Raw genomic sequence first — 72,089 nt, 5'->3', positions numbered from 1 at the left:
ATACTACACCCAGATGATTTTACTAATGAATTCTAGCAAATATCTGAGGGGCAGATAATCCTCATTTTTTTTCAAAATTGTTCTAAAGTAGGTCCAAAGGAAGGGGATAAACGCTCTACCACCAGGTGAAAGAACTCACAGTTTCACATTTTAAGAAGAGCATATAGGATGGGAGATATTGTCATGCCCATAACTGGAAAATACAGTCTCACTTTCATACCCACAATTCTGGTCTCCTTCATAGTACCTGAGCTGTCCTTCAAAGCTCTAAAAAATAGACTTTTGACTGTTATGAGAACACCACAGAAAAAGTATACTTGATGCTGTCTTGCTGTATTTACTGTCCTATATCCTTCTGGTTGAAGCTGAGGCCAACTGTGCCTGCTGAAGTCGGGTGAGTATAATTGTCAGTTTGAGCCTAAGACCACCAAGACAGGCTTTGTCCTTCACAAGTGTCTTTAAGTTCTTGTTCTACTCCTCTTGAAGAAATCCAAATTAGAAACTGTGGACATATGTACTCAAAAAAAGATACATACTCGAAGAAAAATGGCATGGCCGTACTGAAAAACTTGGTGAATTTGTGTGCAAGTATATATTTTATGGTAAAATTAAAAGTTTAAGGTACAGGAATTCTGCTTCTGTAACAAGAGTAGTTTATATCAGATAAACTTTCCCACAGATATCAGTTATAAACTCTGGACAAACTTGGGGAAAATCTAATCTACCTGGAAGCATTAAAGAGCAATCAAAAACAGGTAGATACTGGAGGAGCTTGATAAAAGGGGACAGCACTGGATATTAGTTCGTGCAGATTTTCATCTGCAGGCTTTCCCCAATCCATACAAAGTGGGGCTGGAAGTCAAGCAAACATCCACATCCACAGTTCTGCAGCCTTAAGGACTCAGAGAATGGAATACATGGCTTCCAGGGTGGCTGGAGAGTCAGGGGGCTACAGAGGTAAAGCCTACAATCTGCATGTAAAGCGTACCCAAATCCTCAGTTGACCCATGAATTACACACACATGGAAGAAAAGACCTGGAGCCTTGGCAGAAAGCAACAGTCAAAAGGCAGAAAGAGGGGCTTCCCTGGTGGTGCAGTGGTTGGGAGTCCGCCTGCCGATGCAGGGGACACGGGTTCGTACCCCGGTCAGGGAATATCCCACAAGCTGCGGAGCGGCTAGGCCTGTGAGCCATGGCCACTGAGCCTGTGCATCCGGAGCCTGTGCTCCGCAACAGAAGAGGCCACAACAGTGAGAGGCCTGCATACCGCAAAAAAAAAGATAGAAAGAACTGAATGCATATTTCATCTGTTGCCCATCTTAGAAGAGACAGAGTTTGGAGTTTGAGTGCAACCAAGAAAACTCCTTCCTAAAATGAAAATCACCAATCTTTGGAGGAAAATAAGAAAATCTAGAGTTTCAATCATGTGTCACCCATAATGTTTAGTATACAATTATATCTTACTAGACAATATGAGGAAACAGGAAAATGTGAACCATAGCTAAGAAAAAAACAATCAGTCAATATCACCTGTCTCTGAGATGACTCTGAGATGACACTGGATTACCAGTTAAGGACTTTAAAGCCACTATTATATTTTCAAACACTTAAAGGTAAATATAAAAATAGATGGACAGAGGAGGATCCTCTGCAGAGAAATGGAAACTATGCAAAAGAACCAAATGGAAATTTTAAAACTAAAAAGTATAATATCTGACATGAAACTTTTCTTGATAGGCTTAATGGCAAATTGGGAATAACAGAAGAAAGAGTCATTGAACTTGAAAGAGATCAATATCAGTTTTCCAATGTGAAGAGCATGGAGAACAAGGAATTTTTTTTAATGAAAGGGTCGCAGTGTCCTATGGGACAATAACAAGCAACTGCAGTCCCAGAAGGAGAGGAGATGGACAATAGGGAAGAAAAGGACATTTGAAAAAATGATGGCAGAACTTTTTTTCAAATTTGGTTAACATCAATTTATAGATCCTGAGGCTCAGAGAAACCAAAACAAAACAAATACTAAGAAAATCAGAGCTAGGCATGCCATGGTCAAACTGCTGAATTCCAAAGATAGGTGAAAATCTCAAAAGCAGTCACAGAAAACAACACACTAGATTAAGGGGAAAATATATGAATAATGGCCAGTTCTCTTTAAAAACAACCGAGATCAAAGTACAAAAAGTGGTATCTTTAAAGTGCTGAAAGGAAAAATTCAGAATTCTATAGGCTGTGGAAAATATTCCCCCCAAAATAAAAGTGGATAATGACATTTTTAGATAAACTAAGATTGAGGACATTTGCTGTCATGGGAATAATACTTCAAGAAATGCTAAATGGGGCTTCCCTGGTGGCGCAGTGGTTGAGAGTCCGCCTGCCGATGCAGGGGACACGGGTTCGTGCCCCAGTCCGGGAAGATCCCACATGACGCAGAGCGGCTGGGCCCGTGAGCCATGGCCGCTGAGCCTGCGCGTCCGGAGCCTGTGCTCCGCAATGGGAGAGGCCACAACAGTGAGAGGTCTGCGTACCACAAAGGAAAAAAAAAAGAAATGCTAAATGAAGTTCTTCAGACTAAAAGGAACTGATATCAGATAGAAATTCAACTCTACACAGAAAGGCTGAAGAGAACTGAAATAAAGATGTGTGTAAATACAAGATATTATACAAATCTTAATTCCTTTAAAAGACACATGACTAAAACAAAAAATATAACACAGTTTTGCAGGCTTTTAACATCTGTAAATATAATATATAAGAATAGCACAAGGGACTGGGGGTAAAATAGAACCAAACTGTTATAATAATCTTACTATAGAACTTAAGTATAATACTAAAAACTATTTGATTAACCCAAATAAAGATAAGAAAGAGAGAACAAAAGATAAAAACAACAGATGGGGCAAATAGAAAACAATAAGATACTATAATTAAACCCAACTTCAATAATTGCATTAAATATAAATGGACTAAGAAAATACAATAAACTAGTGAATATAACAAAAAAGAAGCAGACTCAGAAATATAGAGAACAAACTAGTGGTTACCAGTGGGAAAGGGAAGGGGGGAGGGGCTATATAGGGGTAGAGGATTAAGAAGTACAAACTATTAGGTATAAAATAAGCTACAAGGATATATTGTACAGCACAGGGAATATAGCAAATATTTTACAATAACTATGAATGGAGTATAACCTTTAAAAGTGTGAATCACTATATTGTACGCCTGTAACTTATATAACATTAAACATCAACTATACCTCAATTTTAGAAAAGTCAGAGGTTGTCAGACTGAATAAAAAAGCAAGAACCAACTATATGCTGTCAACATGAGATGAACTTTAAATATAAAGGAAAAATAAGTTAAAAGCAAAAACAGACTCCATCAAATACGGAACATTTAAAAATTGGTGGTTAATTAATATGACAGAATCATATTTTTAAAAATACCTATTACAGGGACTTCCCTGGTGAAACAGTGGTTAAGAATTCGCCTGCCAATGCAGGGGACATAGGTTTGAGCCCTTGTCCGGGAAGATCACACGTGCCACGGAGCAACTAAGCCTGTGCGCCACAACCAATGAGCCCACAGGTTGCAGCTACTGAAGCCCGTGTGCCTAGAGCCTGTGCTCAGCAGCAAGAGAAGCCACCACAATGAGACGGCCGCGTACCACAATGAAGAGTAGCCCCCTGCTCACCGCACAGCTAGAGAAAGCCCACACGCAACAACAAAGACCCAACACAGCCAAAAATAAAAATAAATAAATAAATAAACCTATTGCAGAAAAAAGAGAGCTAAAAGAACCAATTCATTAGGCACTAATATATGTGTATGTGCTTAATATCTGAGCTTCCAAAATAAAGCAAAATCTGACAGAACTAAAGAAATAAATAGATAAAACCACAATCATAGTTGGAAAATTTCAACACACCTCTCTGAGTAATTTATAGAAGAACTAGTCAAAAAAATGACTAAAAATACAGATGATAAGAACATTATCAAGTGCCTTGGACTAATTAATACTTATAGACAACTGAAGAATGAACATGGGATGTTCTCCAATCTAGAACATATGTTGGATCATATAAGGCTTAAGACATTTCAAAAAATTGAAATCTTACAGAGTACATTCTTGACCACCATACAATAAAAAATAAGAATAGAAATGAATAAAATTGAAAACAAATAGTAAGTAACATCAATAAAACCAAGGTTTTTTATTAATAAATTTAAAAATCCCTAGTAAGAATGGCAAGAAAAAATAGAAACAAATACAAAATACCAATTTCAGAAATTGAAGCACAAACATCACTACAAGTCTTGTAAATACTAAATAATAAGAGATTATGAATACTATGCCAATATATTCAACAAGTTTAAAAAATACATAAGTTCCTTTAGAAACACAACCTACCAAAACTGACAAGACTTACTATATAATATGAATAGCCCTGTAACTATTAGAGATATTGAATCTGTAGTAAAAAAAAAAAAAAATTTCCTGCAATGAAAACTCAAAGGACATATGGTCTCATTTGTGAATTAAGAACAATTTTTAAAATACCATTTGATTGTCTCAATAAAAGCAGAAAATTATTTGATAAAGTAACATCCATTAATAATTTTAAAACTATGAACAGAAGGAACTTATAAAAGGAATATAATTTAAAAACTACAATCAATATCAATAAAACTACAGTCAACATTACTCTCAAGGGTAAAAGATAGAATACTTTTCCGCTATGACTGGGAACAAAGCAAGCATGTCCACTATCACCACCTCTATTCAGCATTGTACTGGAATTCCCAGCCATTGCAATAAGTAAGAAAAAATATGAAAAGGAAAAAGTAAAGTATTTATGCACAGATGACATGATGGTGTAGAAAATCTTAAGAAATCTACAATGAAATTATTAGGATTAATAAGTGAATTTAGCAAGTTCATAGCATACGAATTCAATACACTAAAATCAAGTTCAGCAGAAAACAAATGGAAAATGAAATTTAAATGTTCAGTTACAGTGCAGTCAACAAACTTATTCTTTCAGGAATAAATTTAACATAAGATGTGCAATACCATCGCCATTTTAATGGCTCCATTATTTTAATGGATATAATGGGATCTGGAAATAGCAGAGAGACCAGGTGGTAAAAGTTAATCACCAGGAACAAGGTTGGTGTAACCAGCATGCTGGGAAACTTAGATACAGTGGCTATCAAAGTTTTGACTCCATGGGACTTTGGGCAATGGATAATTGATCACAGCATCCCTCGGAATGAAAAAGGTTGACAACCTACAGAAGAATTAATGTATCTAGATAGCTGCAAGTACTCTAGGTTGGGCAGGAAGAAGCCTGATGAATCAACTCACAGAAGGTTAGAGCCTACATTGATTCAGAGGCAGTGGCTAAAGGTTTGGCTATAAGGTCAGTGTTTGGAAAGAAAAGAATTGGTGACCAGGAAGTCTGGAGGGGAAGTACGTGGATGGACCTCTAATAATGGACATAACATCTGGATATGCGTATCTATCTGATTGCTCATTCAAAGGAGGTTGTTATTATCAGGGGGACAAAATAGAATCTGTTGATGTCAGTCAACCTCTTGCCCCAGTCACCGCAGTGCTTGCTCAACGAGCCCCTGAATGTAGTGACAGGGATGGAGACTATACGTGAGCTCAAAATGGACCTCCCCCACCAATTCTAACCTGCCTAACCACTGCTGAGTGGTGACCTGCCAATAACAGAGATCAACGCTGGAAGCCCAACCTGGCACCACTCCCTGGGGAGCCATCCAGTCACCTGGTGGTACAGTGATTACCATGCCACCCTTCCATCCTAGAGGAGCAACAGTGTGACTTCACTGAAATAGGTCCCTCTACTGAATATGGATCAGCCCTACTGAGCGCACAGCCATCCGTGAACTCAAATGTTTATTCACTGTCTCATTACCCCTCACAACACTGTTTCTGACCAAATAGCTCATTTTCACGGCAAAAGAAGTACAGCACTGGCTCACACTCATGGAATTCCAACCCATCCTACCACCTACCCCATCACCTAGAAACAACTGGACTCATAGAATCAGAGAACAGCCTTCTGAAGACTCAGCACAGAGCCAGTTGGGAAACAATACCTTGCAAGATTGGGGCACTCTCCTAAAGGATGTTTTTGAACCTATATCCAATATATGGTAGTTTTCCCTACAGCTAGTGTACATGTGTCTGAGAATCACAAGGTGAAAATAGGAGTAGCCCTTCCCATGATTACACCTGACAATCCACTTGCAGAATTTTTACTTGCTGTCTCTATACCTTTGGGCTCTACTAGTTTTACAAGTCTTAGATGCAAGAGGGAAGTCTTGCCACCGGATGACTTGCCACTGGAAGTCCTTTGAATTGAAAGTCAAGATTGAGAGCTGGTCAAGTTGGACTCTGCATGCTAGTGATCCAACAAGCAAAGAAGTGGATTACTCTTCTGCCTGGGATGATTAATCCTAACTATTGAGGGGAAATTTGGTTGCTACAGGGAGTGCTGATGCCTGGAACCCAACTACTGAGCCCTTTCTACCCAGTGAAGACAGGATTCGCCGGTCTGGCAAGGATTCAGATTGTTCAAGTAAATGACATTGACCAGTTACTGTTAAGCTAACTCAGGGCTGTCATTAAATGAGAGTTCTGAATAATAAGGCTAATGTTCCCTGTCATATAATTAGCACAAGAGAAATATGAGGTTTTGAATGTAGCCTGGAGCTAATACAAATTAAATAGGTTGTTTACTTAATCCAATCAAGAAACTACTTATTTTCCTGTGGAATTCAAAAATCTTTTACTGCGAATTAAACATGTGAATATGTCATAGAAAAAAAAATGTGTCTACCTTTTGGGAGTATAAATGTCCCCCAAATTGGTTAATGAATAAAAATCAACCAAAATGATTTCATAAGAAGAAAGTAATACATTGAAGAACCTTGTTGCCAACCCTGAGATATAGTTCCTGTCTTAGTCCATTCACACTGCCATGGGCAGAGTGGCTTAAACAACAAAAATTTATCTTGTCACAGTTCTGGAGGCTGGGAAGTTCAAGATCAAGGCACAGATTTGGGATCTGGTGAGGACCCCTTCCTGGTTTATCGACGGAAGTCTTCTTGCGGCGTCCCCACATGGCAGAAGGGGCAAAGAATTCTTTGGGTCTCTTTTTTTTTTTTTTTTTTTTTTTAATTTGGCGGTAAGCGGGCCTCTCACTGTTGTGGCCTCTCCTGTTGTGGAGAACAGGCTCCGGACGTGCAGGCTCAGCGGCCGTGGCTCACGGACCCAGCCGCTCCACGGCATGTGGGATCTTCCCGGTCCGGGGCACGAAACCGTGTCCCCTGCATCAGCAGGCAGACTCTCAACCACTGTGCCACCAGGGAAGCCCTGGGTCTCTTTTTTAAGGCCACTAATCCCACTCATGAGAGCTCCACTCTCCTGATCTAATCACCTCCCAAAGACCCCATTTCCAAATACCATCCCACTGGAGATTAGGTTTCAACACATGAACTTCAGCGGGCACACAAATATTTGGTCTATAGCAGTTCCAAACTGACTCTATTTCCTTCAGTCTTACTGCATATTGACTCAGGAGCTTCCCAAGGACTAGAGATCTCCCACATTGAACTGAAATGGGCTTCCTCAGGCAGAAGGAAGAAGCTTCCCAACACCAGAGAAGTACAAGGAGAGGCTGAGGGTGCATGCGTCGAGGTTGTTGGTGGAGTGTTGCTGTGTCTGTTCCAGTCCTGCTGGTATGACCCTCTTATCAGATGCTCGGGCCAGCTGCCAACCCTCTTCTCCCCTCACCTCTTCTGCCCCCAGAGCGTGCTAACCACTAGTAAGATTTAGTACTGAGACAAACAGGTGGTAGGTTGTGGTCTGGAAACCAAAGATCCATCTAATACCTTGGTTTGAAGCAGGTGCATGGAAATAGCTTTCCTTATCCCAAACTGTCATATTAGCTTTATTTACCACAGGCTTGCTGCTGATGGACGGCAGGCTCTAGAAAATCCTAATAGTGATTTCTCACATGCCAGACATGGCGAGAGACTCTGCAGCATCTCACTGATATATAAAAATGACCCAAAAATTGGGTCCTCCTATGGTATCCTTCCCATTTCACAGATGAACAAACAGCAACTTTGAGAAAGTGATTTTATCCAAAGCCACATAGCTAATTAGTAACCACACTGAAACTTGAACCCAACCAGACTGACTCCAAAGTCCCCAAACTGGAGTCTGCTGAGGCTGCTGGTCCAAGGACTACACTTGGCCTTCAAGTCACATCTCTATTCTGCCTCCCAATAGAGTGGATCACTATTTAGCCCCTACTAGAGCCAGGCATGGCAGAGGATGCCCTATTGCCTTTACACCCTTAATTGCCACAACCGGCCTATGAGGTAGATATTATAATTCCCATTTAACCAAAGAGAAAATTGAGGCATTGAGAACTAAAGTGCTTACCCCAAGTAAGACAGATCTAAGAGGCAGACAGAACTCCACCCAGATCTGGCCAACCCCCAAATTATCCTCTTTACCCTTCACCAGGTTACTCTGATCCACTTGTCCCCATGGGAACTGGCAGGTTTGTTTACAGTGCAGTAGTTCGTGGATCAAGAAATGAAATATTCTCCCAGAAAATTAGGAGGCCACAGCCAATAATGATTCCAGAAGAAATATTACTACAAACTGTGGTACAATCCCGTGCTTTTGACAATTCTCTCAAGAGAAGATGCATTATGTTAGTTTATCACTTTAAATAAATTCTCAACAAGCTATTTACCTGCCAGTTTGTATCTGTGGAGACTGTTTTTGTAACATCAGATAAATGAGCAATTAGAGACTTTAAAAGGCTCTTAAATGCGGTGGAGCTTATAAACCTGAACTCTCAGGGACGGTAAATGTCACATCAAATGTCTTCAGCACTCATTTCCTGTCTACCCTTTGTTTCAACAGCTGTGATATGGCACTCCTTATCCTAGTCTGAGGACACCTGCCTTCCAGCAGGATGTAATGGGAAAATTGGGGACCTGGGATATAGGTCGCTTGGATTCTAGACCCAGCTGTTCTTGGATGACCTCGACCAAGTCAACATTTCTCTCAGTTATTTGTAAATAAAATGAGAGAGTTGAAACTAGAATATTGTTACGAGCTCTCCAGGCTCCAACATGAATGACTTCACGGATCTATGACTATGAAGAGCTTCATTCTTTATAATCCTAGGCAGGATCCTAAACATGGGCAAGTTTAGCCCTCAATTAATATTAGTTACCATTGTCATCATCATTATTATCTGATAAAGTAAAAAAAATCTATTTGTAGCAAAACAAGCAGAACCATGATCTAAAATTCCACCGTTAGAGATTCATTTCTTTGGAGTTAGAGGGTTTTAAAATATCTCAGACAGGAGAAATGCTGTAAGACAATGGGTTATTTTTAAGAAGCAGGAATCTTCTTGCTTTTAAATAGAACTCTTTAATGAGCCCCTCTGTACAAACCATAGATATCGAACTTTCTGGTAAAGTGGGCAATGAAGCAGAGGCAGGGGGAATGGGTGGGAATACCTGGGAGTTCCTCCATTTAGGATGTCCTGCACCCTCACATGGCCCCAAGGCACTGCCTCCAAAACCTAGGAGTCATTGGACAACCATTGAAAACATTTCTATAAGCCACTACCAGCTCACATTCTTTAAGGATTAAAGAACCGATAGAGATTAAGATGAGTGATGGGGAATGGAGAACAGTGGGGTGGGTGTAGAGGATGCCAGTCTTATCTCAGTCATCTCCTACCTGGCTCACAGCCACGACTTCCTAACCGCTTCCCCACCTATCCACAGTGTCCTATCAACATAGCCACTCTGCCCAGAACCACCGATAGATATGCTCTGATAAAAGCCAAAGTCCTTCACGGGCCTCCAAGGGCTGCATGATCTGGGCCTGATCCCATCTGCCTTCATCTCCTGGTTCACTCCACATACTCTCTGCTGCAGCCATGCTGCCTTCCTGCTGCTCCTGGAAAATCTCAAACACATTCCTGCCAAGGTGCCTTTGCACTGGTTGTCCCCTCTACTTGGGACACCCTTCTTTTCTCCAGATATCCACATGGCTCACTCCCTACCTCCTTCAAACCTTCTCTCCAGTGTCCCCTTCTCAACAAGTTTCCCTATTTAACACTGCAGGCTGCTCAACCCCTTGGACACTTCAATCTCCCTTCCTGTTCTGTAAATCCATGTTAAAGTCCCAAACCCCAATAACTCCAAATCTGACCTTATTTAGAAATAGGGTCATTGTCAGTGTAATTAGTTAGGATGAGGTCATACTGGAGTAGGGTGGCCTCCAGTCTAATATGACTGGTCTCCTTATAAAAAGGTCAAATTTGGACATTGAGACACACATGCAGAGAGGGAGAATGTCATGTGAAGACTGAAGTTAAGATGCCACAGGAACTACCAGGGAACTACCAGAAGCTAGGAGAGGTGCCTGGTACAAATCCTCCCCTAGAGCCTGCAGGGGAGCCTGGTCTTGATCTCAGACCTCCAGCCCCCAGACCTGTGAGACAATACATTTCTGCTGTTTATGCCACCCAGCCTGTGACATTTTGTTACAGCAGCCCTAGCTAACTAATACACTTCCCCTGCTCTGCTTTTCCTCTTTCCCACAGAACTTTAATGTATCACAGAATCTACTCATTCATTCCTTTTAATGTCTACTCTCTGTCTCCCCTTTTTGGATTATTACCTCGGAAGGGGCACAGATCTTGGTCTACTTTGTTCACTGCTGTGTAAGCTAGTAAGCATGAAGTGAATGCTTTCAAGTGAAGGATAAATGCACACATTTGGCTCCTTTTTTCTGTGTTCTCAAGAAACCATCATAGAGGTCTACCTCACTCTACTGTCTTAGCTCTCAGACTGACTTTCCCTGACCGAAGCCCCTGCCCCACCTTACCCACTCTCAGTGCCCATCTTCCCACCCCTGGAGGAAATACCAGCGGGTTGCAGAAGACTGTGGCCCAAGACGGTGCAGTGAGACTCATGTTGCACATATTTAAACCTCATAGTAACCCTGTGAAGCAGATGTCATAACTCATTTTATGGGTAAGGAACCCGAGGTTCATAAAAGTTAAGCAATATGCCCATTGCACCCTGTGCAACTTATACATGTCGACCTTTCTCCTTCCCTCATTAGCATGGCAGCTTCCAAGGGACAGGAACTGCATCTTTACTGCTGTATCACCAGCTGCTAGGCCAGCCAGGCCCACAGGAAGTGCTCCACGAACACTGTTGAACGCTCCACGATGACACCACTGGTAAGGGGCAAAGCTGAACCGGAACGCAGCCTGATCCCACAACCCATGCTCACGCTACAGAGCTCATCTGCCAGTGACAGGGGCCACGTCATAGCTTCCTCATATTTTTACCAGCGTTTTTCAGCAGCCTCATCTCTCCACCATCCACCCAAAACACTTTCCCACTCCCCTGACCCCAAGGAATCCATGTCATCACCCCTCTCATATACACATAGTACACAAAAATGCACAGGTAGAGTTTTTGTCTTTTTTTTTTAATAATGAGGTTTTTTTAAAAAAAATAATGACCCAGCAATGTCTGGTGGTCTCTGTTTGGCTCTATTAGCAGTCTCTGGGTCGTTGGGTCTCTGTTGCTGTGCAAGGGCTTTCTCTATTTGCGGCGAGCGGGGGCTGCTCTTTGTTGCGGTTCGCGGACTTCTCATTGCAGTGCCTTTTGTTGCGGAGCATGGGCTCTAGGTGCGTGGGCTTCAGTAGCTGTGACACAGGGGCTCGGTAGTTGTGGCACACGGGCTTTGTTGCTCCGCAGCATGTGGGATCTTCCCGAACCAGGGCTAGAACCCGTGTCCCTGCATTGGCAGGGGGAATTTTAACCACTGTGTCACCAGCGAAGTCCCTACATTTACTGTTTAATATAATCATCTATTAGCAGTTCCTGGTGATATTGTCTAGATTCATCTTTTCAGTAGGAGTTGCAATGGATGATATTTCAATTCCATCCCTCTTCATTTATTAGCCGGGATACTTCTATATAGAGAAAATTCCCTTTATCAACTCATTATCCTGAAGCATAGTTCATACAACAGAGTCTAAATAAATTCTCTCCCTTTATTACAAGGTTTCAAAATAACAAGTTAGTTTCCTAGTACCCTCTAAGTGAGGGTTGTTGGGATTTTTATTTTATTTTGGTTACCTTTATGAATTCATAGGTTTTTAAATGTGAATGAAGGGTTCACAAACTCTTTCTCCTTCTCTATGAGAAAAATGACCTTGAGTTAACTTCCTAGCTCTGTTCCCCTGGAAACATAATAAAGGTGGAAGTCATCTATGTTACCAGGCAACCTTGCTTACAAAATGACTTCTAGTTAGTAAACTACACCTTGCCTGGAGGACTATGAATTGCTTATAAATAAATACCTAGGGGAAATCCATAGTTTGAGCTTCTCTGAATGCAGTGCATTCTTGTAACTGTGCATGCCCCTTGCTAGGACCCCTGGAAGTTATTCCCCTGGGAGGAAATAAAACATATTGGTTTATATGGGGGTGGGGCTTATAAGCCTGAATGGCTCCCATACCCATCTCTTGGGCCAGGTTCCCCAAGAAACAAACTACTAGATGGAGATTTATGCACAAGAGGTTTATTGGGGAGAGTTCTTAGATAGTGAAGAAAACAGGATTGTGCAGCGGGAAGAGCTAAACTATAATATAGTTACAACTGAAATCCTCAGCCATTCCAATAGGACTTCCTCAGGAGCTGGGATGGCCCTTTAAAGTGGTCCCAATTTAGGCAGGACTGCTCCCTGAATAAGGGTGTAATCTTTGGCAAGGCAGCTCCCCTCCACTGAAAGCAATTTCCAGAGAAAGATTCAGGTGTGCGCTGCAAGCAGCCAACACTCCAGACAACAAGAGGAATGAGTATCTCAGACTTAACAAGGATACCTTGATGGTGCACTGCAGCATCACTATACCCACTCATTTGGTCTCATTCCTTTATACCTGAGTTGTCACAGCTTCCCCTGCCCTGCTGGCATGCTGTTCTTCTTGTCCTGTATTCTCTAGCAAAGCTAAAAGAACTAGTGCCAAAAGGGACCTGTGGAATTTTGTAAAATGTAGATCTAAACCCACATTTGTCTTGTACATTTCCTGCCCCAGACCTGGAATCACCCATTTCTCCAAAGAGCCCTGGTTCGTTTTACTGAAATTCAGAGACCACAGGGGGGTTCATTATTAGTGGGTAAGTCGTGGTTTCTGGACCTTTTCAGTGGCCAGAGTTAAGAAATTTTTTTTAAGGTAAAATACATCATGAATTGATATTGGTAGTTTTAATTGAAATCAGGACTACTGATTTTCTTAACTTCAGCAGTCATCCATCTGTATGTTTTCTCCCAAGCCAAAAATTGTGATTCTCATTGACATCAACAAAATTTCTCATTTATTTTATTGAAAAATACACACACAACCCTTTCAGAATAACAATACCAACCCTACCATTAACAATATGATTACTGAAAGAACATAAGATTTCTCTTTGTTTTGTTTTGTTTTGCTTCTACTTAGGGATAAACCCCACTGGGAATGTACAATCAAATTATCGTGTTTTAAACTAACTTAGAGAATGGACTTGAAGACACGAGGAGGGGGAAGGATAAGCTGGGACAAAATGAGAGAGTGGCATGGACATATATACACTACCACATGTAAAATAGATAGCTAGTGAGAAGCAGCCGCATAGCACAGGGAGATCAGCTCGGTGCTTCATGACCACCTAGAGGGGTGGGATAGGGAGGGTGGGAGGGAGACCCAAGAGGGAAGAGATATGGGGACATATGTATATGTATAACTGATTCACTTTGTTATAAAGCAGAAACGAACACACCATTGTAAAGCAATTACACTCCAATAAAGATGTTAAAAACTTTTTTTAATAAAAAAATAAACTAACTTAAGATAATTCCTCTTTGTATGGCTATGCCACCAACTCATGTCACAGGCTCATTTTTTCATTTTGCTTTTAGTATTAGGATTGCTCTTTTTAGTTTAATTTTGTGCTATAATTATTTAAAATATTTGAGTGGTTTCTAAATCAATTCTATAAATTAAGATATATTTTCCCCTCAACCTTATTCTTGCACTCCCTCATAAATCTAAATTTTTGGTTTATCCTTCTAACTCATATGTCAGGATAAACCAATGACTTAAGACCTTTTCTGAGATGAATGGTAGGATATTATACGCACATTTCTACACCTTTTTGCATTGAGAAAAATACCTTGGAAATCATTTTCAAACAATCAACAGAGGTTTTTTCTCATTCTTTTATATAACTGCATTAGATACTATTGTGTGGATGTACTTCAGTTTATCAATTCCTCGATGATGGACATTTGGATTGTTTCTAGTCTTGTGCTATTACAAATAGTGCTGTAATAAATAACACCATGAACGAATCTTTACTGTATTTTTGTCAGTATATCTTTGGGAGAAAGTCTTAGAACTGGAATTGCTGAGTTAACAGGTAGATGAGATTTCGAGAATTATGTCAAATTCCCCTCCCTAGTGTTTGTGCCATTTGTAACATTCTCACCAATAATATATCAGAACTTCTGTTCATCTAGAGCTTTGCCAAGAGAGTATGTTCTCAATTTTTTTGAATTTTGGTAATCTGATGGGTGGAAAATGGTATCTCAGTGTTGATTTATTTTGCATTTCACTTATGATGAAAACAAAGGTAAGAACCTTTATATTGATTAAAGGCTAATAACGTTTTTTCTATAAACTTCATATTTTTAGCTCATTTTTCTGAAGGAAACCTGATCTTTTCCATCTATAATATTTAGAAGCTCCTTAGATGTTAAAGATATCAAATCTTTGCCCATAATTTACACATTGTTTTCAATTTTTCATTGTCTTTCTATTTTGTTAATGGTGAGTAGGTTTGGTACTTTTGTGAGGGTTTCGTTTCACTTTTTTGTTTGTGTTTTGTTTCAGTCCTTTAAAATATTTTTATTTATGTAATCAAATTTATCAATCTTCTCCTTTACTGCTTTTGCATTTTTGTCATAATTAGGAAGTTTTTCCACACTCCCAAGTTATAAAGCCATTAATCCATGTTTCCTTTTATTATTTGTATGATTTAATTTTTCACCACATTTAAATCTCTTATCCATTCAGCATTTATCTTGGTGTGAAGAATGGATTAAATTTTATTTTTTTACAGAAGACTATCTAATCCTCCTAACCACATAGCTTAAATACCTTGTCTTTTCCCCATTGACCTGAGATGCTGCCTTTATATACATATTAAATTTCCATATGCAATTTGGTCTATTTGAATTTTTCTGTTTCTCTTTCAGTGTCAGTCTATTTCTTGACCAACACCAACGCTGTTTAATTATAGAGGCATTAAATTTAAAAAAAATATTTAATACAAGTACACCCCTTATTTCTATTCTCCATCAGAATTTTCCTGACTATTCTTGCTTATCTATTCTTTAAGTAAACATTATAATCAACATTTCTAGCTTCAGAAAAAAATTCTATTTTTATCAGAATTTCATTGAACGTGTTAATTTAGGGAGACTGACATCTTTATGATGTTGAGTTTTCCTATCCATAAATATGGTACATATTTCCATTTGCTCAAGTCTACATTTAAGTCTTTCAAGGGCATTTTAGAGCTTTCCTGATATAGATTTTGAAACTTTCTGGTCAAGTTTATACCTATATACTTTGTTTTCTCCTTTTGTTTGTTTGTGAATGTAAATGGGTATTTTTTCCTTTTACATCTTCTGTTTTTGTTTGTATATATGAAGGTCATTGATTTTTGTATGTTGATTTTTGTCCCCAGCTTTACTGAGGAATAATTAAGAGGTAAAATTGTATATATTTAAAGTATATAACTTGATGACTTGATATACGTATAAACTGTGAAACGATTACTACAATCAAGTTAATTAATACAGCCATAACCTTTGGTATGATGAGAATGCTAAGATCTACTCTCTTAGCGAATTTCAAGTCTATAATATTAACTCTATTCACCATGCTGTACATAAGATCCTTAGAACTTATACACCTTATACATGGAGGATGTACTCCCTAACCAACATCTGTCCATATCCCCCCACCCCCACAGAAACCACCATTCTACTTTCTGTTTCTACGAGTTTGACTTTTTTTTCAAATTCCACATATAAGTGAGATCATACAATAATTGTCTTTCGCTGTCTGACTTATTTCACATAGAATAATATCCTGCAGGCTCATCCATGTTGTCGCACAAATGGCAGGATTTCCTTTTTTATGACTGAATATTCCAGTACGAGTGTGTGTGTGTGGATCACATTTTCTTTTTCTACTCACCTGTCAGTGAACACTTAAGTAGTTTCCATATCTTGACTATTGTGAATAATGCTGCAATGAACGTAGGAGGGCAGACATCTCTTCAAGGTACTCATTTCTTTTCCTTTAGCTACATAACCAGAAGTGGGATTTCTGGATCATATGTTAGTTCTATTTTTAATTTTTTGAGAAACTGCCATACTGTTTCAACCGAGGCTATATCATTTTACAGTCCCACCAACAGTGCACAAGACTTCCCTTTTCTCTACTTCCTGAGGTGATAACTCATTGTGGATTTAATTGGCATTTGCCTGATGATCAGTGATGTTGAGCACCTTTTTATGTACCTGTTGACTGTCTGTATGTCTTCTTTGGAAAAAGAATGTTCATTAGGGTCTTTTGCCCACTTTTTAGTTGGACTATCTGGGTCTTTTTTTTGTTCTTGAGTTGTATGAGTTCTTCATATATTTTAGAAATTAACCCTTAATCAAATATATGGTTTGCAAATATTTTCTCCCATTTCATAGGTTGCCTCTTCACGCTATTGATTGTCTCCTTTGCTGTGCAGAAGTTTTTAGTTTGATATAGTCCCACTCATCTATTTTTGCTTTTGTTGCCTATGCTTTTGGTGTCATATTCAAAAACATCATGTAAAAGTATTTCTATTCACAGATGGCATGAAGTTTAAAAAATAAAAAAAATGTTTTTAAAGATTAGAGCTAATAATGAATTCATCAACGTTGCAGGATACAAGACCAATATAGAAAAATCAGTTATATTTCTATGCACTAACAATGAACAGTGCAAAAATAAAATTAAGAAACAATTTCATTTACAGTAGTATCCAAAAAACATACTTAGGAATAAACTTAACCATATAAGTGCCAGATTTGTACACTGAACACTAAAAAACATTGTTGACAGAAATCTTAAAAGACCTAAATAAATGGAAGAGCATCCTGTGTTCAAGGATTGGAAAACTTAATATTGTTAAGATGGCAGTATTCCCCAGAGTCATCTAAAGATTAAATGCAATCCCTGTCAAGATTCTAATGGCCTTTTGTGAAAAAATAGAAAAGCTGATCCTAAAATTTATACTGAAATACATGAGGCTCAGAATATCCAAGATAATCTTTATAAGAAAAAAAATGTGGAGAGCTCACATTTCCCAATTTTAAAACTTACTACAAAGCTGCAATGTCAAAACAGTGTGGTCGACATAAGGATAGACATATAGATCAAAGGAATATAATAGAGTCTAGTAGTAAACTGTACATCTATGGTCAATGGATTTTCTCAAATCAAATTAAAAAATTAATTCAAAATGGATCAAAGATCTAAGTGTAATAGCTCAAACTATAAAGTGTTAAGAGAGAACATAGGTGTAAATCTTCATGATCTTGCATTAGGCAAAGATTTCTTAAATGACACCAAAAGAACAAGCAATAACAACAAAAATATAGATAAATTAGACTTCATCAAAATTAAAGCTTTTGTCCTTCAAAGGACACTATGAACTTGCTGTACACCTGAAACTAACACAATATTGTAAATCAACTATACTCCAATAAAAATTTTTTTTGGCTTCCCTGGTGGCGTGGTGGTTGGGAGTCCGCCTGCCGATGCAGGAGACATGGGTTCATGCCCCGGGCCGGGAGGATCCCACATGCTGCGGAGCAGCTGGGCCCGTGAGCCATGGCCACTGAGCCTATGCATCCAGAGCCTGTGCTCTGCAACAGGAGAGGCCACAACAGTGAGAAGCCCGCATACCACAAATAATAATAATAATAATAATTTTTTTAAAAAGGACACTGAAAAAAAGTGAAAAGACTAAAAACAGAACGGGAAAAAATATTTACAAATCATATATCTGGTAATGGTGTAGTATCTATATTATTCAAAGAACTCTGTTACAACTCATCAATAAAAAAGACAACTCAATTTTAAAATGGGCAAAGGGGGACTTCCCTCGTGGCAAAGTGGTTAAGAATCCACCTGCCAGTGCAGGGGACACAGGTTCGAGCCCTGGTCAGGAAAGATCCCACATGCCGCAGGGCAAATAAGCCCATGCGCCACAGCTATGGAGCCTGAGCCCTAGAGCCCACGAGCCACAACTACTGAAGCCCACGTGCCTAGAGTCTATGCTCCACAACAAGAGAAGCCACCTCAATGAGAAGCCCGTGCACTGCAACAAACTAGAGACTGCTCACCGCAACTAGAGAAAACCCACGTGCAGCAACGAAGACCCAATGCAGCCAAAAAATAATTACTTAATTTAAAAAATAAATAAATAAAATAAAATGGACAAAGGATTTGAGTAGACATTTCTCCAAAGAAGATATACAAATGGCCAATAAGCACATCAAAATGTTCTCAACATCATTAGTCATCAGGGAAATTCAAGTCTAAACCACAATGAGATTCCACTTCATACCCACCATGATGGCTATAATAATTATTATTTTTAAAAAACGATAACAAGTTTTGGTAAGAATGTAGAGGAATTGTAACACTCATAATGTTGTTGGTGGGAATGTAAAAATGTAAGATGGTGCAACTGTTTTGGAAACAGTTTGGAATTTCCTCAAAAAGTTAAACGTAGAGTTACCATACAACCCAACAATTCCACTGCTAGGTATATACTCAAGAGAAATGAAAACACATGTTCATACAAAAACTTGTACACAAATGTTCACAGTAACATTATTCATATTGGCCATAAAGAGGGAACACTCCGAGTGTCCAACAATTGATAATGGGTAAACAAAATGAGGTATGTCCATACAATATTATTCAGTCATATAAAAGGGAAATATTGATACATGCATGAACCTTGAAAACATTATGCTAAGTGAAAGAAACCAGATTCAAACGACCAAATATTATATGATTCCATTTATATGAAATGTCCAGAATAGACAAATCTATAGACACAAAAAATAGATTAATATCTGCCAGAGGCTGTGGGGATGGGGCGTAGAGAATGATAGCTAATGAGTACAGTGTGTCTTTTTGGGGTGATGGAAATGTTCTGGAAATAAATCATGGTGATAGTTACACAATCTTGTGAATATATTAAAAACCATCGAACTGTTCACTTTAAAACAGTGGGTTTAATAGTCAGTGAATTATGGGACTTCCCTGGTGGTGCAGTGGTTAAGAATCCACCTGCCAATGCAGGGGACACGGGTTCAAGCCCTGGTCCAGGAAGATCCCTCATACCGCGGAGCAGCTAAGCCCGTGAGCCACAGCTACTGAGCCTGCGCTCTAGAGCCTGAGAGCCACAGCTAGTGAAGCCCACAAGCCCACAAGTTCTGCAACAAGAGAAGCCACCGCAATGAGAAGCCTGTGCACCGCAACGAAGAGTATCCCTGCTCGCTAGAGAACTAGAAAAAACTAGAGAAACTAGAGAACTAGAGAAAAGCTCTAGAGAACTAGAAAAAAGCTCTCGCGAAGCAACGAAGACCTAACGCAGCCAAAAATTTAAAAATTAATTAATTAAAATAAATAAATTTTTCAAAATAGTGAATTATATCTTAATAAAAATTTTATTTTTCTTTTTAAAAAGAGGAAGTCTTGCACCGACCAATGATGAAAATAAATTCAGGAGTGAAACTCAAACCTCTGTGTCTAGAGAACAGATAGGAATATTGATAAAATTCCGTTTGAGAAAGCATGTGTGGAAAAAGTGTCTCCCATATATCACTGCTGTCAGTATGAACTGTCATATTCATTTAAGTAAGCAACTTAGTAATTATAAATAAATACATAAATAAAGTACGTAGCCTATGATCCAAATTTTTCATCTGTAGGAATCTAAAATCAAAGTGTGGCTGGAACAGTTAGCACTCAGTGAATGTTCTTTCTTATTATAAAGTGATAATCATAGGGAGAGGGAATATATTATGCAATAAATTCCTACAGCCAAATTCAGCTCCCACCTCTGCTTCTTTCTGGAAAAAAATAAGACAGTGTTCATATCATATATATGGTATGATAATGAAATTTCTGCTCTTTCAATCTTTGCAAGCTGCATAAAGTGGAAAGCAAAATTCTCTCCTAAAATAGGTCATTTCTAGAGATGCTGAGCATATACTAAAAGAAGAGATAAAGAGTCTCATGTAGAGTTCCAGCCTCTTGATAAAAGGGATACAGTGAGATAGGACTGGGGAAGAGGGCAGGGGCGTAGGAAACAGAGCTTGAGTCTCAGCCTAATCCCATGAGGCTGCAAAAAATGCCAAGAAATATTCACAGTGACTAATGCCTGAAGCCTCATAAAAATCAGCAGTGAGTATGCAGCAACTGACAAACTCAATCACTACTGACAGAAGTGCCTTAAAGAAGCTGTATCTGTTTTTCCTTTAATTCTTTCTCCAAATGGTGATTCCCTTTATATATGACATTATTGTTCGTAAACACTGCACTTTCTTCCTCAAATAAAGAGTTCTAGCAATACAAAAAAAAGCCCAAGGAGAGGAATATCATGTCAGTCTGTATTTTCCAATGCATCATACCCAGGCTTTCAGCCCATGAAGACATACCCTGAAGTCAACTTGCCCAAGTTGCAGGAAAAGGACCAAACAAAGAGAAATAGCTTCTGAAATCCACCCAGTAACCCAAAGTGTGATACAGGACAGGATGCTCTTTTCATTGACACTCCTCTGAAGCTGGTCCTCTGGAAGCAGGGAGTATCTGTCAGCCCACCTGCCACTACCCCCCAGATCCCACCCTCCCTCCTGTCCTCTATGGTGAGACATGGTGGGGAGACAGGCATTGTGACATAAGCAAATGGCCTGGAACTGATCTATGCAAATGCCAGCTCATGAGCTTCCGAGCAGGGACACCTCCTGTGAAGGCCTCACCGCAGCCAACCTCTTGAGGCCTCCAAGCTGACTTCCTCATTCAGGGGAGGAGGGACCCCTCCATGGGAGACCTCACAGCAGGATCCTGGTAGAGGAGGCGTCAAGAGCTCCGGGCAGCGGGAGGCGGTCATACAGGCGCCATGGAGACTGCCACGTGCGTTTGCTCTCCACGTTGTACACGGCGGAGGTGTTGCCCCCACGTACGCTCCTGTCTGTGCTGCAAGTTCCTCTTCACCTCGGAGCGGAACTGCACCTGCTTTCCCTGCCCTTACAAAGATGAGCGCACCTGCCAATGCTGCCACTGCACCTGCTCCGAGAACCCCAACTGCCACTGGTGCTGCTGCTCCTGGGCCAACGACCCCAACTGTAAGTGCTGTTGCACAGCCAGCAGCAACCTCAAGTGCCACTACTACGAGAGCCACTGCTGCCGTAATGTCACCATCACGTTCCACAGGGGCCGCCTCCAGAGCATCCATACCTTGTAAGTACAGCGCACCCGACGCGGGCCACCGGGGCTCAGGAAAACTGGGGGGCCCCCTGCCAGCTGTGGGGACAGGGCAGGTCAGCAGCCCCGCCCCAATTCCACCTCTTTATCTGAAAAAGGGAGGCCAGGAACTTGGGAGCAATTAACTCTAGTTACAATATGTCTTGGTGCAAATATATTACATAGGCATTGTATGGTGAGAGTTGGTAACTAGACTTCATGATGATCATTTTGAAATGTATAGAAAGAGCAACTCGCTATGCTGTGTAACAGGAACTAACATAGTGTTGTAGGTCAATTACTCTGCAAAAACAAACAAACTCATAGGAAAAGATCAGATGTATGATTACCAGAGGCAGGGGCTAGGGGTGGGGCATTGGATGAGGGCAGCCAAAAGGTACAGACTTCCAGCTATGATAGATAGGTTACTAGGGATGTAATGTACAACAGGGTATATATAATGAATACTGCTGTCAGTTATATACGAAAGTTAAGAGAATAAATCTTGAGCTCTTAGCCCAAGAAAAAATTTTTTTAATTTTTTACTTTTTTCTATTTCTTTAATTTTGTATCTGTGCAAGTTGATGGATGTTCATTAAACTTACTGTGATAATCACTGTGTGGTATTTGTAAGTCAAATCATTATGTTGTACACCTTAAACTTATACAGTGCTATATGTCAATTATATCTCAATAAAACTAGAAGAAAAAAAGAGCTAAAAAATACCATAGGGCTTCCCTGGTGGCGCAGTGGTTGAGAGTCCGCCTGCCGATGCAGGGGACATGGGTTCGTGCCTCGGTCCGGGAAGATCCCACATGCCGCGGAGCGGCTGGGCCCGTGAGCCATGGCCGCTGGGGCTGCGCGTCCGGAGCCTGTGCTCCGCAATGGGAGAGGCCACAACAGTGAGAGGCCCGCCAAAAAAAATAAAATAAAAATACTATAAAGTCCGTTTTGCACTTAATGTAACAGTAAAAGTATATAATCAATGGCGTTATTATTTTAAATATTTTTTGCGTTTCAAAATGTAGCAATAAAATTTACCTCAACTGCAAAAAAAAAAAACCCAAAAAACTACACTTTGTAGCAATTAAGTGTACGTGTCCTAAAGAGTCACTAATCGGTATAGACCTGAGTTCCAAATCCAAGCTCCCCCAGCTGTGTGAGTGAGTGCTGAGCTCTCCTGAACCCCACCACTCTCACCTCTACAAAATACTAATAGCTAATACTTAGTGCGTAAGCAACTTGCCGGGAGCCATGTGCGTGACCCCAGGTAACCCCTACCTCATGCCCATCATACCAGTGAAGAAACTGAGCATTTGAGAGGTTGACTGGCCCAAGATCACACAACTAGTAAGATGCAGTCAGAATTTGAACCCAGAGTCTGTGTGCTTAAATTAAAATGCTGTCCTGCAAAATGGAGAGTATGGTACCTGCAATGATTCAGGGGGTTAATATTGCTTTGAAATCTGTTATGTGATATAAAAATATAAATTGCCCTTCCTCCTCTGAACCCTTGATAACTGCAACACTCATTGGAAAAGCAGTAACTTCCACAGGCCGCTTTCAACCCCTATGGCCTGTGTAAGTACCCCAGGTGGCCATGAACTCCTGCCAGGCTTCTCTTTGTTCCTACCCAGAAGTCACGGCACTGAGGGTCTCAATTTCTCACTTAGGGCATTAACCCTCTGTGTCAGGCACTGCATAGCCTCTTCCTGCCCTGACCAAGGTGGTCTCTTCATGTCACACATGAGGGGCGTCTGGAGTAGCAGAGGCAGACTTCTTAGAGGGGAAAGACCAAAACTCAGCACTCTACGATGACAGCAGTTGGAGAGGCGGAAAGATGAGAGGCAGGTTGGAAGCCTTTCGAGGCTGGAAAAACAATTCTGTGAGCAAACGCTCAGTGAATTCAGGGGAAGAATATGATCTCTCTCACAGTTCAGCACTTTGTAGCTGGTTAATAAAAATTACTCTCAGCTCATGGACCTCTCGTGGTGTTGGCACGAACAGAGAACCCAGGGGTTCTGGATGCAAGTGCAAAAGTTCTAAGGTGCAGAAAGTAACTCTCACACCCCTCTCTCCTCTCAACTGCCCCATTTTCTGCACATCAGCAATGAAGAGTCACCAAGCCCATTTCAACAGGGGAAGGATGACACCGGTGCTTTGGAGATGCTTAGACCAGTAGCCCCCAAACCTTGTTTTGCATTAGAATCACCTGGGGATCTTTAAAAACTACTGATGCCTGGCCCCCACCCCCAGACATTCTGATTTCATTGGCTTCAGGTATCAGAATTGGGCATCAGAATTTTTTAAAAAACTCTCCTGCCCCCAGGGGACGCTAAAGTGCAGAATGGCCTGGAGGGAACAAGAAGGGAAGCCAGGAGCCCTCCCAGGTGATATATGGGAACCCACGTACAAGGGGAACGGGCCTAAATCTGGGAGCAGGCTGCCACTGTACAGAGGGACAGAGGCCAGTTATCTCAACAAAAAGACAAGGCTGCTGGGCTTGGTGATGGTTTTGGCATGGAATCAGGACCACTGAATGCCCAAGTCCAAGCCTGAGGCTTTCTGATGATGGTCAGAGATGCTATTGCAAGTGTCAGGGGGTTGGTGCTGGGTACGCTGAGGCTTATCTTCCACCTGGCCTCTCTCCTGGTGTCTGGACCACCGCCTCCCCTGTTCCTCATCACTGCTTCCTTCTCAGCATCTTCCTCATCCTCTTTGCCTTACTCATCTCTTTTTCTCACTTCCTTTTTCACCTTCACCCCAACCCCCTGGGCCATTAACACCCGTCTCTTCTCCCTGTTCTCTCTTTTCCCAGCACCCTCCTCTCTCCCTCTTTCTTTCTGATTTCTCGTGCTGTCTCCCTTTATATTACACACTGAGCCTCATAGCCCCACCTTATGAAACTAGAGAAATCCACCCAGCTATCCTATATACATCTGCCCTCCTCCTCCAGATGACCCCTCCAAAGCTGGAGCAGGAGAAAGCAGAGAGGCTGGGAAAGCAGAGAAGGAACAAAGCTGAGAACATGGAGTCTGGCAGGCTTGGATACCAGCATCCAAATCTCTAAGGGATGAGCTTTCCAGGTGCCCGAGTCTCCATAACCGGCACTGTCCCCATGGTGCCACTCCCTTCCAACATGTTTGAGTATCACCCTTGACTGCCTGGGCTCTGAGACCTGGGTCCCTGGCCAAGGGAATGGGGAAGGATCCAGGGGCACACAGGGACTGCAAGAAGGCAAAAGAGAACACAGGCACAATGTCAAATGCAACCCCTAGACATCACTAATACAAACAGAGGAGAAGGGATAGGAATAGTCACAAAATCAGTATGTTTTTTTTTAACATCTTTATATTGGAGTATAATTGCTTTACAATGGTGTGTTAGTTTCTGCTGTAAAACAAAGTGAATCCGTTATACGTATACATATGTTCCCATATCTCTTCCCTCTTGCGTCTCCCTCCCACCCTCCCTATCCCACCCCTCTAGGTGGTCACAAAGCACCGAGCTGATCTCCCTGGGCCATGCAGCTGCTTCCCACTAGCTATCTATTTTACGTTTGGTAGTGTATATATGTCCATGCCTCTCTCTCACTTTGTCACAGCTTACCCTTCCCCCTCCCCATGTCCTCAAGTCCATTCTCTACATCTGCGTCTTTATTCCTGTCCTGCCCCTAGGTTCTTCAGAACCATTTTTTTTTTTTAGATTCCATACATGTGTTTTAGCATATGGTATTTGTTTTCCTCTTTCTGACTTACCTCACTCTGTATGACACACTCTAGGTCCAAATAAGTATGTTTTATACCTCCATCCCTATGGCTAGTTCATTTATTTTCATAAACTGCTTCTTCCCTGATTGTAGCTTCTTAGAACATACACTTGAAATTTTACAAGTATGCACTTACTTCATCCATAGTTCTTACAATATATGAAATCAGCCTCAGATATTAGACAAAGATTCAACACACACGCACACACCGTACAAGCACATACTTTTCATAGACTTGACCGCTGTTTTCCCCTGCTGTGGACATGAGCTGGCTAGGAACAGAGAGAGTCATTATAGTGGCCCTTTATTGAATGCTTACTATGTCCAGGCAGTTAAGCACTTATCGTGGATTATCTCATGGAGACTTTAAAATCCTCATGAAGGAAGTAGTATTGTGAGCTTTGATTTACTGAGCATGAGAGAGGTGAAGAAACTTATCTCAAAAGTGCAACTCTAAAGCAGCGCATTTCACCCTGTGAAACCTGCCCCTAGCACCTAGCCCCTTAAAGTCCTAGTTGAGGTCTGGTGATCAGAACACACGGGTTCTGGGCTTGGCTGGGGAACTAACCTCTTGGTGTCCTGGGAAGAACACTTTGCCCATCTTCTTCTATGTTCCATCTCACACAATAATCATGTCAGTGCCCAGAGGAGACTGGATTTACTGGCCCAGTGCAACAGCTGAGTGATACACCACGAGCAAGTGTCAGGTGTCTCCGTAAGAAGGCATCACTAAGTTAGGTGAGGACACAGGGGTAAATCTCCTATTAGGTATCTTAATAAATCTTGCCTAGAAGGTGGGAAGAACAGAGTTGAGCCTGATGCTGCAACTGGTGGGAAAGCAGCAGTCACTGTCCTTAACCAGGACAGGGGATGTTTGATCATTTTTGTGGTTTGGACAATGTTCTTGCTTTTGTCTGAGTTCAAACATGAAGAAGTGGTCTTGTTTCTGTTTTGCTCCATCACAGTCCCAGAATGGCCTTGTCTGCTGTGGGTGTTCTGTGATATTATCCAGGGCCAACAGAACCCCAAGACCCAGCTGACAGTGCCGGCCCCTCTGGACCGTTTTTCTCTTGCTCAAAAAATAACAAGACGTTGTATCACACTTACTGTGTTCCAGGGACCGCTCTAAGGCCATGCAGGTATTCAATTCAATTTTAATTTTCTCAAGAAACTCTATCAGGTGAGTACTAATTTTATAAGGAGGAGAGAGGCAGAGAGAGGTTAATTAACTTACCTGGCGTCGCCCAGCTAAAGGATGGTGAAGGGGGGTTTAGAACCCCGGCACCATCCCCCCGATGCCCCACCCCCACCCCGGCACAGCCATGCCCCTCCCCATCACACCACAAAGCGGCTCAGTGACACCCCGGTTCCTTCCGAGGTGGAGAAACGGAGCTCTCCTCCTGAGGTCCTGTGTTTGCTTCCCCTTGCAGCTCCAAGACGGCCCTGCGCATCGGCAGCAGCGACATGCAGCTGCATAAGGTGAAGATGATGCCTGCGAACAGCAACCTGGTCAGCCACCTGCTGTGCCCCCTCTGCAGCCGGCTGCGCCTGCACTCCTTCATGCTACCCTGCCACCACAGCCTGTGCGAGAAGTGCCTGCGGCAGCTGCAAAAGCACGCCGAGGTCACCGAGAACTTCTTCATTCTCATCTGCCCCGTGTGCAACCGCTCGCACTGCATTCCCTACAGCCACAGGATGCAGCTGCCCGAGAACTACCTGCGCGGACGCCTCACCAAGCGCTACATGCAGCAACATGGCTACCTCAGGTGGCGCTTCGACCGCTCCAGCGGGCCTATCGTCTGCCAGGTCTGCCGCAGCCAGCGCATCGCCTACAAGCGCTGCATCACCTGCCGCCTCAACCTGTGCAACGAGTGCCTCAAGACCTTCCACTTGGACGTGACCATGCAGGACCACGTGTTCGTGGACACCAGCGCCGAGGACCAGGACGAGAAGATCTGCATCCAACACCCGTCCAGCCGCATCACTGAGTACTGCCGGAACGACGACCAGCTGCTCTGCAGCTTCTGCAAGACTGCCTTACACAGTGACCACGACACCATCAGCCTCATCGACGCCTGCTCCGAGAGGGCTGCCGCGCTCTTCAGCGCCATGGCCAGGTTCAAAGCAGGTACTGGTCCCCTCTTCTCCCTCCACCACTTCTAGCTCTGGAACTGATAGGGAAGGTGATTTGGGAGGATCTGTTTAGAGAGAGCCTTACCTCCACCTGGTGGGGCAGTCCAAGCCCTGGGAGACACGGAGCCGGGCTGCAAGTCAGTGGCCTGGAATCCACATCTGGCAACTACCGCCAGCCACGTAACCTCCCTGTGCCTTGGTTTTCTCATCTATAAAATGGGAATAATGGTGTTACCCAATGCAAGTTCGTGTGCCCGGCACACAGTGAGGCCAAACAAACTGACAATAGGTTGGCGTTTGGAGCAGAGAAAGATTTATTGCAGGGTCAGGCAAGGAGACAGGTGGCTCCTGTCCCCCAAAACCCCAAGCTCTGGGAGGGGTTTCAGCAAAGCACTTTTAAAAGCAAGGTGAGGGAGGGGTCAGGTTGGTTGCTGCCAGCTTCTTGGTGTCTGTATCCTTTGTTCTTGCAGCTGTCCACGTAGGTCAGGTCACCATGTTCCTGCAAACCTCCAACAAGACGAATGTTATTCTCTGTTCTGCAACTTTCTATCTCTATGTGAATGGACTTTTAAAGATGAGAGCCTTGAGAACAGGCCATCCTGTATATTTCAGCCTATAGGCAACATTCTTTTACAAAAGGTACAGAGCCTGCAGGACTAACCACATGTTAACAAAGCACAAAGGTTAAAGCAAAAGGAACAGATCTAATACGATGTCAGATTTGTCCTTCCCTGAACAAAGTTCTTTCCTCATTGGGTGGTTGAGAGGATTAAATGAGATACTCTAACGGAAGCATGCAAAGAACCATCTAGCACATAATAAGTACATAAAGCTTCTATAATCTTGGTTATAATTTTCATGACCTTGGGCCTCATTTCCTCCTTTGGAGAACAAAGAGCTTGATCCTGTAGTATCCTGAAGTTCTGTGAGCCTTTCTAAGGTGTTTTGTCCCTAAAGATGGATTTCTTCAGTATCTTCCCAATTTAAAGGGGAAAAGAATTAAGTCAATGCTGAGAGTTACCTCAGTTTTAAATTTCCCCTGAAGTTGCAAGCAGCACAGTAAAGGACCGGATAGCAAATACATAATAAAGGGAAAACCCAGAAAGAGCCAGTAATGTTCTAGTCAACAGCTCGCTTTTCCTCTGCATGCCTGCTCATGGTTATTTTACGTTGGCTACATATAATATAGTTATGGTTTCTCTAAGGGAAACTGACTCAGGTTTTCGTGATGGAACCCAGTACAGTGATATTTTACAGGGTTCAGCAAAGAGCCCAATAATTTCTGGGTGTATATCCACCAGGTAAAACATGAGGATCTCTGGGATCCTTTTAGGCTCTTTGCCCGTGGGAATAGCTTCCTTGAACAGAGGCCTACTTTACCGGGGCCTTTTAGAAGACTTATGTCTAATCCTCTCCATAATCCTACAGTACAGGCACTAATACTTCCCCCCCAGGGTAGACAACTGGGATTCCAAGAAGGAACTGGCACAAGTCCCCTAGTAAATGGCAGAGCCAGTCTCTCTGACTCCAAAGCCCATGTTAATTCCACAACATTCATTTGACAACCTATTCTGCTAAACAGTGACCAGAATCTAAAGATAAAGGGATTGAAAAACAATGGGAACCACCACCACACCTGTGGTCTGTTTCCCTACGTGGCGGCCTAGAGTCAAATGACCAGCATGCTCCAGATCAACCCAGCCTCTCCCCTGTCAGAAATTTCAGTGTCTAGACAAACAGGTCTGAACAGATTGACAAGGGAGCAGCTTTCCGCTGAGCTGCACAGGAAGGTCCCATTGGACATAGAAGTGGGTCAGAGACAGACTTTGCTAATATGTCCCCCAGGACCTCTCACCAGCATGAATATTTCAGGAATACCTTGATTTCTCAATTGCTCCATGCCTAGAAACATTGTTTGTCAATTGACACTTATTCAATTTGGGATGGGAACATCATCAGGGAAGCCCCTATATTAAAGAAAGCCTACAGGAGCCGCGTTGCCAGGCCAATGAAGCCCCCATTGGTTCCTAGAGGGTTTTCTTAAGGTGGGACCCATGGCCTGAGCTTGGCTGGATTCTTTTTTAAGTAGCCCAGGTGATTCTGTTGTCACATAGGACTGAGAAGGGCAACTGGAGCAATTAAGACCATAGGCTCTGGAGTTAGACAAATAGAATTAGGGACAGGCCCTGGGTCCTTCTAGTTACTTGCTGTGTGACACTGGGCAGTCATTTAACCTCTCTGAGCCTTAGTGTCCTCATCTATAAAGGGAAACAACATCTTCCTCTTCTGAAGTTATATATAATGTATGATAATATATAGATATGATCCATATGTGTGATACATGATAATGTATGGATTGGATCTATATAAACTTTAATAAGTAGTAGCTGGTTTTAAATATAGTTCCTGAAAGAGACCTTGCTTTGACTTTGTTCTAAGACCAGCTCTTGCAAAGCTGCCCTATTTGTAAGGGGCATCTGGCGGGGGGGGACTAGTGCTCCTGGTCTCCTCTCTGTTTTCTCTTCTGCTGGTGCTCCCTTTTCCTCCTCATCTAAGACATTTTTATCCGACCTCTCCAGACTCAGCTCTAAGGAGCCTAACTAATCCCTAATAAAGCAAGGAATTTCCTATTCAGATTTCTTTTAACAGTGAGTAACTATTGAAGAGTCTAAGGAATTAATGTATAACATGGAATTTCAGGGGCCCTAAGTCACAGCAGGGCTTGCACATGGAGAGGGCAGGGAGCATTTCTCAGCACCACTGCAGTCACATTCTGATAGTCTCCTGTTCAGCCCCCATCTGTATTGCCTCCCCATCCCTTCTGGGCCAGTGTGAGGGAGGAGGTGAGCAGAGGAAATGGGGGCTTCAGAAAGCAGGCCAGAGAGCAACACTGCTGACGTTCACCCCAAAGATGTTAGAAAACAGGACAGAATGGCTTTCACTCAACAAACACCATTCTAGCACCTCTACACATCCTAGTCACGGTGGTAACTGAGACAGCTGTGGTCCTGTTCTCATGGTCTGTCAAAACCCAAGGGTTTCTCTTACTCTAATGCACGTCTCTGTGCCACCACCCACAGAGATCCAACTTACTGTGGACCCAGGGCTATGTTAAGAAACATGACTTGGTCACCCCCACTGCTGAGTAAAATTTGGAGAGGATTATAGCCCATCAAATCACTGCAGAGTCAGCCTTTCATGGGGAGGACCATAACTCTAGAATAGGCCACAGAAGGTTGACATGTCTTGAAATCACTGCCTAATGCCTAAGACCCTATAAAGACCCCATAAATCACTGCCTAATGCCTAAGACCCTATAAATGGCAACTGTGAAGTTGCCATTTATAGCAACTACAGAGGTAGTTGCTATAAATGGCAAAGACAGAGGTGGGCCACATGCTCATCCTGCCCCAGCATCCTCCACAATGCAGTATCGTTGGGTTTATGCGTGCCTGGAACATCAGTGACCTCTCACACTCATATCTGTATCCCTAGAGCCTAGAAAAGCATGTGACATGGAACAGGTGTCACATGTTTGTTGAATGACTGAGTGAACTTAAAATCCAAATGCCATGTGAGAGGTGGCAGGATAAACTTGGTTTTCCTTGAAGTGTAACAGCAGATGCTTTCTGGAAAGTAAGTGGGGAGTAAGCAAGAGAGGGAGCCCAGCTGAACCCAAGGGAGTCAAAGTCCCCAGCAGAGAAAAAGAACATGTCAAAGAGCAGCCACAGTGAAGGGGAACTCTGCTGATCTGCCACCATTGTCTAGGGCTGGATTTTGGTGAACAAGACAAGGCAGTATTTAGAAGTAGTCATCAGAAATTTAGTTCTTTCTCCCACCCCTGCAAAAGCTTAAGCTTTCACAGAGGGAAAATCCATCACTTTGTGATATCATCTCTTCTCAAGTCCAACTTGCTGACAAGTGAAGTCTGGTGAAAACTAATATCAAAGGTGGCCTTGAACTCCCAACTTTAGACCCAAGGCTGCAGGGATTACTAGATAGAAGTATGCCAGGGAAGTATGGCTGTCCTACCCAAGGAAAGTATTACACAAGAAAGAGAGGGGTGTATGGAGAGATGCCACATTCATTTTATAAACCTATGCTAGCATCTTTCAGCCCAGCAACAAGTGGTTTCCCTCCCTTTCTACCCACATCTTTGGAGGCCAAGTTAGTTTGCTCCAGTTTGCCACTGGCTTTGACATCTGGGGAAATGAAAAATTTAACTGAAGTAACTCACTTGGTTGTTTTGCAGTCCGATATGAAATTGATAATGACCTCATGGAATTCAACATTTTAAAAAACAGATTTAAAGCTGACAAGGAGGTAAAGCGAAAAGAGATCAGAAATGGATTCCTCAAGCTGCGCAGCATTCTCCAGGAGAAAGAGAAAACCATCATGGAGCAGATAGAGAATCTGGAAGTGTCCAGGCAGAAGGAGATTGAAAAATATGTGTACGTCACCACCATGAAAGTGAATGAAATGGATGGCCTGATCGCCTACTCCAAAGAAGCACTGAAGGAGACAGGCCAAGTGGTGTTCTTGCAGTCGGCCAAGGTTCTGGTGGACCAGATCGAGGACGGCATCCAGAGCACCTACAGGCCAGACCCACAGCTCCGGCTACATTCCTTGAACTGCATGCCCTTGGACTTTGCTGAGCTCTCCAATGCCATCTACGAACTCTTCCCCACGGGACCCAAGAAGGTGTGTTCCTCAGAGGACTCCCTGCCATCACTCTATCCCCTGCACTCAGAAATGATGGTTGCCAAGAGGGTCACTTTCAGCACCCACAGCTTCGGCAACCAGCAGATATACCAGCGAAGCTCCTCCTTATTGTCCTTTAATGCCCCCAGCTGTGAGAAGACCAAGATGGGTCCGGAGACCAATGGGCGAGCCCATTCAGCTGCACCTGCCAAGCCCACAGATGGCCTCTACACTTACTGTAGTGCAGGGGTAGAAAACCAGCCTGTGCAGTACAGCAGCAGCTTCCACAACTGGTCCTCATTCAATGATAGCTCCCTGAAGACTCCAGGCCCAATTGTTATCTACCAGACTGTGGTGTATCCAACAGCTGTCAAGGTAAGAAAGGCTCTGGGCCCTGTAGGGAAGATAGGAGGGTGTGGGCTATGGAATGGAGCGGGGTAGTCACGAAAGGTTGCACTTACTTGTTTGACCTCTAGGGTCCGGTCACTCAAATCTGTTCCTCTAGACTCTTTGTGGTCAGTCCATTCAAAAGGGATAAGTTCCCGAAATCTTAAGTAGCCCAAGATTGTTTTAAACCAAACAATGTATTTAACTCATAGCCAGAAGTACATCTGAAAGCCCCAACTCCACTTCAAAGGCAGCTTGTCTATTGAAAGAGAACACAATTTGGGAAACAAAGTAATTTGAAGAGACTTCTTGGAGAGGGTAATATTTCCCAGAGGAAAACCTGTAGCAGTAGAGGGAGCACAGAAATTGGAATTAGAGAAGCAGGCTCTGTTGTCTATCAGCTGTGATTCCTCTAAAGTGCTACTTCTTCTAAAGAAAATATCCAGACTCTTCATGATTTGGAAAGATTAGAAGGATAATCCCCAATGGAATTCCAATTCTTATCTCCCGAGATTCAGCTTTTTGGGGAAGGGGGGGTGGCATTGGAGGTGTGTGGATGTCTCACAGACCTCTACAGCTGCCATCACCCAGCTTCAGGGGACATGACTCTTCTTTGACTTTCTAGGCCTAACATGAACAAATGGCGCATCTCTTAACATTCCTTTCAAATCCAGCTGAACCTAAATTGAATTGTTTATAGAATGTTTTATTAAAGTCCAGGGAGGAAAAAAGATATTCTATCAGAGCATATCTTGCCTCCTCTTGGGGTCCTACAGGGATATCTCCCAAGCCAACCCACTGCCTGCTTCCATGTGGCAGAGCCCATCTTTTGTCTCCATGATCCAAGAACACTCACAAAGACTTTTAGCATCCTTGAATCCTAAACTAGTGGTTCTCAAATATTAATATGCACCTGAGGATCTTGTTAAAATGCAGATTCTGCTTCAGTGGGTCTCAGTGGGGCCTGAGATTCTACGCTTCTAACAAACTTCCAGATGTTGGCATTGCTGCCGGTCTGCAGACCACAATTTAGTATCAGGGGTCTAAAAACAAGAAAATGAAAGCCAGACACTGACCAAGCCTTAATTTTCTATTTTTCCTGAGACATTATAATCTATGTTTTGGCATTTATAATTGACCCCAAGAATGACCTTATGTTGCAAGGTAGAACATATAGAATATATCCTCCCATAGGCTGTCAGGCACAGCAAAAGGATCTCTGCCCTTCACATAGCAGATGCCCGCACCGGAGCAGCTGAACCTACATTTCCAAGTGATCTTAGATCAGCAAAACCTGCAGTGTATGTGATATTATATCAGGGATGGCATTAGGTCTCATCTCATACAACTCAGACCACTTGGGAGGTGGGCAGGATCTTGCTCTGCAGGGGAAGGACTGGTGATACCTGCTCTGTACTTGGGCTTGGAGAACAGTCACCCTATGCCACCTATAAATGGTCCCTTGATGAGCTCAAGAAAGGACCCTACACAGAAAAAATCCAGTCAAGTTATTGACTCTCAAGATAGGACACCTAAACCTACTGCCAAACAGTGGTATTTGATGTAAAAATATCATTGATCCTTATTTCAGGATCATGGGATGTAATTCACACAGGAGTCATGGTGCTCAGTAATGCAGGAGAGGAAATCTGTATTGGCATCTCTCTCAAGTGATGGTTGACTAACAGTGCTCTTTTGGCATGGGAAATAGTCTTTAAGTCAGCCTTATACTTGTCACTCTGTACCTTAAAAATCCTAAAGAGTTTTTTCATAAAAACTCAACTTTATTTCTAGAACTTGTTCCCAAGGAAGTGATTAAAAATTCAATGAAGATTCATGCCCCAAAGTGTTCAATGCATCATTATTTATTAGAGTGTAAAATTAGAAACAACCTAAATGTACAGCTATAGAAGGAGTAAATCACTTATAGGGCAGTTATTAAAATGGTGCTTTGCTGAATTTTTAATGATATAGGGACATATATAAAATGTAATAAGTGAAAGAAAGCAGGAATCAGAGCAATATAATCCAAATTATATATATTTGTGTGCTTGTGTATATTCCAAAATTGGAAAGAAATATAATGAATTATTAACTGAATTGTGGGATTAAAAGAGATGTTTATTTTCTTTCTTTCCTTATCATTTTTCTATATTTTCCAGGTATGTATTTTAAATGAGTATGTTTTGATAATCAGATAAGTTAATTTTTATTTTTATTAACAAGTTAATTTTTATTAACAAAGATAAGTTAATTTTTATTAACAAGTCATGTAAATGTACAGTTTTAAAAGTGTAAATTCATTAAAAAGTTATAAATTAATGATACAAATCCATACAAATTTTAAAATTTATATACTTATGAGTAATTATAAATTAACTTTATACACAATAACATTTAAATTTATTAAAATTTAAATAAAGCATGCAATATCTGTTTAAAAATGCAATTATTATAAAATATTTATATGCCAGGCACGATCTGCTAATTGACACTTGTTAATATACCTCTTCCCAAGAGTTGACATTTTATGCTTTGAGTGTGAACATATATTCTTCATGACTTGGATAAGTCACTTCACCTCTTTGGGACTCTACTTCCTAGTGTATGAAATAGAGAGTTGAAATAGATACACTGTTCAACTTTAGTCGTCTGTGGTTCCATTGGCATTGCTGAATGTAAGCCTTCTGAGCCTCCACTGTAAAATGGGATCATGAAATCTCCCTCCTAGGGAACTGTGAGGACTAAATGAGGCAGGCAATGTCTGACACAGAATCTGATGCATAATATGTGTTCAATAAATGGTAGCCAATTTGGTTAGTGGTGTCAGGAGGACAAGTTCACCTCCACACGGACAGGAACAGAAACCAGAAGAGCATTCTTCTGTTCTTGAAACGCATTGCAAGCCTCATGTCAGGATTCATCACGAAGCCTTTCAGGACTGTTGCACAGGGTCTAATTCAAAGTCTTCAGCAGCTAGAGAGGATGAGTCAGCTTAAACTCACTCCAGAGAGTCCACGACACAGATCTTCATGGGAAAGAAAGCTGAATGGCGTGTGCTAGTACCCTACTGACATGTTCATTTCTTCCTAGATTTACTGGACATGCCCAACAGAAGATGTGGACTCTTTTGAGATGGAATTCTACCAACTCATTAATTCCCCTCCGAACAATGTGCGGACAGAGCTCTGTGGACAAATTCGGGATATAATGCAGCAGTACCTGGAGCTGCACTACCTGACCCCCAACACCGAGTATCTGTTTAAAGTGAGAGCCATCAACGATAACGGTCCTGGGCAGTGGAGTGACATCTGCAAGGTACCATGCACTTTATTTCTCAGATAGATAGTCTTCATCCACTCTGGATGCAGCTCTGTTAGGATTGATTGTGAGGTCATGGAACCCACCACAGGACCTCCCCCTCTGCTCCCAGGAAACTCATTAACTCAAGGGCACAGAGAGGGCCCCTGGCCTCAACCAACGTTGCAAATGAGAATCGTCAGTTCGTTTTGATTCAGAAAACATTTGTGCCAGGTATTGTGTTAGTATGTAGAGTGCCGAGGAAAATAAGATGTAATTCTTGCCTTCAAGGAGCTCAGGGTCTAGCAAACAAATAATTGTGGTGTGAGAAGGATAAAAAAAGAGTTAAGTATTAGTGTCAGTGGTGAATCAAAGCAAGGAGAGGGTATCAGGTTAAAGCAATATAAATTAAACATAATTAATATAAATTTAATTATAAATTTAAGTTTATAATTATACACATGCAGTGAATAAATTTTTAGTGTTAGTATATCACCTGCAATGAATAAATTTTTATTGTTAGTATGTCTCATGCAGTATTTAGGATATACATATAATACTAAAAAAATTTATTTGTTGTTTATCTGAAAGTTAAGGAATAGCCAGTGAGTAAGCCAGGATGGACTCCAAATAAAGGAAGGGACAAGATTATCCCTATCTTTTTTGTGAGGCAAGGTTGATTCTGTTTTATATCCCCAGGGGAAATACATTCATGGGTATAATTTTATTGATATTCAAAGGAGAAAGGGAAGAAAAATATCAAGACTGCCTAGAGCTATCTTACTGTACAAGCCATGATGGTGTTCTTAGGAATCAGAGTAGATTAAGTCTTAATCAGAGATTCTTTAGAAGTAAAGAGAATAAATCCATTCATTTCGGCTATTGAAAAGCTGAGAGAGAAGGGAGTCTCATGAGACCACTTCCAGCCAGGACATACATCTGATACCCAAAAAAACTGGAAAGTCATCAGTTTCTCTCAATCTCTCAATCAATATCTCTCTCTCTACTTCCTCCCTCTGTCTCTCCCACACCCCCTCCTTCCATCTCTGCTTCTCTCTAAAGCTGCACCATTTTCAGCTAGCCCATTGTTTCTCCTCCCCTAAATTCAGCTTGCATGTGGTTTTGGAGGTTCCTGGCCCATGCTCTGTGCGGCCAACACAATCTGACTAGCTTCACGCCCTTGGGCTCTGGTCACATGTTTGCAGAAGAGAATCTGATTGGTTGCTACCTCTGGTGATAACGGGAAGCAGGAGGTAGGGTGGGGCAGGATTATGCTCTTGGTCATTATACCAGAAGCAAGTCTCCTGGAGGGGGGCAGAGGGGGCTCTCTACTCCATCCCCACGCTCTGCTTCTGGAGCCCGGCACCCATGTGCATCCCCTCCCCCTCCACGGAGGTCAGACACTCACATGGGAAGGACGTGGGATGAGAAAGTTGCCTGGCTGCTCCTCCTGTTAGACCCCAGCCAGGTACCCTGTCCGTCAGTTGCCCCATAGACCAATTCTTGTTGATACTCTTCTCTCCAGAGCACGGAACACCCACAGTTGCTACCATGTTTGACAGCAGGTCCTTTTGACTATGGATTTTTCCTTCAATCTAATTCCATCTGCCTTCCCATTTTTAAAAAATTCCTCATGAAGGGCGCACTCAGTGCTGTTACCATTTGTTTTTTACATGTATCTTAATTCATTTTTAGATGCTAGGGACAAGGACGGGGGTGGAGAGCCTTTCTCAGGTAGATATTTTGTCATCCCTCATAAACTCTGAACCCCTTGAAAACAAAATTCGCATCTAATTCATCTCTCCTTCTGCCACAATGTTTTACCAGCACTGTGCACATAGCTTAATGGTTCTTAATGGTTATTGAATTAATACATGAGTGAAAATGTGACTAAACAAATGAATCTATGAACGAACGTCTAAATAATTAAAATGAATAATTACAAAGTACCATAAGATGCCTGAGAGCTGTTAAGTGCTTTTTACCATCAATCAAGAAATAACAATCTCCCTGAAACTGTGTTTATGTGATGAATTTGCGCTCCCTATAAGGGAAGGAAACTCATTCCAGTTTCTTTGCTTTTTAACACAATTTCTTAATGAGCGGAGCACTAACTAATGAGGTTTTCTGGAAGCTTCATTTTCATCTGACTCACAGAGCTGCAATATAGATTTTTCCTTCAGAAGAAATTCCTCCTCCCTCTTTGTGATTATATTAGCATTCCACGGGAAACTTGGCTTTCCTTCCCATTTGTCATGATTTGCATAAGTAAAGGCTTCAGTAGCAAATGAAAAGAAGATGGTGTGTTTGAATGACATTTATAAAGCTTCATAAAAGGAATGACTTTAGCTCCTTCCTATGAAACTGAAATATTTTTCCTTCAGCATCAGTTCTAAGCAGGTATTCCTGAAAGGTTTCATTTAAAATGCTGTAACAAGGCAGCAGAATCATTTCTTATCCAAAATGCAATATTTCCACCATACATCCTTTTGTAAAGGAAGTGAAATCACACCTTTTACATTTGATTTTCATAGTCTGTGGCTTGATTTTTTTAAGGGATTTTATATGTAGTCTAATAGACAAAGCATGAAAATTAACTTTAATGCTTTTTAAAGGTCTCATTTATTGAAGGCTGACTCTGTGTCAGACACTGTATGTTCATTATCACTGATCATCCCAACCACTCGGAAGGCAGGGAGTTATTGCCTCCCTTTTAGAGATGAGGAAACCGAGGCTCAGAGAGGAAAAGAGTCTGGCCTTGTGTGACTCGAAGGAGTTGAGTGGGAACCTAGGTCTCATCCAAGGCAGGAGCTCTTCGTCCCCTGTACCATAATCAGATAATCAGATGCAGCAGTGTCTAGGCAGAGTGGGCTCGGCCTTAGGGACCTGGCACCACACTCTGGGAGACTGTTGTCAGAGCAACAGCCATGAGAGCAGCACTTTTATTTTTCTTGCGAGGCAAGATCATGCATTGGGAAGATCTCTGGACTTGGGCGGGTGTACCTGGGTCCAAGCCCCCAGTCTGCTAGGCGGCAAGCTCAGTGAGGACAGGCATCGCGCTGGCCTTCCTCACCTCTCTTGGCTCCCAGTCCCCAGCTGAGAGCTTCTAACGCTCCAGCGCCTTGTTGATATTTTCTGAAGGAATGGAGATGTGTTTTTAGGCAAATCACATACCCTGTGACCTCAGTTCCTCCTCCTGCTTTTCATCTAAACCTCAGATCTAACCCCTGTACCTGATGACCACGGTCCCCATTTCTGAAAACAGCCTCCTCACCTTGATGTCCCCCTCTGACTGCAAATCTCTGCTAACTTCCAGGAAGTCTTCCTATGAAATATCTAACTTTCCACATGCGCACTGGTTTCCTGTTGCTGCTGTAACAAACTAGTAGCTTACAATACAATTTTACCTATTAACTTACAATTCCGGAGATCAGAAATCTAAGGTGTGAGCAGGGCTGTGTGCTTTCCGGAGGCTCTAGGGGAAAGTTCATTTCCTTGCCTTTTCCGGCTTCATGCAGCTGCCCACATTCCTTGGCTTATGGCCTCCTCTTCCATATCCAAAGCCAATAACGTTAGGCTGAGTCCTTCTCACACCATCATCTCTCTGGTTCAATTCTGCCTCCTCTTCAACTTTGAAGGACTCTTGGGATCATATTGGATCCACCTGATGATTCAGGATAATCTCCCTATCTTCAAGCCAGCTGACTAGCAACCTTCATCCCCCTTTGCCATGTAACATAAAATGTTCACCGGTTCCTGGGATTAGGACATGGACTTGGGGGGCCATTATTCTGCCTACCACAATCTGATGTAAACCAGATGTCCCAGGTTACATCAGACTTGGTGGTAAATATTCAGGCCCCAGAATAGTCACAAACTAGTACTGTTCTGGGTCTTTCCCTATAGCTCTTCAGGAAAGGCACCCACCCTTCCCCCCACCCATCCTCTCAAATTCCTTCTCAGTCTATACTGGGTCCCACCCCCCCAACAGTGCCTCACTTGTGCTCAGGAAGCGGTCCTGCCCGATAAACTGAGCATCTGCAGTACCACTTCCTACCTGCTCAGGCCGCACTCAGGCTGGAACTCCAGCCACAGAGCAGGGCTGCTTGGCTTTCCTGGGCGTCTTACCCTGGTTTCATGAAATCCCCCTCTGGTTTTTCTTCTGTCCTTACTGCAGACACTCTGCCTTAGGCTGAGACACACATCTTCAGGGGTTGGGGTTAGAGGAATTTGAGTGAGCAACACTAGTCCATATTTGGAATAACTACCCCAAAACTACCCGCTCACCTACCCACATACTCACCGTGACTCCATGCCCTGAAATGAAATCAAAGTGGTTTGCATTCATCTCCTTAGAATTCATTCTTTTCCAAAGGCCTCTTGATCATTCACGTAAATAGAACCCTATTGGTCCCTCCCTACTTGCCCTGCCAATAGGTTAGAACTCTGGAATGAGTCTAATTTAGGCTCAAGCTGGACCTATCATTTTTAACCTCATACACAGAAGGTTGAATTAGTCAGACACCTCAATTCATGGTCCTTTACCAGTACTGGTTCATGCAAGGCCCTTCTCTTGTTCATGTATTTGTTTCCCTTTGTGATCCCCCCTAGATATCCATTCTAATATGTTTTATGTGCATCTTGTTGCTTTTACGTGTTCTTACATGGCGTGTATTGTTTTGAATGTGTTATTAATTTGCACAAATACTAGTATTGTTACACAACTTACTGCGTCTTACCGTTTTCCCCTGAACACTGTGTTTTTAATGATCCATCCATGTCACTGGGCATGTTTAGTCCCTAACTCCTAATGTTGCCTCATCTTTTACAGTGTGCGTTTGTTCACCACGTTCTACCTGTCTATTCAGCCAGGATGGACACCCAGGTGACCTCCAATAATGCTGCAGTAAACAGCCTCATTCATGACATTTTGTGGGTGGGATAGGGACGTGGTACTTTCTCTGAGACATTGTATTAGTTTGCTAGGGCTGCCACATCAAAATGAGTAAAGATGATCCCAAATCTTGGAAATAGAATGGAGAAGATACAAGAAACGTTCAACAAGTACCTAGAAGAACTAAAGAGCAAACAAACAGTGATGAACAACACAATAAATGAAATTAAAAATTCTCTAGAAGGGATCAATAGCATAATAACTGAGGCAGAAGTATGGATAAGTGACCTGGAAGATAAAATAGTGGAAATAACTACTGCAGAGCAGAATAAAGAAAAAAAATGAAAAGAATTGAGGACAGTCTCTGAGACGTCTGGGACAACATTAAATGCACCAACATTCGAATTATAGGGGTTCCAGAAGAAGAAGAGAAAAAGAAAGGGACTGAGGAAACATTTGAAGAGATTATAGCTGAAAACTTCCCTAATATGGGAAAGGAAATAGCTAATCAAGTCCAGGAAGTACAGAGAGTCCCATACAGGATAAATCAAAGGAGAAACATGCCAAGACACATATTAATCAAACTATCAAAAATTAAATACAAAGAAAAAATATTAAAAGCAGCAAGGGAAAAACAACAAATAACCTACAAGGGAATCCCCATACAGTTAACAGCTGATCTTTCAGCATAAACTCTGCAAGCCAAAAGGAAGTGGCAGGACATATTTAACTTGATGAAGGAGAAAAACCTACAACCAAGATTACTCTACCCAGCAAGGATCTCATTCAGATTTGACAGAGAAATTAAAACCTTTACAGGCAAGCAAAAGCTAAGAGAATTCATCACCACCAAATCACCTTTACAGTAAATGCTAAAGGAACTTCTCTAGGCAGGAAACACAAGAGAAGGAAAAGACCTACAATAACAAACCCAAAACAATTAAGAAACTGGTAATAGGAACATACATATCAATAACTACCTTAAATGTAAATGGATTAAATGCTCCAACCAAAAGACATAGACTGCCTGAATGCATACAAAAACAAGACCTGTATATATGCTGTCTACAAGAGACCCACTTCAGACCTAGGGACACATACAGACTGAAAGTGAGGGGATGGAAAAAGATATTCCATGAAAATGGAAACCAAAAGAAAGCTGGAGTAGCAATTCTCATATCAGAAGAGACGAAGAAGAACACTACATAATGATCAAGGGATCGATCCAAGAAGAAGATATAACAATTGTAAATATTTATTCACCCAACATAGGAGCACCTCAATACATAAGGCAAATACTAACAGCCATAAAATGGGAGATCGACAGTAACACAATCATAGTAGGGGACTTTAACACTCCACTTTCACCAATGGACAGATCATCCAAAGTGAAAATAAATAAGGAAACACAAACTTTAAATGATACAATAAACAAGATGGACTTAATTGATATTTCTAGGACATTCCATCCAAAAACAACAGAATACACTTTCTTCAACGTACTCATGGAACGTTCTCCAGGATAGATCATATCTTGGATCACAAATCAAGCCCTGGTAAATTTAAGAAAATTGAAATCATATCAAGTATCTTTTCCGATCACAACGCTATGACACTAGATATCACTTACAGGAAAAATTCTATAAAAAATACAAACACATGGAGGCTAAACAATGCACTACTTAATAACCAAGAGATCACTGAAGAAATCAAAGAGGAAATCAAAAAATACCTAGAAACAAATGACAATGAAAACATGATGACCCAAAACCTATGGGATGCAGCAAAAGCAGTTCTATCAGGGAAGTTTATAGCAATACAATCCTACCTTAAGAAACAAGAAACATCTCAAAAAAACAACCTAACCTTACAGCTAAAGCAATTTGAGAAAGAAGAACAAAAAAAACTGCCAAAGTTAGCAGAAGGAAAGAAATCTAAAGATGAGATCAGAAATAAATGAAAAAGAAATGAAGGAAATGATAGCAAAGATCAATAAAACTAAAATCTGGTTCTTTAAGAAGGTAAACAAAATTGACAAAGCATTAGCCAGACTCATCAAGAAAAAAAGGGAGAAGACTCAAATCAATAGAATTAGAAGTAACAACTGACACTGCAGAAATACAAAGGATCATGAGAGATTACTACAAGCAACTATATGCCAATAAAATGAACACCCTGGAAGAAATGGACAAATTCTTAGGAATGCACAACTCTCTGAGACTGAACCAGGAAGAAATAGAAAATATGAACAGACCAATCACAAGCACTGACATTGAAACTGTAATTTAAAATCTTCCAAGAAACAAAAGCCAAGGACCAGATGGCTTCACAGCGAATTCTATCAAACATTTAGAGAAGAGTTAACACTTGTCTTTCTCAAACTCTTTCAAAATATAGCAGAGAGAGGAACACTCCCAAACTCATTCAACGAGGCCACCATCACCCTGATACAAAACCAGACAAAGATGTCACAAAGAAAGAAAATTACAGGCCAATAACACTGATGAACATAGATGCAAAAATCCTCAACAAAATACTAGCAAACAGAATCCAACAACACATTAAAAGGATCATACACCATGATCAAGCAGGGTTTATCCCAGGAATGCAAGGATTCTTCAGTATACTCAAATCAATCAATGTGATACACCATATTAACAAATTGAAGGAGAAAAACCATATGATCATCTCAATAGATGCAGAGAAAGCTTTTGACAAAATTCAAAACCCATTTATGATAAAAACCCTCCAGAAAGTAGGCAAAGAGGGAACTTACCTCAACATAATAAAGACCATATATGACAAACCCACAGCCAACATCGTCCTCAATGGTGAAAAACTGAAACCATTTCCACTAAGATCAGGAACAAGACAAGGTTGCCCACTCTCACCACTATTATTCAACATAGTTTTGGAAGTTTTACCCACAGCAGTCAGAGAAGAAAAAGAAATAAAGGGAATCCAAATCAGAAAAGAAGAAGTAAAGCTGCCACTGTTTGTAGATGACATGATACTATACATGGAGAATCCGAAAGATGCTACCAGAACACTACTAGAGCTAATTTATGAATTTGTTAAAGTTGCAGGATACAAAATTAATGCACAAAAATCTCGGGCATTCCAATACACTAATGATGAAAAATCTGATAGTGAAATCAAGGAAACACTCCCATTTACCATTGCAACAAAAAGAATAAAATATCTAGGAATAAACCTACCTAAGGAGACAAAAGACCTGTACGTGGAAAATTATAAGACACTGATGAAAGAAATTAAAGATGATACAAATAGATGGAGAGATGTACCATGTTCCTGGCTTGGAAGGATCAACATTGTGAAAGTGACTATACTACCCAAAGCAATCTACAGATTCAGTGCAATCCCTATCAAACTACCACTGGCATTTTTCACAGAACTAGAGCAAAAAGTCTGACAATTTGTATGGAAACACAAAAGACCGCAAATAGCCAAAGCAATCTTGAGAAAGAAAAACGGAGCTGGAGGAATCAGGCTCCCTGACTTCAGATTATACTATAAAGCTACAGTAATCAAGAGAGTATGGTACTGGCACAAAAACAGAAATACAGATCAATGGAACAGGATAGAAAGCCCAGAGATAAACCCACACACATATGGACGCCTTATCTTTGATAAAGGAGGCAAGAATATACAATGGAGAAAAGACAGTCTCTTCAATAAGTGGTGCTGGGAAAACTGGACAGCTACATGTAAAAGAATGAAATTAGATCACTCCCTAACACCATACACAAAAATAAAGTCAAAGTGGATTAAAGACCTAAATGTAAGGGCAAACACTATAAAACTCTTAGAGGAAAACATAGGCAGAACACTCTATGACATAAATCACAGCAAGATCCTTTTTGACCTACCTCCTAGAGAAATGGAAGTAAAAACAAAAATAAACAAAATGGGACCTACTGAAACTTAAAAGTTTTTGCACAGCAAAGGAAACCACAAACAAGATGAAAAGACAACCCTCAGAATGGAAGAAAATATTTGCAAATGAAGCAACTGACAAAGGATTAATCTCCAAATTTTACAAGCAGCTCATGCAGCTAAATATCAAAAAAACAAATAGCCCAATCCAAAAATAAGCAGAAGGCCTAAAAAGACATTTCCCCAAAGAAGATATACAGATTGCCAAGAAACACACAAAAGAATGCTCAACATCATTAATCATTAGAGAAATGCAAATCAAAACTACAATGAGATATCATCTCACACCGGTCAGAATGGCCATCATCAAAAAATCTACAAACAATAAATGCTGGAGAGGGTGTGGAGAAAAGGGAACCCTCTTACACTGTTGGTGGGAATGTAAATTGATACAGCCACTATGGAGAACAGTATGGAGGTTCCTTAAAAAACTACACATAGAACTACCATACGACACAGCAATCCCACTACTGGGCATATACCCTGAGGAAACCATAATTCAAAAAGAGTCATGTACCAAAATGTTCATTACAGCTCTATTTACAATAGCCCGGAGATGGAAGCAACCTAAGTGTCTATCATCGGATGAATGGATAAAGAAGATGTGGCACATATATACAGTGAAATATTACTCAGCCATAAAAAGAAATGAAATTGAGTTATTTGTAGTGAGGTGGATGGACCTAGAGTCTGTCATACAGAGTGAAGTAAGTCAGAAAGAGAAAAACAAATACCATATGCTAACACATATATATGGAGTCTAAGGGAAAAAAATGGTCACGAAGAACCTAGGAGCAAGACGGGAATAAAGACACAGACCTACTAGAGCATGGAGTTGAGAACATGGGGAGGGGGAGGGGGAGGCTGTGATGAGGTGAGAGAGTGGCATGGACATATATACACCACCAAGCGTAAAGTGGATAGCTAGTGGGAAGCAGCCACGTAGCACAGGGAGATCAGCTAGGTGGTTTGTGACCTCCTAGAGGGGTGGGATAGGGAGAGTGGGAGGAAAGGAGACGCAGGAGGGAAGAGATATGGGAACATGTGTATATGTATAACTGATTCACTTTGTTATAAAGCAGAAACTAACACACCATTGTAAAGCAATTATACTCCAGTAAAAATGTTAAAAAAATAAATAAGAAGAAAAATCCCTAAAATGGCTTAGATCACAAAAGTAATCTTCCACATATTCTTTTATTAACTTTAGTTTCGCCTTTCAAATTTAGGACTTTAATCCATCCATAGTTCTCCTTTGCATGTAGTACTATGTAGAGATGTACTTTTTTGGCCATCTAGTGGGCCAGTTTTCCCAATACCATCTACCTAGCAATGTCCTCTCCATAAGAATACAGTAAAGGTTCCACTTTAATCTTGTATTAAATTGCCATATATTTAGGGGTGTGTCTCCGAGCTCTCTACTGTATTCCATTGGTCAATTTGTCTGTTCTTATATTAATACCACACTAGTTTTATTGTTGTTTAACCTCAGCTTTATGCTACGTCTAAATGAACTGCTAAGGTAAACCTGCCTGTTACCCTTCCTTCTTTTTCAAGGTTTATATGGCTAATTATAGAAGTGGATTCCTTCATATGAATTTTGTAAAAATTTTCAAGTAAATTGAATTCCTTTAAAAAATCCAGATAGAATTTGATTAGGAAGGCACTGAGTCGCTAATTTGGAGACAATGTTTTTGTAATATGTTTGATTTTTATTCAAATCATCTTCTATATGCTCTACTAGGGCTTTTAAACTCTTCCCATAGAGGTACTATATATTCCTGGTTAAACCAGATATTTTACAGACTTAGTTGATATTATTAATGTTATTTTTATATCTGATTATACTTTCTAATGTACTGCTGGTTTAGAATAAAAACTACTGTGTTTGTAGGATAATCTTGATTCTAGCAATATCAATAATATCTCATTATTCTGAGAGCCTCTCTGTTGATTCTGCTTGTTTTTCCAGGCGTATGATCCTATCGTCTATAAATAATGATAGTTTTATCTCTTTCCTTGAACCTCTATTTCTTTTTGTTTCCTTATAGCTTTGGCCAGCGCTATTGGTCCTACAGAAAATGGTGGCTGTGAGAGTTAATATCCTTGTCTTATTCCTGACCTTAATGTTTCTCCATTGAGCTATGATGATTTTTGATTTAGTTTTTTTTAACAGTGTTCTGACTTTTTATTTTTTATAAAAGCTTTATTAAAATATAATTCACATACTAAGAAATTCACTCTTTTGAAGTGTATAATTCAGTGGTAATTTTTTACATATAAACCTTATTAAGCTAAGGAAAATTCTTTCTACTTCTAAATTTCTGAGAGCTCGTGCAACTTTGTGAATTTTTTGTATTATTTAAGATAATCATATGATTTTTCTCCTTTAGGCATTAATGAAATTAATTACACTGATTTTTCTGATGTTAAACTCTAATTGCATTCATGGACTAAACCCTATGTGATCACGATGTATTATTTTTTTAATATACTTGGTTTTAGTTAGCTCACATTTTGTTTTGCAGTACTGCATCTCTCATCATTCGTGAACTAGACCTATAATATTTTGCTTATATTTCTTTTGTCTGGTTCTGGAATCAATATTTTACTAGCTTGAAAAATGAACTAGGAAACTATTGCTCTTTTTCTATTTTCTAGAACAACGCTTTCTTAAAAGTTTGGTAGAATTCATTTGGAAAACCATCTGAGCCTTTTGGGCAGGGGAGGGAAGGTCAACTATCATTTCAATTTCTTTAGTATCTCAAGTTCTGTTCTCTGTTTCTTCTGTCCTGTTTCATCTGATCCTCTGATTCACAGACACACCTCATTCCCCACTGCCCCATTCACATGTCACACTCAAGTCTTTATCTCTGGAGATCCTGACTATACTTTAAGGCAGAACTTAAATTCCCTATTTTTATGAGTCAATTCCCAACCCACCATAACACTGTTATTCCTTCCTCATTGCCCCCTGATAGCTCTGTGTGTATATCTTACACATTTATACCACCCTTATCGGGATTATCTCTATGTGTTATGTCCATTTTTATCCAGCAATGAAAAATCTAACATCATAGGTATAACATAATCTTTATCTTGCATGAAGCCCTGTTCTCTCTAAAACTAAATGTAAATTTTATAAAACTAGAGAGCATAATAATAATGGTGTCTATTTTTTGCCCTTTCCCTTTGAATACAAACATAAAAGCCTTTGTACATACTTTGTACTTTGTACAAACATTGCTCTTCCTCATCCAAACTGCACCCCTAACCCCATCTGCCCCATGAATCCTGATTGATCCTGTGGGCTGTCTCTCATACCTGGATCTTGACCTCACTCCCTAAATGCCTTCTCAGTAAATGTGTATTAGGAAGGAATAGGAATGCTGCCAGACCAGAGCTGTGGAGAAGTCTACCACCTTCAAGGTAAGGCATGGAACTCCACATCTAAGCTGAGTTGGCGAGACTTCTAGGAGGGTTCTGCTACCCAGTGTAAGCTGCCTTTTCTAGGGAGCATTGACTATTCACTGTGATCAGAGATAGTATGATGCTGCAAAGAGAAACAGTTGGCAGATGTACAAATAATGGTTCTATTCACCTTTCATTCACTTTTCTAAGAAACTTCTCTGTACCATAACCACTGCTGGGAGTACAGAGAGGAAAGACTGTCATTGCCTCCACATCCCATTTAAGGTGCTCACAGTCTGGTAAGAAAATTAATGAAACACACTCACTGAAATTTACAACTGATAAGAGCTGTGACAGAAGCAATTTCTAGGGACTGGGGGAGGGTCCTGGGGGCTAATCTCTGGTGAAGCCCACCTGGGGTCACAACCACAACACAGTAATCAGCAGTCAGTCCTTGAACTGCCTTAAAGAAGTGGGACCTTGTCTGCGAAATCCCAACCCCACCACATATTAGCTGCGGGACTTCAGGAAAGCCACCTGGTTCTTCTGAGCCTTAGCTTTTTCATTGGTAAAATGGGTTCAATAGCACCGGCCTCATGTGGTTGTCGACATGAGGAGCTAATGCTGTGATGTGTGTAGCACCTGGCCCGCAGCTGGGGCCGGGCTCCTGGGAGCTGCTGTTTCCCTTGTGGCTGGTGCCACGGCTCTCTGCTTCTGATTGCAGGTGGTAACATCGGATGAGCGTGAGAAGAACCAAGCTAAGTGGGGCCTGCTGAAGAGTATCCAGACTGCCCTCCAGAAACGCTTCTGAGTGCCCCCGCAGAGCAGGCAGCAACCTCAGAGGCATACCACAAAATAGACATATATAGACACACACACATGTGTATATGTATTTTTCTCACCACATTCTTCAATGAGGTTGTAGACGATGTTCCCGGGACATCTGAGCCATTTCAGCAGAAGTCTACTAAGAGCTAATAAAAGGAAATGCCTGATGTCATGGCTTGCTGTTTGCTCATTAAATAGAAACTAAGATACAAAAGTCAGCAAGTGGCTACATTTCCATGAGCTCAGACCTAATCCTAGGCGCAGAATTCTGTGGTGTTTTGTATGAGGCAACGTTGGTTGAAAAAAATTTAAAAGGCACTCTCTTTGAAGTCAGGCTCCCTGGGTATGCATGTTGACCCTGGTCTAACTAGCTCTCGGTGTTTGGGCAAGTCACTGATTGATGGGGAGCTCATTCCCTCACTATGCAGTCTATTTTAATATGAAAAGGCCAACATTGTTAGAATGCTCTTCCTAGTTATTGAGCCTGAACTTGCCTTCCCATAGCTCTGAGGTCTGCCCCAGAGCCATAAGAATGAGAGTCCTCCCTCTTCTCCTCACTTCTTCTTATCCCCAGGCAAAGGAAGAGCAATAGAATGCCTGGTGGGAGGCACCCCACTATGGTTCTTTGAAGCATGGCAGGAAAGAATGGCAGAGTCGTGTGTTGGCTCCAGCCTCACTGAACTTGGCCAGGCCCTTCAGACAATGTGAAGTACCCAAGCTTGACAAGGACCCATCTGCCTGGAACGAGCCACTCCTGAACCCCACCCCACTGCTGCCTAGAAAATACCACCAGTCTTTCAAGACCCAGCTCAACCACTTCTGTGAAGCCTTTGCTGATTCTCCAGGTGGTCTAAGTGGGGATGATACCTCCTTCCTCTCCTGGGTTCTCACTAAACCCCGAGCCATCCTCCCCCACCCCATCCCCCACAGAGACATCTCTTCCAGCCCGTGAGGCTCAGGAGCTCTCATTGGTCCCCAGTCTTTAGGACAGAGATGGCATCTCATTCATTCTGTCCCAGTGGCTGGCTCAGTGAAACTCACATTGCACGTGAATGCCAGGGACAGAGGAACTATGGCTGGAAGGCAGGCACAGAGTCACCCTCCTGTGAACCCACGCCTGACACGTCAGTTTGCACCATGAGGGTCTACACACAGAAGTGGGAGTGGGCATGGAAAGGGACCGGTGGTCAGTGGTCTCCATCTCCTCTAATCCCATCCTTTTCATGAGCTGTCCCGTGGCAGGTGTGGCCAGCTCATCTGGCTTCACCCGGAGGACCATGGCTTTGCAACCCATTATTTTGCCCAGAGGCTCAGCATCAGAGCCAGAAAAGCCCCTTTCCCTGTGAAAGATCCCTAGTGATGATCTTCTAATAATGTGAGATGAAGCCAAGCAGATTCCTGCCCCCCCCCAACAGCATTACAAGAAGGAATACCGGAGGGAGTTTCGTTATGCTCCTATTACTATAAATTATGGCTTGAATCCACCATCAGATTTGGTATTACCATATAATCATTTCTGTAAGAGCCTTCAAGATCATCATTAGCATGGGGAGCAAATTAAATGACATGCCAGCAGGGATTTTACTACTGATAAACTAAAAGGAAATTAAACTAAAAAAAAAAAAAAGAATGATATGAATTTTGCATTACAATGATCACACCTACTCACAGAGCCAAGTAGGATGGTCAGAATCAGATAAGCACCAGCATCCTGACCTTGCCTCTCTAGAGAATGTGTAAACTTGCATTCAGCAACCAAGAAGTTAGTGGGATTCTCTGAGAGGCCCATTTAAGCAGTAGCTGAGCTGTTCTCCCAAACACAAGATGAAATTTCTTAATGATGCAGAAACCCTTGCACATCATTTGTTCCCTGGGGTAATGATTCACATAGAGTGTACCCTCCCAGGACCCTTCCTGTGGTATAAAAAGGGAGACAAGGACCTGGTGTAATACCAGCACTTTATCTTTACTAACCAGTTGCATGGCCTTGAGCAAGTCCCTCTCTCACCCTGGATGTCAGTTTCTTTGTCTATATGATGATGTGGTTTGATTAGGTATTTTAGAGCTGATCTTTAATTAAATAAGAATACTGTTTCTTTCCCTGCTTCTTCGGATTGTTATCAAATTCAAATGAGTAATATACATGAAAGCATGTTACAAAGTGGAAAATACTGTTAAAGGGGAAAGTTTTTTAATTGAAGTATAGTTAATGTACAATATTATGTAAGTTACAGGCATACAATATAGTGATTTGTAATTCTGCATGTGCACAGTAGTACATATATGTTTGTGTATATATATGTATATATATTTATGTGCCAAATATAACAAAGAGATTCATCTATATACACCACTGTGTCCAGCCATAATCTCTCTGTATATCTATGTATTTCAGCATCCTTATCAGTCTTTCTTTAGAGAACAGTGTATGGCTATATGAACAGATAATTAGTGGCAGTGTCTACTTGAAAAGAGCTTATAGTATATTAGTACAGTTGATAGCTAAGAAAATGGTAGTTTTCTGACACCTCTCCTCTTCTTACTTTTTTTCTTTTTCTTTTTCTTTTTATAGTCACTCTAGATTCATTCATTCATTTAACACATCTGTAATGAGACTTGGGTGCAAGGAACACAGTGGGAAATTCAACAGGCATGGTCCCTGCCCCACATATTTTATAGTCTAATGAGGAAGACAGGTAAAGCTATAAGTATATAGATGACTAGAAATGATGAAAAGTGCTAGGGAGGAAAGGAGCATGGCGCTGGGAGGTATCGATTCTAAAGACGGTGCAATGGCCTGAATGTTGTGTTCTCCAAAATTCATGTGTCGAAACCCTAACCCCAATGTGATGGTGTTTCCTAATTACCTTGGGAGGTAATTAGGTCTTGAGAGTGGGGCCCTCAAGAATGGGATTAGTGCCTTTATAAGATGAAGCCAGAGAGCTAGCTCACACTCTTTCCACCACAACAAGAAGACAGCCATCCACACCCCAGAAGAGGGTCCTCGCCAGAACCTGATTATGCTGGCACCCTATCTTGGACTTCCAGCCCCTAAAACTGTGAGAAATAAATTTCTGTTGTTATAAGACACCCAGTCTATGATACTTTGTTATAGCCAACCAAATGGACTAAAACAGAGGCTGTCCGTGAAGGGCTCCCAAGAGGTGAATTTAAACCTGTCTCCTTAAGAATGGAGAGGAACCAGTCATGTGACAAGCAGAGGAGAAAAGCATTTTTGATAGGGCTGCAGCAGGTGGCAAGGTCCTGTGGCAGGAAGAAGAACAGGAACACAGCCCCAGAGGCTGCATTGCAAGAAACAAGGAGGAAAGAAGGACGGGTAAATGGCCTTGGCAGAAGTTGTGGGCCATCACAGAGGTCATGCATCTCAGGAAGCTGTAAGCCAGGTAATGTCACAACCCTATTTATATTTCAGTAGTGTTACTTTCGGTTCTGTATGGGCAGTGAGTTGCAGGGAGCCAAGAGAAAAGGCAGGAGGACTGTTAGCACAAGTGTGGTTACTTGGGCTGAGGGGACAGATTTGAGGTGGACTCAAAAGCCCTTTTGGACCAGTGGGGTGTGTATGAGTGAGCAGGAGAGAGTAATCAAGGATGGTGTTGAAGATTCTGGATTAAGCTCCAGGTGGGTGATGGATCCAAACAGGAAAGTATGGACAAGTTTCAGTTTTGGGAAATATTAGAGTTCTGCCTTGGATGAATGGAGATACTTGAGGGACTAGTGAGCAGAATCAAATAGCAGCAGCTGGTTATTCTATCAGCCTGGTTCAATCTGGAAAACAGAAACCATACCAGTCCTTTTAACAGAGAGAACTGAATATGGGAGTTGGTTCAATAGATTTTGGAGGACTCAGGAAAGAAAAGGGACACTGGGATAACACAGAGGTGGCAACTATCACCCCCTAGGAGCCACTGTCACCCCTAGGACTGGGAAATGAAGGGAAGAGGATGGGGTTATCAGAACCAGAGGCTCAGAGGAGGAGCCCTGCTGAGCTGGGGCCCAGATCTCTGAGTGAGGGTCGCTGCCAGACTGGTGCTGGTGTCTCTGGGGGAGTTCCAGGAGGCCAGTTCTAGGAGTGTGGGGAAAAGATCTGGAAACTGACAGTAACAGCTAAACTCCACAGCCTGGGAAGGACTATCACTGGGAAGGGCAGTGATGCCACCCAGAAGAGGGAGCAAGACAGAAAGGAGCTCTTTCATTCACCCCCTTCAAGGCATCCAGTCTTCCTCTGGTGTCCCCTAGTAGCAGAACCACATGGAGCCAGCTGGCAAAAAAAAAAAAAATGCTATCTGCAGAGCCCCAGCCTCAGCATCAGAGACCGAGTTCAGAAAAGCGGGGTGGGGCTGGGAGACACCAGCTTAATAATTGGCACAGTTTTGTAAGACTAGGACCCAAAGGATAGGCCTGGGCTAGGGACACAAACTCGAGTCATCAGTGAATGTGACTCTGTGATTTGCTAGAATGCTAATGGCATCAACTGTCCCCAGCTCAGCTAGGCTCTTCAGGAGAGACCAGAGAGACATAAAGCTAGTTCCCATCCTCACGTTGCTTCCTAACCACAAGGCCAACTGGAAAGCAACTGGGCATATTGCTTGGCCTCTGGAGCTACCCCCACCCCAAGTGAGCATTGGAATCACCAATGGAGCGTTTTAAAAATACAGATGCCCTGGGCCCACCCCAGAGCCACTGATCAGATTATACAGCACAGGGGCCTGGGCACTGGTGTTTTCTAAAATCCTCTGGGTGACCGTGAGGAGCAGCGCTCTCCCAGACCAGCAAACATTTGGGACCCACTAGATGGTGGCCTGAGTTGTGAGAAGATGGTTCCTGGCTGCAGTAGGACCAGAGTTAGCCTCTGAAGAATAGGCAGGAATTGGACAAGGCACAGGCCAGAGGGGAGGGCACCACAAGGACGGCTTGCAAAAGGGCAGGGAGACAGGAATGAACGGGGAGCTGGGCACCACAGGTCCTCAGAAAATGCTCATTGATTTGAGTTGTTAAACTCTGAGTTTACCCTGTGCTATATCTCTCTCTTTTTGCTTTGAGAGATAATGAAAAACAGGGTATGTGGGGAAATGTTGATATCGTTTAAATTATCGATATCATTTCAACAGTTGCTCTGTTCCAAGATAAATAAAGGGGTACATGCAGGGAACAGAGAGATAATATGAACCCCAAAATGGCAGGAGCACTGCTACCCACAAGTACCCCTGTTTCTGCCCACTGCCATGTCTTCCTGGTACAAACTCTCAGCAGCACCCAGACCCACACACTCAGCTGTGTCACACACACACACACACACACACACACTAATATACACACACTCACACTCATGCACACACACATGGGCACACACATACATGCACACAAGTGCTCCACATTCACCGCATCTGAACCATGATATCCATTCCAAGGTCAGTGAAATTTTATACACACACACACACACAAACAAACAATGTACTATATACGTGCGTATGTAATCGAATATTAATGGAATGGAATATTATTCAGCCATAAAGAATATCGAAATAATTCCATTTGCATCAACATGGGTGGACCTACAGATTAACATACTATACTAAGTGAAGTAAGTCAGACAGAAAAAGACAAATATCATGATATCAATTATATGTGAAATCTTTAAAAATGATACAAATGGAGAGGCAGGGGATGTGAAGATAGAAGTTGGAGTGACACAACCGTTGCCTGGAAGGGGACCACAGAACACATAATGCGAGCATCCCCTAGAAGCTGGAAAAGCAGGGCATCATGCACGTGATCCCCATTTGACAATCCCACACTACCTTCCATTTGGAACAAGCCGTTTAGGAGTCACTTGGTGGCAAAATATATAAGAAAGGCCTCAATAAGAATCAGCGAGAGATTAGGAACCAAGATGGCGGAGTAGAAGGACGTGCTCTCACTCCCTCTTGCGAGAACACCAGAATCACAGCTAGGTGCTGGACAATCATCAACAGGAAGACACTGGAACTCACCAAAAAAATACCTCACATCCAAAGAAAAAGGAAAAGCCACAGTGAGACGGTCGGAGGGGCACAATCATAGTAAAATCAAACCCCATAACTGCTGGGTGGGTGACTCACAGACTGGTGAACACTTATACCACAGAAGTCCACCCACTGGCGTGAAGGTTCTCAGCCCCACGTCAGGCTTCCCAACCTGGGCGTCCGGCAAAGGGAGGAGGATTTCCTAGAGAATCAGACTTTGAAGCCTACTGGGATTTGACTGCAGGACTTCGACAGGACTGGGGAAAACAGAGACTCCACTCTTGGAGGGCACACACAAAGTTGTGTGTGCATTGGGACCCAGGGGAAGGAGCATTGACCTCAGGGGAGACTGACCCAGACCTACCTGCTAGTGTTGGAGGGTCTCCTGCAGAAGCGGGAGGTGGCTGTGGCTCACAGTGGGGACAAGGACACTAGCAGCAGAAGTCCTGGGAAGTACTCCTTGGCATGAGCCCTCCCAGAGTCTGTCATTAGCCCCACCAAAGAGCCCAGGTAGGCTCCAGTGTTGGGTTGCCTCAGGCCAAACAACCAACAGGGAGGGAACCCAGCCCCACCCATCAGCAGTCAAGCAGATTAAAGTTTTACTGAGCTCTGCCCACCAGAGCAACACCCAGCTCTACCCACCACCAGTCCCTCCCATCAGGAAGCTTGCACAAGCCTCTTAGATAGCCTCATCCACAGAGGGCAGACAGCAGAAGCAAGAAGAACTACAATCCTGCAGCCTGTGGAACAAAAACCACATTCACAGAAAGATAGACAAGATGAAAAGGCAGAGGGCTATGTACCAGATGAAGGAACAAGATAAAACCCCAGAAAAACAACTAAATGAAGTGGAGATAGGCAACCTTCCAGAAAAAGAATTCAGAATAATGAGAGTGAAGATGATCCAGGACCTCGGAAAAAGAATGGAGGCAAAGATCAAGAAGATGCAAGAAATGTTTAACAGAGACCTAGAAGAATTAAAGAACAAACAAAGAGAGATGAACAATACAATAACTGAAATGAAAACTACACTAGAAGGAATCAATAGCAGAATAACTGAGGCAGAAGAACAGATAAGTGACCTGGAAGACAGAATGGTGGAATTCATTGCTGCAGAATAAAATAAAGAAAACGAATGAAAAGAAATGAAGACAGCCTAAGAGACTTCTGGGACAATATTAAATTCAACAACATTTGCATTATAGGGGTCCCAGAAGGAGAAGAGAGAGAGAAAGTATCCAATAAAATATTTGAAGAGATTATAGTCAAAAACTTCCCTAACATGGGAAAGGAAATAGCCACCCAAGTCCAAGAAGCACAGAAAGTCCCATACAAGATAAACCCAAGGAGAAACACGCCGAGACACATAGTAATCAAACTGGCAAAAATTAAAGACAAAGAAAAATTATTAAAAGCAACTAGGGAGGGGCTTCCCTGGTGGCACAGTGGTTGAGAGTCTGCCTGCTAATGCAGGGGACGCGGGTTCGAGCCCTGGTCTGGGAGGATCCCGCATGCCGCGGAGTGGCTGGGCCCGTGAGCCACAACTACTGAGCCTGTGCGTCTGGAGCCTGTGCTCTGCAACAGGAGAGGCTGCAACACTGAGAGGCCTGCACACTGCAATGAAGAGTGGACCCCACTCGCCACAACTGGAGAAAGCCCTCGCACAGAAACGAAGACCCAACACAGCCAAAGATAATAAATAAAATGTGACACCTTTATAAAAAAAAAAAAAAAAAAGCAACTAGGGAAAAATGACAAATAACATACAAGGGAACTCCCATACGGTTATCAGCTGATTTCTCAGCAGAAAATGTACAAGCCAGAAGGAAGTGGCATGATATACTTAAAGTGATGAAAGGGAAGAACCCACAACCAAGATTACTCTACCCGGCAATGATCTCATTCAGATTTGATGGAGAAATCAAAAGCTTTACAGACAAGCAAAAGCTAAGAGAATTCAGCACCACCAAACCAGCTCTACAACAAATGCTAAAGGAACTTCTCTAAGTGGGAAACACAAGAGAAGAAAAGGACCTACAAAAACAAACCCAAAACAATTAAGAAAATGGTCATAGGAACATACAAATCGATAATTACCTTAAACGTGAATGGATTAAATGCTCCAACCAAAAAACACAGGCTTGCTGAATGGATACAAAAACAAGATCCATCTATATGCTGTCTACAAGAGACCCACTTCAGACCTAGGGACACATACAGACTGAAAGTGAGGGGATGGAAAAAGATATCCCATGCAAATGGAAATCAAAAGAAAGCTGGAGTAGCAATACTCATATCAGATAAAATAGACTTTAAAATAAAGAGTGTTACAAGAGACAAGGAAGGACACTACATAATGATCAAGGGATCAACCCAAGAAGAAGATATAACAGTTATAAATATATATGCACCCAACATAGGAGCACCTCAATACATAAGGCAACTGCTAACAATTATAAAAGAGGAAATTGACAGTAACACAGTATTAGTGGGGGACTTTAACACCTCACTTACACCAATAGACAGATCATCCAAAATGAAAATAAATAAGGAAACAGGAGCTTTAAATGACACAATAGACCAGACAGATTTAGTTGATATTTATAGGACATTCCATCCAGAAACAGCAGATTACACTTTCTTCTCAAGTGCACATAGAACATTCTCCAGGATACATCACATCTTGGGTCAAAAATCAAGTCACAGTAAATTTAAGAAAATTGAAATCATATCAAGCATCTTTTCTGACCACAACGCTATGAGATTAGAAATGAATTATAGGGAAAAAACGTAAAAAACACAAATACATGGAGGCTAAACAATATGTTACTAAATAACCAAGAGATCACTGAAGAAATCAAAGAGGAAATCAAAAAATACCTACGGACACATGACGATGAAAACATGACGATCCAAAACCTATGGGATGCAGCAAAAGCAGTTCTAAGAGGGAAGTTTATAGCTATACAAGCCTACCTCAAGAAACAAGAAAAATCTCAAATAAACAATCTAACCTTCCACCTAAAGGAACTACAGAAAGAAGAACAAACAAAACCCAAAGTTAGCAGAAGGAAAGAAATCATAATGATCAGAGCAGAAATAAATGAAATAGAAACAAAGAAAACAATAGCAAGGATCAATAAAACTAAAAGCTGGTTCTTTGAGAAGATAAAGAAAATTGATAAACCATTAGCCAGACTCATCAAGAAAAAAGGGAGAGGACAATCAATAAAATTAGAAATGAAAAAGGAGAAGTTACAACAGACACCACAGAAATACAAAGCATCCTAAGAGACTACTACAAGCAACTCTATGCCAATAAATTGGACAACCTAGGAAGAAATGGACAAATTCTTAGAAAGGTATAACCTTCCAAGACTGAACCAGGAAGAAATAGAAAATATGAACAGACCAGTCGCAAGTAATGAAATTGAAACTGTGATTAAAAATCTTCCAACAAACAAAATTCTAGGACCAGGTGGCTTCACAGGCGAATTCTATCAAACATTTAGAGAAGAGCTAACACCCATCCTTCTCAAACGCTTCCAAAAATTTTACAGGGGAAGGAACACTCCCAAACTCATTCTATGAGGCCACCATCACCCTGATACCAAAAACAGACAAAGATACAACAAAAAAAGAAAATTACAGACCAATATCACTGATGAATATAGACGCATATATCCTCAACAGAATACTAGTAAACAGTATCCAACAACACATTAAAAGGCTCATACACCATGATCAAGTGGGATTTATCCCAGGGATGCAAGGATTCTTCGATATATGTAAATCAATCAATGTGATAAACCATATTAACAAATTGAAGAATAAAAGCCATATGATCATCTCAATAGATGCAGAAAAAGCTTTTGACAAAATTCAACACCGCTTTATGATAAAAACTCTCCAGAAAGTGGGCATAGAGGGAATCAACCTCAACATAATAAAGGCCATATACGACAAACCCACAGCAAGCATCATTATCAATGGTGAAAAACGGAAAGTATTTCCTCTAAGATCAGGAACAAGACAAAGTTGTCCACTCTCACCACTATTATTCAACATAGTTTTGGAAGTCCTAGCCATGGAAATCAGGAAAGGAAAAGAAATAAAAGGAATACAAATTGGGAAAGAAGAAGTAAAACTGTCACTGTTTGCAGATGACATGATACTATACATAGAAAATCCTAAAGATGCCATCAGAAAACTACTAGAGCTAATCAATGAATTTGGTAAAGTTGCAGGATAAAAAATTAATGCACAGAAATCTCTGGCATTCCTATACACTAATGATGAAAAATCTGAAAGAGAGATTAAGGAAACACTCCCACTTACCATTGCAACAAAAAGAATAAAATACCTAGGAATAAACCTACCTAGGGAGACAAAAGACCTGTATGCAGAAAACTATAAGACATTGATGAAAGAAATTAAACATGATACCAACAGATGGAGAGATATACCATGTTCTTGGATTGGAAGAATCAACATTGTGAAAATGACTATACTACCCAAAGCAATCTACAGAGTCAGTGCAATCCCTGTCAAATTACCAATGGCATTTTTTACGGAACTAGAACAAAAAATCTTAAAGTTTGTTTGGAGACACAAAAGACCCTGAATAGCCAAAGCAGTCTTGAGGGAAAAAAAACGGAGCTGGAGGAATCAGACTTCCTGACTTCAGACAACACTACAAAGCTACAGTAATCAAGGCAATATGGTACTGGCACAAAAACAGAAACATAGATCAATGGAACAAGATAGAAAGCCCAGAGATAAATCCACACACCTATGATCAACTAATCTATGACAAAGGAGGCAAGGATATGCAATGGAGAAAAGACAGTCTCTTCAATAAGTGGTGCTGGGAAAACTGGACAGCTGCATGTAAAAGAATGAAATTAGAACACTGCCTAACACCATACACAAAAATAAACTCAAAATGGATTAGAGACCTAAATGTAAGACTGAACACTATAAAACTCTTAGAGGAAAACATAAGAAGAACACGCTTTGACATAAATCACAGCAAGATCTTTTTTGATCCACCTCCTAGAGTAATGGAAATAAAAACAAAAATAAGCAAATGGGACCTAATGAAACTTCAAAGTTTTTGCACAGCAAAGGAAACCATAAACAGGACGACAAGACAACCGTCAGAATGGGAGAAAATATTTGCAAATGAATCAATGGACAAAGGATTAATCTCTAAAATATATAGACAGCTCATGCAACTCCACATTAAAAAAACAAACAACCCAATCCAAAAATGGGCAGAAGACCTAAATAGACATTTCTCCAAAGAAGACATACAGATGGCCAAGAAACACATGAAAAGCTGCTCAACATCACTAATTATCAGAGAAATGCAAATCAAAACTACAATGAGGTATCACCTCACACCAGTTAGAATGAGCATTGTCAGAAAATCTACAAACAACAAATGCTGGAGAGGGTGTGGAGAAAAGGTACCCCCCTCTTGCACTGTTGGTGGGAATGTAAATGGATACAACCACTATGGAAAACAGTATGGAGGTTCCTTAAAAAACTAAAAATTGAATTACCATATGACCCAGCAATCCCACTACTGGGCATATACCCAGAGAAAACCATAATTCAAAACGACACATGCACCCCAATATTCATTGCAGAACTATTTACAATAGCCAGGTCATGCCCATCAACAGACGAATGGATAAAGATATGGTACATATGTACAATGGAATATTACTCAGCCATAAAAAGGAACGAAATTGGGTCATTTGTTGAGACGTGGATGGATCTAGAGAGTGTCATACAGAGCGAAGTAAGTCAGAAAGAGAAAAACAAATATCATATATTAACACATATATGTGGAACATAGAAAAATGGTACAGATGAACTGGTTTGCAGGGCAGAAATTGAGACACAGATGTAGCGAACAAACATATGGACACCAAGGGGGGAAAGCGGCGGGGGTGGTGGCGGTGGTGGTGGTGTGATGAATTGGGCGATTGGGATTGACATGTATACAGTGATGTGTATAAAATTGATGACTAATAAGGACCTGCTGTATAATAAAATAAATAAAATAAAATTCAAAAAAAGTTTTTAATGATACAAATGAACTTATTTACAAAACAAACAGACTCACAGACATAGAAAACACATTTATAACGACCAAAGGGGAAAGCTGGTGGGGGGTGGGGATAAATTAGGAGTTTGGGATTAGCAGATATACACTACTGTATATAAAATAGGTAAACAACAAGGACTTACTGTATAGCACAGGGAACAGTATTCAATATCTTGTGATAACCTATAATGAAAAGAATCTGAAAAAAGAATATATACACATAGAACTGAATCATTTTGATGTACACCTGAAACCAGCACAACATTGTAAATCAAGTCTACTCCAATAAAAAATAAAGAGGCACAGCTCTGGGACAGGAAAGGAACAGGGAGAAAGGGAAGGGCTGACGTGATGGAAGGGATAAGGTGGGACATTTCCCTGTCACCCTGGGTTCCAAATGATCTGTGAGGACATTCTGGTTTGAAATCAAAGGATTTCTTTGCCAGTGAACAATTGGAAGAGTCAGGCTGTGTAGAAGTTCTCAGAAAAACTAATGCACTCGAAGGCAAATAATTGACTGAATCTAGGAAAAGATGCAATTTGGGGAGAAGCCCAAGAGACACGGGTTACTGCAAAGCTGAACTGAGCCCAGAAGCTTGAATTTTTTACCAAAGTGTAGAAGGTAGCAAAATAGAGTCCCAAACAGAGTTCTTCAGCTGCTGTGAATCTATGCATGACTACATTTTCATTCCTTTAATTCCACCAGGAGCTACAATTTCTAAATTTTCCTTTAGGAAAAAAATCATTTAGTTCAGAAATAATGCCTTCTATATAAAACTGTAGATGTTTCAGGGTTTATTTCTTTGATTTTTTTTTTTTTTTTTTTTTTTTTGCCTTCCAAGAAAATCAAGATAAAGGGAGTCTTTCATCTTAATAAAGCCAGGCCTAGGAAGTTTCTTTCCGAACACCAAAGTAGACCACAAATTCACTCCATAAAAATTGACCAAGTACTGCACCAGCCAAATAGAGGAGCACACAGAGGAGGCTCTGCCCTCCACAGGCTTCCACACCTGAAGCAGTGGGAGAAAGTCAAGGCCACCCCTACGGGGCTCTGTGTCCAGACCAGGTTTCATGGAAGGCACGCAACATCCCTGGGGTCACAAAAGTTGAAGGTAATTAAAGGAACAGAGAAACGAGAAGTAGGCAGGGGAACAGCACAAAGAAGGAGGTAGAAGCTGGACTAGTGTGTCAAATGCATGAGTGTAAAACAAAAATAAATATATACATTAGTCTCTGCCCTCGGTTCCTGACACAGAATTTCTAAAACCCTTGTAAATAGGGGTTCTAGGAGAATCTTTTGTTCTAACATTTAGCCTTTGACCCCAGTTTCTGATGCAGAGCTCCTAAAACCCTTGTAATTTCCTAAGGGATGAGAGTATCTTTTGTTCTATTGAGGTGACTCTGGGTGGGCTCCTACGTGGCTCTTTGATGGGGGTTGGTCACCAGAAAGGCCAAACCATGACTGGAAGTTTGCAATTTTTCAGCACCACACCTTCCATCCTCCAGAGAGGGGAGAGGGTCTGGAAATGGAGTTAACAATCAATCATGCCTTCATGATGACGCCCCATAAAAATCCCAATAGTACAGGTTCTAGGAGCTTCCGGTCTAGTGAATACATCTGTGTGCTTGGAGGGTGATGCACCCCATCTCCACGGGGACAGAAGCTCCTGAACTGGGAACCCTCTGAGACCTCACCTATTGTATCTCTTCATCTGGCTGTTCATCTGTATCCTTTATTATATAATAAACTAGTAAACATAGGTGATTGTTTCCCTGAGTTCTGTAAGCTGTTTTAGCAAATGATCAAATCCAAGGAGGGGTTTTAGGAACCCCGATGTGTAGCCAGTGGCTCAGCAATGCAGGTAAAGACCTGGGTATTGTGACAGGTCTGAAGTAGGGAGAGTCTTATGGGACCAAGCCCTTCCCTGGTGGGATCTGAAGCTGACTCCCGGTAGACAATGTCAGATTTGAAGTGAATTAAAGGACACCCAGCTGGTGTCATGCACAATTGCCTGGTGTGGGAAAACCCTCACACGTTTGGTGACCAGAAGTGTCAGAAGGAAAAATACACAGGCATGTGTTTTTCATCTCCACTGAGTCATAAGCCTAAGTGGGGATTTGTGGCCAGATTAGAGGGGTCAATGAAAAACAAATTTTAAGTTTATCCTCTGGTTGATGAGGAGCATATATAGGTTGTTGAGCTGAAAATGAATAATAATAGTAATTATAACCAAAAGAGCTAACATTTATGACTCCATTCCAGGCACTGTATCAAGCATTTTACGTGTACAGGCTCATTTACTTTTCACAAAACCCTATGATGTAGGCACTATTATTATCTCCATTTTACTGGTGAGGAAACTGAGCCACAGAGAGGTTAAGTAACTTGCCCGAGGTCACACAGCTTGTAAGTGGCACAGAGAGGTTGAGATAGAATGCAGCCTTGCCTTCACCCCGCACCCTTTCCTCACAAACAGCTAGTCTGAGAATGAAGCTGAAAGGTGAGAGGTTGGCAGGGGGAGGGGGAACGGTGAGGGTGCTGGGGACAGAGATGAGGGGGGCACTGTCCCGCCCTCAGGAGAGAAACCTAGTGAAAAGGGCACAGCGCGTGCAGGGCAGGCTGGGTCGTGTTGGGAGGAGGGCTGAGATGCCCTGGGAGTCGAGAAAGGGTCCCAGAGGAGGCAGATGACACCCGAGGGATGGCATGGAGGGTGAGTGGAGTCTGCCAGGTGGCCTGCAGGACAAAGACACTGAAAGAGGGGCCCAGGTCCTCACCTGGGCCCAGAGACACCCACCAAGACCCTGTGACAAGGTCCAGACAGGCTCGTCCCCTGTGCTGTTGTCCCATCTCAGCAGAGGCTGTGGGCACCTGTCCCCAGTGACGGAAGGGCCACTGATGTCCAGTGTCGGACATTAGCACCCTGAACTCCAGTGTTTGTTTCCCACTGTAAAAGCAGCGGAGGTCTTGTGTGGGCAAAATTGAATGGCTAAGCTGTAGAGAAACGAATGAGGCACCTTCCCTTGGGACCAGCCCAGCACTCTGTGGGTTTGCAGGTGAGAATCCACCTGCTGATTTCTTTTTAATTTTTTTTAAATTTTTTAATTTATTTTTGGCTGCCTTGGGTCTTCATTGCTGTGTGCCGGCTTTCTCTAGTTGCGGTGAGCGGGGGCTACTCTTCGTTGTGGTGCGCGGGCTTCTCATGGCAGTGCCTTCTCTTGTTGCAGAGCACGGGCTCTAGGCGTGCGGGCTTCAGAAGTTGTGGCGCACAGGCTCAGTAGTTGTGGCTCACGGGCTCTAGAGCGCAGGCTCAGTAGTTGTGGTGCACAGGCTTAGTTGCTCCACGGCATGTGGGATCTCCCCAGACCAGGGCTCGAACCAGTGTCCCCTGCATTGGCAGGCGGATTCTTAACCACTGTGCCACCAGGGAAGTCCCCACCTGCTGATTGGAGGGACCTCACCTGAGACTTTGCCTGTGAAGTGTGGATTTTCTCAGGAGATTGACACCAACTCTAAAAACAAGGTCCCCCTCCCAGCCCTCCAGGAAGAGACAGGATGGGAAGGCAAAGTCTCTCACACATTTGCAGGGATTCCCAGGAGGACACCTCATTTGAGCCATTGTCACCTTCCCGGGGTGATTTCCCAGAGAGGCACCAGACCTGGGCCCCTGTCCAGTCTCTGCCACTCTGTCTCTGCAGGACCCTGGCAGGGTGTTGACACTCTCTGAGCCTCAGGAGTTCACTCTGTGAAAGGGGAGAGTAATGCCCACCGGGAAGGACACTCATGAGGACCACGGGTCACAGAAGGAGAATACGTCCCCACAGCCTCAAGCACAGCGCCGGACGGACGCAGATGCCCAGTAGTTGGGATTTGTTGCTACAATTGCAATGATAATCCATGCGATTGCCATCATTCCATTCAGCCGTGTCTTGATGAGACCTGCATCTTTTAACACAGAGCAGTTCCGAACTTTTCCCAAATTCCTAGACTCTCTTTGAGAACCTGGAGAAATGACAGACCCTAGCGAAAAGCACACACACACAAGATCTGGTACAGGATTTCAATGCAGACCAGAAGCCCCTCATCCAACCTCCATGCCCCGCCCTGCAGGAGTCCAGGGGCTCCAAGATCAAAGGCCCTACATGTAGGAGAGTTTGCCCATCTATGAGCTCTTTAGTTTTACACTGAGATGAGGGTAAGAGGGCCTCTTTGCAGTTTTTCCCAGGGCAGTCTTGGGAGGCCCGTCATCATCGCTGCCATGAAAGGCTTGCAGAGGTCTCCTGGCCTAGGAACGCCCAGTATTGGGTCACAGAGCAACCAAAGAGCCCCTGGAATTGGCATGTTCACCAAGCAGTGTGCGCAGCCTAAGAAAGTAGCAGCACCTGTTCCACACACGAGCTTGCATTTTTCAAACTTGATGCTGCTGTGGCAATGAACAAATGCAATATCCAAAGAGCTTCTGAAAGCACAAGCACTAGCCTGTGGAGGTACCAGAAATAGCTCGACATTTAGGGAGACCCTCAAACTTGACAAGGTCAGAAATCCCTGCTATGGTCCAGCTACCCTTCCCCAGCCCCCAGCACAGCATCAGCATCTGTGACAGAGGGTTGCCTAGGCAATGCCTGAGCATTGGGCCTCCTGTGGTGACTAATATAATTAAAGTGGAAACCTTTTAGAGCACGGTTTAAATGGAAGAGAATCATGCCCCTTTTATTTAGCCTCTGCAAATAAATCCCTTTTCCAGGGTCCCCGGGTCACAGATTCTCCTCACAGCCACTTTGCCAGTTCTCTAATACCCAAAGAGAAAGGTTGTGGTTAGGTTGGTTGGTTTGTCTTTGTTACTTTTTTCTTTCATCTTGCTCTCTTAAAGTTATAGAAACTAACGTTAGAAAGATTCAATAGTTTTGCCTGATTTTCAAATGTGGGAAGCCTATGTTTCAATTTGCTCCCAAAGAGCTACTCAATCAAAACAGCAGGTTTACACTGTGTTCAACTTACTATACTGTAGCCAATGAAATATGAAGAGATTTAATCATAGTGACAAGCAGAGGTGCCTTAGGACAAGAGAGTTGAATAAATGAGTCTTTTTTGGAAACCCTCTCCACCACCTCTGTGTTCCTCCTCCGATTCCAAGCCTGTGCTTCTTCCATCCCCTCTCCCCAGCTCTTGCCGAATCTTCCAAGGCCGTTTGTCTTGAAATAAAGGTGAACGAATCTATCACTTTCTTTTCTCCGTTGTTTCCTTCTTAGTAAAATGATCGATTGCCTGCATTACCTGCTGTTTAGGAAGCTCCCGCCAGGGGGCGATACCCCTTTTTTGCAGACCCAGCAATAATATTTCTATGAATCAGGGCCAAAACACCAAACTTATTCTATAGGCCACTAAGTGGTGAGATTATGGGGTAAATCTTTCTCTGCATCTTTATACATTTCTTCTACTTTCAAAAGAGACTATAGTTCTTTAATAATCAGGAAAGAAATAAGTTTAAAATATTTTATATTTATTACAATGTAATAGTATTACTCAAATAACAAAGACGGAAGAATAGATGCTGGGATATTACCTTTTATTACCATTCAATATAAGGGTTTATGTTCCACGGTGTACGTGATGCATTCAGGGAATCTGGAGGCAATCATGATCTATAGCTTGTCCATCCCATTAAGTGGCTATGTATTATCTGAACGGTCCTTCTTGTCACCCCTGCACTTGGCATGTTAGTCTGACTCAGAAGACACAAAATGCTGCTGCTGCAAAGAATCTGGAGACCCTGCAAAGAACCAGAGACTCCAGTGACTGGTCTCTCCTTTGGTCTTAAGATATTCTTTCAACCTGGCACTATAACCTGGAAGTACATTCTTTCAAGCACATATACAACAAAATTTAGAGAAAGGAAAAGGGAGCAACTGAGGTGTTTTTCTTGCCTGTATCTTCTCAACTCTAAACCAGATTTACCATTGGGACTTTCCACCTGCACATCAGAATTGCCAGTACACACTCATGTAAAAGAGCAATGCCTCTGGCAGTCGTGGTTGTAAAGAACTGTTGTATGGAAATATTATGTTAGCTTTTAATTTCCCCATGAAAAACACACAAATTATTTTTGGGAGTTTATTGCTAATTCAGCAGTCCCACTATTAGAAATATATTCTATGGAAATAAACAAGCGTATAAAGATGCATGTCAGGAATACTTCTTGCAAAGCTGTTCAAAATAACAGAACAACAAAAACAAATTAAATGCCTACCATTTAAGAGCTTGGGTGTTTAAATAATGATATCTCCATACTTTGAAATACTCTAAGGTCATTAAAAGGAATGAGAGTTTACATGCTGGCATGGAAAGGTGTCCACTGATTGGTGTTGCAGGGGAGTAGGGGGAGAAACAGATAATCCTGTAGAAAGAGACCAGTTAATTGGACTTTTCTTCTGGTTGGCTGAAGCCCCAAAGCTGAGAACAAAAGGTGGTACATATACACCCATTCTAAAGAGAAACCCTAGACACATCCATGCAGGACTAGTTACAAGACAGCAAAACCAGTCCAGTAACAAATACTCCATCCCGCTTATAACTGAGAAGATGAGTCATTCAAAGAGAGTGCATTGAACATAAAGTAGGATTCGAGAACTGGTCTCCTCCCTTCCTCTGCTGTGGAGGGGAAGGTGTGCCCCCGCTCAAGACAGGAAGAGAACCCTTTGGAGAGATTGAAGGTGCTTGCAAGAAGGAGGGCTGGCAGTTTGCTCTCCAGCTAGAAGCTGAGTTGCAGAAACGAAATCTCATCTTAGTGACTGTGGCAACCTAGATTTCTACTGAGCAAATATTCCTTCCAATCAACCGTCTCCATGGGGGTGTTCTTTCCTACCCCACTGATTTTGGACCTGGTCATGTGACTTGTTTTGACCCCATGGTGAGCAGAGTACACCTACCTCCTCGCCTCTGGATTTGCACTCGGTCACGGGACTTGTTCTGACCAACGAGATATCAGCAGACAGGGTAATTAGCAGAGATTTGAAGCGTGCGTGGCTTGTTCTCTTCTGCTTCTGTCATCTCCCGGGCTTAGCTTCCCCAGGGAAGCTGCTCCCCCTTTAGGTTGGGCCCTGAAGGAACACACCTGAACCACACCTGAGCCCAACCAGCAGCAAGGAGCCAAGACCACCTAGAACCATCACTTGAAGCTGAGCTGCCAGACAAGGCAAACTTGTATCAGTTGAACTGAAGTCCCACGACTGTGAGAATAAGTGCTTATTGCTACATGTTGCTGAGTTTGGCGGGCGGCTTGTTACATAGCATTATTGCACCACTAGCTAACTGATACATCTCGATAATTTACTCTGGGATTTGAGATACATGAGCCTAGAGACTCATGCCTGGAAATATAAGGGCAGAGCCTGACAGTAGCTGCCCATAATGTCAGAACAAGGAGAGATGGGATAGAGTTGGTGGCTGCACTGCCACCATTTGGTGGGACAAGGATGGATCAGATTCCCATGTGGCCAGTGGACACAGGAGTTAGTGGGCTGGAGGCAGGCTGATGGAATCTCATTCAAAAGCAGTGACTGCCAGGTGGAGTAAGATGCTGTGGGTGTACCTTTGGGGGAAAAAGTAGGGGGAGCAGGAGCCAGCAGCAGGGCCATGGAAGGACATCAAGGAAGCAGGACAAGGTCCCTGTACCCTCCTTTCCCGCTGTGGGTCCCTCAGTTTGGCTCATTCTAACCTGCAAGAAGAAAAGTGAGGTGTGAGATTAGGATTTTTATTTAGATCCGACTAGACCTTTTAACACCTAAAAACAGGGTTCTTGTGACCAAGAAGTGACCAGAAAGCGATAAAATCTTCTAGAGGTAACATTATGGAGAGACAGAGATGTGAGAGAACATATTGGAGACAGTAACGGGCCTTTAAACCACTCGATAAAATGGTTGCACCATTATATAAACTATATAATTTATAAATTATAATATATATAATTATTAAATATGATATATGAAGCATGTCAAGATATTTACATTTTTATTTCTATCTTGAGAAAACAAATGGCCAAGCGTGGGTCTGAGCGAGGCTGGGGTCTCCGGCTGTGGGAACAGACTGCTGCCTTGTCTCCTCGGTTCCCTTGGCTTCAAGTATGGCTCACACTCAGCAAATTTCCCTTCAAATATTCAGCCTGTGGCAATGAGATACTTTCATGGCTTTTTATTTACCATCCACCCGAGAATGATCTTGCTTTTACAGGGTGTTACCAAGAAACAAAGGCAAAAAAACACATTTTAATTGTTCAAGCAATCCACTCTTCTTCTTTTGGATAATAGAGAAATCAGAAGACTGTAGGGCAGAGAACTGGACCCTGGAGTCAAAAGGTGGGGGATTATGTCTGGTCAGTGGCCCAGACTCCCCAGGTGACCTTGAGCTAGGCCCTCAGTCCCTCTGAGCTTCATTTTCCTCTCATGTAGATCCTCTGCAAAATATGCTCCAAGCATCCTATGTGCCAGGATATCTTTTGTTGTGGAAAAACCCTGGACAAGGCTGATAATCAGAAGATGCGTGTTCTAGCCCTTTTTACTGCACCGGGGAGCACTGTTATCCCAAGCAAAGGAGTTAGCGTCATTTAGCCTCAGTTTCCTTACCTTTAAAAGAAGAAAATAAGTCACGCCTTAGCTATCTCCAGGTTTTACTGTGGTTTTCATGTTGTGGTCATCTAATTCTGCATAACATACCACCACAAAACATAGTGGCTAAAGACAACCATCTGTTTTGCTCATGATTATATGGGTCACACATCTGGGGAAGGATCCAGCTGGGTGGTTCATCTTAGCCCTACGTGGCATCAGCTGGGGCCTCTGGGGCTGGAGAACCCAGTTCCATGATGCTTCTTCACTCACATATCTGGCACAATAGTACCTCTTAATATATCTTTTCCCTCTCTCTTTCTCTCTCCACATGGTATCTCATCTCAGAGCCTAAACACAGCAGACAAGATGCAGTCAATTCAGAGCTACTCCCAGAACAGGCAAAGCACAAAGTCCACTGGATTTATTCTATCGGTCAAAGTCCTCAAAGTCCAGCCTAGAATCAAGGATTGGGAAATCAACCTCATCTCTTGACGGAGGAAGGGCAAGGTCCCACTGCAGAAGAGCGAATGGGATGGTAGATACTGAAAAATAGAATCTGTCACATATAGTTTTTATTGTTATTCTGGGCAAAAGTTATGATCAATGCAGAAAGTCTTTGAAAAATTAAATGTCCATGCATCTATCAAGGGCCATTATGATCCTCATTTCAATTTTCCATTTTTAATCTACTTTGGTTAGTGTGACTTTGAGGTAAGCAATGGGTCCATCCCAAATCCAGCTACAGGAGATTAAGGCCAGAACTTTCCCACCCCTTCTGCACAGAAGTGACAGCCAAAGCAGGAAGTACCACAATGCCAGGGACTGTTCACAAAGACAGCCCTCCTCAGATGGAGACCACGGGGCAAGTGCCCGGCTGGATGGCCGCCTGCAGGTGTGACGTCATCAGCATCCTCAAGCAGCGTCCCTCTCCTTGGGTTTGAACCCATGTCTCCAGCGCCCATGGGAAGGCCCCATGGAGAGGAAAGGATGCGCATCCTCCTGTGGGCTTATTTACAATCCTGGTTCCAGGAATCACTCTGTTTTTCCCAAATTAGGGCACCGATGCCCTTGCCTCTTGCCCTGGGGGAGGAAGGGGCCTGGGGAAGTAAAATCGCCTCTTCCCTCTTTCTGCCAAGAGCACAGACCAACTTCCTAACTACGGCTTCACATGTGCTCCTATTATGCCTATTTCAGCTCTTGTAGCTCAATTTCCTTATCTGTTTGATGAGGGGGTAAGCTCAATAAAGCCTCCTCCCAAGTCTTAAGTCCATGATTTTTATGTCAGAGTGATTGGAGTGAAGTGAGAACGGATTCACCCCTAGAGAATTACCTATAATTTCTTCATTAGTGTTATTCTCTGCTGCTTTCGATCCCAGGAGTAATTATGCTTTCACCGGCACTGCTTCAATCCCTGTTCTACCACTGCATCACCTTGGGCAAGCTTCCTAAAGCTCTGAGGCTCTGTCTTCTCCTATGAAAGTGGGGTTGACATTAGCTGACTCACAATGTCATCACAAAGATCAAATGAGATCATGTCTGCAAAGCATAGAGCTCAGAAAGTACTCAGGAGATGCTCAGCCAATGTTAATCCATTTCTGACTCCTCCAATATTCTCTGCTTGGAAAGAAATCCCCACAGGAACATTCCCGTCCTTACCAGCCCCAGCCCCTTTGCTATGGAAGTAAAGGTTCCTCTGTTTGTCCACATCCTTCCCAAGCAGGTGGTGGTAGCCCCAGCCGGCTCATACTAGTTTGCAAGCGGGTTCACCCCACCAACATCATCTCCTCCCAGCTCCACATTCAGGGACCTCATATGGGCTGTCTGAAATCAGCCACAGTAAGAGTGTTTACACTATAGCAATCGGCATAGTTACACATCAAGCTCCCATCCCGGAGCCTGTTTATCTGCTCACCCTGCAGGCAGGCTACACTTCTCCATCATCCTACTTACCCAGGCCCACCCAGGGCCCACGGGCAGGGGGCTGGACATTGTGGGGAACTTTGGACCTACGGCATAGCTTCCCTCCATACTACACAGAGTTTTCTCAGCAGGGGCCGTGGGACCATCACTGATCCTCCAACAAGAGGAAAAACCAGCAAAAAGAACATGTACCCAGAGGCCAGCCAACATTTTATCAAATCAGATGAACCCAACTGAAAAGCAAATGCTGGGAATTCCCTGGTAGTCCAGTGGTTAGGACTTGGCGCTTTCATTGCCATGGCCCAAGTTCAATCC

General features: G+C 42.2%; 1 protein-coding gene across 1 annotated transcript; it reads left to right on the top strand.

Annotated features, from left to right (window-relative positions):
* Positions 1-21,387: 21,387 nt before the first annotated feature.
* Positions 21,388-49,095, top strand: TRIM42 (tripartite motif containing 42; the record flags this gene model as incomplete). Its single annotated transcript, XM_081235451.1, has 5 exons — positions 21,388-21,728; positions 26,932-27,629; positions 31,887-32,710; positions 35,816-36,040; positions 49,009-49,095. 5 exons carry the CDS (start codon positions 21,388-21,390, stop codon positions 49,093-49,095), a joined length of 2,175 nt encoding a protein of 724 aa, XP_081091577.1.
* Between the last annotated feature and the right edge of the window lie 22,994 nt (positions 49,096-72,089).

Source organism: Mesoplodon bidens, assembly GCF_964165515.1.
Source record: "Mesoplodon bidens genome assembly, chromosome: 5".
NCBI lineage: Eukaryota > Metazoa > Chordata > Mammalia > Artiodactyla > Ziphiidae > Mesoplodon > Mesoplodon bidens.
The sequence above is the reverse complement of the archived record's forward strand: the minus strand, read 5'-3'. Positions and strand labels throughout refer to the sequence as shown.